This window comes from Leopardus geoffroyi, chromosome B1, assembly GCF_018350155.1.
Source record: "Leopardus geoffroyi isolate Oge1 chromosome B1, O.geoffroyi_Oge1_pat1.0, whole genome shotgun sequence".
NCBI classification, from domain to species: Eukaryota; Metazoa; Chordata; class Mammalia; order Carnivora; family Felidae; genus Leopardus; species Leopardus geoffroyi.
This window is the reverse complement of record NC_059327.1, coordinates 133101300-133173388: the sequence shown is the minus strand read 5'-3', so window position 1 is coordinate 133173388 and position 72089 is coordinate 133101300. Positions and strand designations below refer to the sequence as shown.

The window sequence follows — 72089 nt, the reverse complement described above, 5'->3', positions numbered from 1 at the left end:
ATTATTTGCATTGTGAAAGTTCTTCATATTTTGGATATTAACCCCTTACCCACTATATAATTTGCAAATATCTTCTCCCATTCAGTAGGTTGCCTTTTCATTTTGTTGATGGTTTCCTTTGATGTGCAAAAGCATTTTATTTTGTTGAAGTCCTAGTAGTTTAATTTCACTTTTTTCCCCTTGCTAGAAGAGACGTATCTAAGAAAACGTTTCTATAGCTGAAAACTATAGTTGTTTATTAAAAAATAATATTGTACCAATTTCCAACTGCACTGGCATTAATTCAATATTGGGCAGTTGAACTGGACATTTTGCCTTTTAAGTTTCCACTAATCAAAAATGCCTGGTAGTGATGTTGTATACCTGCCCATATGGACAGAACCCCTATTCAAGTCCCTTATGATACTGTTTATCCAAATTTAGGCAGATAGTTCAGAGTTGTAGAGTAGCAACTAGGTTAAGGGTTTCATTTCAAACTCTTAGGAACAGAATAACAATTCTAATTAAGGTATTTAGATAGCTTGCTTGGTTACTAAACTGATGTAGATTTCTGAGTTTAGATCTTAACTTTTAGTTAATTGTTTGGTTTTCACAATAAATTCGGGTTTATGTTTCCCTTTGGGATGCCCTTATTAACACCACAGTTTTAGCTCCTCAATTTACAAGATTTGAAATATGTTAATTACTTTTTCCCCAATAGCTTTACTGAGGTATAACTGACACATAATAAACTGCATATATTTAAAGTGTATATTTTCATAAATTCTGATATATGTATATAACTGCGAAACCATTACCACAATTAAGATAGTAAAAAGTATCTATTAAAATTTCCGGGGTGCCTGGGTGGCTCAGTCGGTTGAGCGTCCGACTTCGGCTCAGGTCATGATCTCACGACTCGTGAGTTTGAGCCCTGCGTTGGGCTCTGTGCTGGCAGCTCAGAGCCTGGAGCCTGCTTCAAATTCTATGTCTCCCTCTCTCTCTGCTCCTCCCCTGCTCATGCTCTGTCTCTCTCTCCTTCAAAAATAAATAAAAACATTAAAAAAAAATTTCCTCGTGATCCTTTACCATCCCTTCTTTTTACCTTTCCCCCAGCCCATGAAGACACTGATCTATTTCCTTTGCTATAGATTAAAATGTATGGTAGACAGAGTTTTAAGATGACCCCTAATGACTCTTCTGCTTATATAATCCCCACTCCTTTGAGTGTGAGGAGAATGTATAAATATGATGATGCATCATTTCCATGAATACGTCTCATTATGTGGCAAAAGGGATTTGACAAATATAATTGAGTTTAGTAATCAGTTGACCTTAAGGCAAAGAGATTATTTGGATAAAGCTAACCCAGCCAAATGAGATCTCTAAGAGCAGAGGTATTTTTGGCAACTTGTTAGGCAGCAATAGAAAACTAGTACAGATTTCTGAACATGGAAGTGGGGTGCTGCTACAATTCCTAAAACGTGGGAGTGGCTTTAGAATTTGCCAGTGGGTGGAGGCTGGAAGACTGTTAGTAGAAATATAGATGTTAAAGTCATAGCTGGTGTGGTCTCAGAAGGAAGTAAGCAAAGCATTACTGGAATCTGGAGGAATGAGAATTTTTGTTATCTTCATGGAAGATATCTTAGCAGAATTGTGTTCTGCAGTTATGTGGCAGACTTGTAAGCAATGAACTTGGATATACAGTTAAGGAGATTTGTAAGCAAAGTGTTGAAGATGGGGCCTGGCTCCTTCTTGCTGCTTATAGTAATATGCAAGAGGAGATAAATACATTGAGAACTGTTAAAGAAAAATGAACTAGCACCTGACAGTAACTGAAAAATCTCTGCCACCCCAATAGCAAAAGATGCTAAAATTAAGAGATTCACTGCCGGTAAGGCATGATCTAGAAAAAAGACTGAGGGTATGACTCTACAACCCTTTGCTGAAATCCAGGAAAGTTATCCAAAGATCAGAATATTTGCAAGAGTTTAAGAGTGTTCTTTGTGGATCTTTTAACTCAAACCAGAGGTCCTCTAAGAAGTTTCAGGGCATTGTCCTTTAGTCATCTTAGCAAATGCCAAAGGTACAGAAGGGATTATGTGGAAAGGTCTGTGGATATGACATTTGTATGACTGAGTGAAATTCATGGAAGGCTTCCTGAAAAATTTGTATCAGTGGAGACACTGACAGCTTAGATTAAAAGGGACAGAGAGAGTATGAAATGAAAAGAGGCTGCTTTGGGAAGGTGTTTAGCTATGAATTTAACTTCTTTAATAGATGTAGGGTTATTTATTTCTTCTTGGGTGAGCTCTGGTGGTTTCAAGGAATCTATCCATTTCTATAAATTGTTGGATTTATTGGCATAAAGTTGTTCTTAGTATTCCCTTTTTGTCTTTTGATGTCTATAGAATCTGTAGTATTTTCATCTCTCTCATTCCTTATATTGATAATTATGTCTTCTCTCATATTTCTCTGATTAGTCTGATTAGAGTCTGATAAATCTTATTAAGCTTCTTAAAAATCCAGCTCTTGGTTTCACTGATTTTCCTCTATTATTATTATTATTATTATTATTATATTTTTATTTTGCTGATTGTAGTTCTTATTTTTTATTTCCTTTTACTTAATTTGAATTTAATTTTTTTTAGTTACTTAAGGCAGAAGCCATAGTCATTGTTTTGAGACCTTTTTCTTTTCTTCTTTTTTTAAATGTTAATTTATTTGAGAGAGAGAGAGAGAGAGAGAGAGAGAGAGCTAGAGAGAGCACATGAGAGCAGGGGAGGGACAAAAAGAGAGAGGGAGAAACCCAAGCAGGCTGTACATTCAGCACAGAGCTGGACAGGGGGCTCAATCCTACAACCGTGAGATCATGACCTATGCTGAAATCAAGAGTCAGATGTTTAACCAACTGAGCTACCCAGGCACCCTGAGGCCTTTTTCTATCCTAACACAGGAATTTAGTGCTATAAATTTCCCCCTAAGAAGTGCTTCAGTGACATCCTGAAAATTTTGATCAATTGTTCTGTTTTCATTTTTATTTAATTCAATATATTTTGAATTTCTCTTTGGTTTCCTCTTTTACTGATTGGTTATTTAGAAGTATGTAATTTGGTTTCCAAATATTCAGATTTTCCAGAGATCTGTTACTGACTTCTTTTTCTTTCTTTTGTTACTGACTTCTAATTTAATTCTTTTTGGGTCAGTAACCATACTTTGCATGGCTCAAATCCTTTTAAATTTATTGAGACTTTTTGGGGGGCCTAGAATATGGTCTATCTTGGTAAATCTTCCACCTGCATTTGAAAAGAATGTTTATTCTGCTATAGTTGGATGAAGTGTTCAATGGATGTCAATTAGATCAAGCTGGTTGATATTTCTCTTTAAATCTTATCAGCAATGATTTTTCTGTACTAGTTCTATCAGTTATTGAGATCATGTTAATTCAAGTCAAAGGACAAGGAAGAGAGGTTTAGTTCACTAATCTCCACTGGTGTCTCTGTGTGAGAGAAGGTATTGAGTTGCTCCCAGAAGTGACTCAGGACTCCTTAAAATTTGGATAAGCCCTTTAAGCTATCCATATAAACATGCTGTCTAAATAAAAACAAAGTGCTTGTTATGAAGACACAACTTGATGGCAAATCCTTTTTCCATTCCCTTCATTCTCTTTCAACATTATTGTTTTCCCTGTAATAGTTCTGTATATAAATCCTGAACTCACCACTGTTAGGTAGTGGTATATTAGTGCTTTTATGTGGTTCACATCCTTTGGTATTATAACATAAAGAAAAGATTGGAATATTCCTGAAAGTTCTGAAGAAATATATCAAGAGACATAGATTGTCAAGTTTTTGAACACACAGACTAGATAAATGGTTTAGGGATACTTGCATTATGGTATACATATGGGGTTCAATAGAATGGTGAGTTCAGGGTAGCAAAACTTTCTGCTAAAAATAGTATCTGGTTTTCTATTTTGTCCTTCACAGCTAACACAAATAACTGAGAGATAACTGAGAGCTGAATATATTGTCTGTATGCACTTTTGCATATCAAGGTATCTTACAATAATTTTGGTATTTTGAATATCTATTTTTAAAATTTAGTTTGAATACTAAACTGATCCATTCTTAAACCTCACATAAGTATTTCTTTAGGTCAGAGAGATTGCATGACAGTTACTATTTATATATGCTAAAGACCCCTCAGGCAATGTCAGGCTGTTGCATGTGGACAGTTTCTTGAATTATAGCACAGAAACTTTAATACCTACCTCAGGAATGATAGGAGTCTTAAATAGGTAGTCATATTTACTAAAGAAACCTAGAGTTTTCTTAGATTGCCAACCTTAGTAAGACAAGAAATGCCAGGGTGACAGAGTTTAAGTGGCTCTTTTCAGATATGTTACACTGATTCTCTATATTTAAGATGCAAAACAGCCTTCCAGGAGCTATTTAATTAAGTGAAAGTAAGTCTGGTCCCTTTGGAACCGAATGGTTCAGTAAGCAAATACATATCAGTATGTGAAGGAAGTGGGGGAAGTTATTATGTGCTTCATAGACATGGTGACACTTTATAACCCCATATCAGGGATCCTAAACAGTGATTGGCTGAGAAAATTATCAAACTGAGTTTAAATTTCAGCAGGTACAAAATTGTCACGCAAAAGTCCAAGACAGTGAGCCACTTTCAGTCTTCAAAGAGAAAGATAAGAAATCCTGGATTTTCAAAGTCCCTTTGAAGGCTTTTAAGGTAAGATGAAACATCCTCTTTACTCAGAACCAACAGATTCCTGTAGAAATTTGAATTTCAGAGAAGAAGCAGACTTGACTTTAAGAAGTGATAATCCTTATGATTAGATTTTTCCCCTTCTCTTTTGATTTGACAAATCAAGACTATGTATTAAAAGATAGCAGAAAATTATGTGGTAGGGATGCTAATTCCATCTAGAAAAGTATTGCATCACTGAAAAACAGGATTTTTTTTTTTTACAGCCACTGTGTTAAAAGTATCAGTTGCTGATAGTCAGAAAAGGTATACAGAAAATGAAGCAAATATTTTAAATCTAAAATATTAACAACAGAATGAGTGATTAGAATACTTTATGCACACTTCACGAAAGCTCCATTACTGTTATTTTTATCTAGACAAGCCATCTTTAAGAATCTTGAATCTAAACACATTTTTTTTTAGTTTCACCAATGCAATATAAGATGTGATGAGATTTAATAAAAAAGAAAAGAAACAATCTCTTCCTCTCAAATAGTAACAATAGTGACATTTAAACACTGATTCTGTTGGGAAATAAACGTCGATTTAGGAATTTTATTCAACACTTTATGGTACATTTACTTCAAAGTCTGGCTAATCCACTCAGTGATAAGCCCCATGAGGGTAGGGCTCATATCTATTTCCAGGGCTGAGTATCTGGCCCACATTAGGTCTTCAAATGTTGAATGAATGAATGAATGAATGAATGAATCCCAGTTTACATTTAATTTTTTGGTCCCTAAAAAAATCAACTTTCTGCCTAAAAGATTAGTTTTTTTTTTTTTCTTGCCAATTGACATTAGGGTTTTCAAAGCTAGATTAGAATACTTCTACTTAGGATATCTGGAGATTCCGACCTCTATCACATACTTTTTATGTTTCACGGTATCATAATAGGTTTGGAAAATGAAAGAGGTTTCAAGCTGACAAAACTAGGGCCATTTCTATAGCAGTCTTTTGAGCTAGTCACTCACCTGTGGATACAGTGGCAAGCATCATGGTGCACTGTGCAACTGTTCTGGCATGGACCTGAAAGAGACCCAAAGTAGTCAGGTTGCTGGACTGCAGTTTAGAAATGGGATGCGCATAACCCTGATCTTCACTGCAGGTACCTTTCTAGGACACCATGGTTCCTCCAAATCACAGTGTATACCAGCCTTCTGCAGTCTATGTAATAATTAGGTTTGGTACTGCAAAGTACAGTGTAACCCCTGCTTACTAAACAGCTGCCCTTTAACATCTATGCCCTAGAACTCTGTATTATACTTGTCCTGAGGTCACCTCAGCTTCATTTTTAATCCGAAGTATTTTTAAAGGAGGTCTAGGTATTCTTGGCTTTCTACTGAATGGCTATAAGAGTAAGCCTTTTTTTTTTCTCCCCGAAACCATGTCCTCTCTCCTGTGAGGAATTGCCAATAATTCTATGACGGTTGACATTCACTGAGGTTTTATTATGTTTCCACTATCAACATTAAATTCAATCAAAGCTATCTTATGACATGTATTACCATAGTCTATAAACCCAGTGGGAGTTCATGAAATAGGAGTAAAACTTTTTCCCTTTCTATATAGCATCATTACATCAAAAAATATAATTTTCAGTAATAGCAATTTAAATTTTTGATTCACATGTACTACACAATGTCTATTCCAATCTATCTATCTATTAATTATACCATTTCTGAATGTTAATTCTAACATGAATAAAGGATCACGTTGTTAGAAGTTCCACATAATAACTGCTATCATTTATTAAGGGATTGCTAACTACCCAGAACGGTACTAGGCTGTGCTTATACCAGTAAGTATTTATTCACCAACAATTTTTAAAAACCATCTTTTTCTGTACTGAGTGTTGGAATACAGTGATCACCAAAACATTCTCCTAGACCTCAGGAGCTCTCAGTAGATCAGGGGAACATATATATAACCAGACTATGTTCAAATAGTACAATATGCTACCAGTGAAGTTTGCAGAAGCTACTAGGCATAAAGAGGATAGAGATATCAAATGCCCTTTGACTTTGAGTCAGAGAATGCTTCTCAGAGAAGATTCTTCTGCTAAGGTAATTGGGATAATCCTAAAGCACAGGTATTATTATCCCAGATGGAGGAAATAAAGGTTTAATAAAACTATTTAAATTTCTCAAGCTCACACATCAAGTAGCAAAGGGAGAACTTGAACCCAGGTCCCTAAATCCAAACTCCATGTTCCTTCTACTAGCCAAGGCTCCTTGATGCTATGAAGTTCTTTCCTTTACAGTCTACTATTGCCACTTGTATGGATTTGGTGTGGGGATGATAAATAATTCATCCTTTAAGCATAATCTTAGATTTAGTTAATACATAAATAAAACTATTCAGAAGAAATGTTATTACTATCAAGAACAGCAAGACAAAGTTATGGTTATGCCCTTTGCAACTACACAGCTCTGTCCCTTCATTGGCACAGGCAGAAAAAAATCTAGTTAGCGACCTCAGTGCTAAGCCTGATGATGCTCCCTGTATGACTGTGAACATTCCAGATATGTTCTGGAACACTGAGTTGTCATAGCCTTCTTCTTGCCCAGGAAAAAGTCAAATGCTTCTTGACCAAAATAATACCTTATTATTAGTGGTTATCATCTTTTGCTTTATAAGTAATTTCATGTTGTTATTTTCTTTCTTTAAAAACAGGTTAATATTCCTAAAGAAAATGAAGATAATTATATATTTTTGCATTTGGTCAGCAGCATGGGCCATTCCAGTAAGTATGTGTTCCTCAGAAAACTCTCCTTTCTTTCCTATCTCTTTTAACCTAACATCAAATAATGTATATTTAAGATTTTGCAGATAAGTTGTGTCTAAATATCTAGATTTGCATGAAAGACTTTAACAAGATATTTTTGGGGGTCTCCACAAATCCAAATATGCACTCCAATTCATGCTCCCATTACTCAAATTGAAACTCATGTCTTGTCAGATGGATTATTACTTTTAATTGTTTTTTTTAACGTTTATTTATTATTGAGAGACATGAGAGAGACAGAGCATAGGCACTGGAGGGGCAGAGAGGGGGAGACAGAATCAGAAGCAGGCTCCAGGGTCTGAGCAAGGTGTCAGCATAGAGCCCGACATGGGGCTCGAACTCACAAACCATGAGATCATGACTTGAGCTGAAGTTGGACACTTAACTGACTGAGCCACCCAGGTACCCCGGATTATTACTTTTAAAAATTCACATTAGGGGCACCTGGGTGGCTCAGTCAGTTGAGCATCCAGTTTCGGCTCAGGTCATGATCTCGCCATTCTGAGTTCCGGCCCTGTGTCAGGCTCTGTGCTGACAGCTGAGAGCCTGGAGCCTGCTTCAGATTCTGTATCTCCCTCTCTCTCTGCCCCTTCCCCACTCAAGCTCTGTTTCTCTGTCTCTCAAAAATGAATAAATGTTAAAAAAATTAGAATAAAATTCATTCAGATTGTAATCCCTTCAGTAGCACGTATAGTAAAATTGGAACAATAAAGAGAAGATTAGCATGGACCCTGTACAACGATAACACACAAATTTGTAAAATTCATTCAGATTAATTTACATTCAATGCCCAAAAGTCATGGAGACTTTAGCCATCTTTGCTCATGCCCTATCAATTTCATTCTAATATCAATGAGGCCTGCATTTTTTAGGAAATTTTCAAGAAATGAAAACAGGAAAAAATCTGATTTTTTTCAACATAGGAGAAAATGTTTCACTCATATACTTTTTTTAATGCTCCTTGGGGAAAATTTGGAATATACAGATAAACACCAAGAAGGAAAAAGTTAGGAAAATTAAACCATTTGTAATTGTATTAGCCAGCTGCTAAGGGTAACATTTTGGTATGTTTTCATAATATCCAGCACATTGGTATTTATGTAGTTGAGAATTTTCTCAACTATTTCAAATGTACTCCTGAAGGACATAGAAGTAGCATATTACTAGCTTTTGTTTCTGCACTGGCTCTTGTCAGACCTGCTATTTTCTTGGAGGTTTTGGCCAGGTTATACTTAAGGTGGGTCTTGTGCTAGTGTGGGAGGCTTGTACAGAAACACCACAGGTCTATCTCCTCATTTTTATAAAAGACAATTCTCCTGAGATAAGTAGTCTGGTTAGTACTTCAATAAAATTGGTAATACCATTGCGAAAATTATCTGTATGCCCAGTTAAAATTCTACATCAACTATGAAACAAACCACTTTTGTTTTCTACCTGATTAGATCACACTTTGGCCTTTGTGTTCTATATTTTTTTCTTTATTTAGGGGAAAATGTGTGTCTGTGTGTGTGCACACATGCATGTGTGCATGCATGCATGGACACAAAATCAGAATGTTTTCAGTTTCCAATATTTTCATTTTGGTAGGTTCCTCAAATCAAGCCACTGGAGAGACATGCTGTTGACAAATCTGTGAATGTAAAACTTCTAGAGAAAGCAAAAGTGCCAATACAGGTATAAGATATAAAATGTGTTTCTAAGCTGTTCTTAAAATTCTAGTAACTTCCAGAAAACTGATGCTAATCTTTTCAGTTCGTTGTACTTCAAAATGATATCTACAACTTACTTTGAATTGTTTCTCTTCTCCAGGATGAGTTAAATGCCAATGACACCAACAAAGAAGGTAGTGTCCCCCATGAAAATGAAAGAGGAAGGCAACAGTATGCTGAAGATGGTTACAAAGGAGAAAAAAATGGCTCTGAGTGGGGAGAAGTAGGAGGGAAAAGTTCCTCGACACATTCCATGTTAGTAAATGAAGAGGGGAATACTGAAGATCAAAATGGGGTCACAGGAAAACCAGAAACATATGGTTATGATGGGATACATGGAAAAGAAGGTAGCACCACAGCAAATGGCATTAGGGGACAAGTAAGCATTCTCGACAATGCTGGAATTGTAAATGGGACCAATTTTACTAGAAAAACTGATAAGAATTCAAACAATGGAGATGTTGGAGATGCAAGTCAGAGTGAGGATGCCACTGTTGTCCAAGAAGATGGACATCAAATAGATGGAAGCAATAACAGTACAGGCCATGAGGATGAAATAAATAGGAATTCCTGTGGAAATGAAGGTAATACAAGTGAAATAACACCTCAGAGAGAAGGTGAGAGAAATGGGAATCAGGAAGGAGTAACACCAGGGGGAAGTGGAGCTGGCAATGGAGAAGATGCTGGTCTGGATAATTCTGAAGGGAGTCCTAGTGGGAATGGAGCAGAGGAGGATGAAGACAAAGGCTCTGGTGATGATGAAGGTGAAGAAACCGGGAATGGAAAAGAGGACACTGGTAACAACAGCAAGGGCCAAGAGGGTCAGCCTCATGGAAAAGAAGATAATGATAATAGCTTAGGGCAAAATTCAATTAGTAGTGAAGATGATGACGCTGAAGACAAAGAAGATCCCCATGACATCGATGGAGACAACACTTCCAAGAGTGAGGAGGATTCTGATGGTATTCCCAAAAATAAAGATAGCCAAATAATAGAAGACATGCAAACACCCAATCACAGAGAAAACAAAGCTGTGGAAAAGAAAATCACTGATGAATCAGAGCCAAGTGCTATTGGGAAGAGCCAAGATAAGGTTAGTTTGTGAAACTGATTTCTTTCAATGGCAGTTTAAATTCTCCCTCTCCATTCACTGATGGTAACATAAAAATAAATCGTAATAGGCGTTCATCTCTTTTTGCACCTAAGCTACGTGAATATTTAATGGGAAAGTTAGAGTTCTTACTAGACTTTGATACAGAACAATTTTTAAAAGCAGATACTTCTGAAAATTTGACTGCAATTTTACAAGTCTAATACTAAATAACTGATTCACCATGTAACTGTTCACACAAGTTCCTACTGAGTAAAAATGCAAACGGGTTGTTTTATAATCTAAATACCAGAGTTCTCTCACATGAATAAAGCACATTTTCACAAATAGAAGTTTATGAAGTATTGGAAGCTGAACTTCTGTTCCTCTGGTTACCTTCCCCAGTCAGTCTTCCTCAGACCAATGCAGTTTGGCAGCATAACACCAACTAACCAATCATTCTTTTCTCCATATTTCCACAGGGAATAGAAATTGAAGGTCCCAATAGTGGCAACAGAAACAATATTACCAAAGAAGCTGGGAAAGTTAGTGAAGATAAAGAGGGTAAAAGACAACATGTAATGGTCATGGGCAAGGGAAACGTCAAGACACCAGGAGAGATTGACAACATACAAGGACCTGGTCAGAAATCAGAACCTGGAAATAAGGTTGCACACAGCAAAACAGGTAGTGAGAGTACTAGTGATGGATATGACAGTTATGAGTTTGATGATGAATCCATGCAAGGAGACGATCCCAACAGCAGTGATGAGTCTAATGATAATGATGATGTCAATTCTGAAGGTGACAATAACAGTGATAGCCGAGGAGATCCTGGTTATGACTCTGATGAATCAAAAGATAATGGCAATGACAGTGACTCAAACAGAGGAGATGATGATGACAGTGACAGCACATCAGATGCTAATGATAGTGACAGTAATGGCAACGGTAACAATGGGAGCAATGACAATGGCAAACCAGACAGTAGCAAAGATAAATCAGACAGTAGTGACAGCAGTGACAGTAGTGACAGCAGCGACAGCAGTGACAGTAGTGACAGCAGCGACAGCAGTGACAGTAGTGACAGCAGCAACAGCAGTGATAGTAGTGACAGTAGTGATAGCAGCAGCAGTGATAGCAGCGACAGCAGTGATAGTGACAGCAGTGACAGTAGCGACAGCAGTGACAGCAAGTCAGACAGTAGTGATAGCAGTGACAGTAGTGACAGCAGTGATAGTAGTGACAGCAGTGACAGCAAGTCAGACAGCAGTGATAGCAGTGACAGTAGTGAAAGCAGCGACAGCAGTGATAGTAGTGACAGCAGTGACAGCAAGTCAGACAGCAGTGATAGCAGTGACAGTAGTGACAGAAAGTCAGACAGCAGTGATAGCAGTGACAGTAGTGACAGCAGTGACAGCAAGTCAGAGAGCAGTGACAGCAGCGACAGCAGCGACAGCAGTGACAGCAAGTCAGACAGCAGTGACAGCAGCGACAGCAGTGACAGTAGTGACAGCAAATCAGATAGCAGCGACAGCAGTGACAGTAGTGACAGCAGTGACAGCAAGTCAGACAGCAGCGACAGTAGTGACAGTAGTAATAGTAGTGACAGCAGTGACAGCGATAGCAGTGACAGCAAATCAGACAGCAGTGACAGCAGTGATAGCAGTGACAGTAGCGACAGCAGTGACAGCAAATCAGACAGCAGTGACAGCAGTGATAGCAGTGATAGCAGTGACAGTAGTGACAGCAGTGACAGCAAATCAGACAGCAGTGACAGCAGTGATAGCAGTGACAGTAGCGACAGCAGTGACAGCAAATCAGACAGCAGTGACAGCAGTGATAGCAGTGACAGTAGTGACAGCAGTGACAGCAAGTCAGACAGCAGTGACAGTAGCGACAGCAAATCAGATAGCAGTGACAGCAGTGACAGTAGTGACAGCAAATCAGACAGCAGTGATAGCAGTGACAGTAGTGACAGCAGTGACAGCAAGTCAGACAGCAGTGACAGCAGTGACAGCAGCGACAGCAAATCAGATGGCAGTGACAGCAGTGACAGTAGCGACAGCAGTGACAGCAAATCAGACAGCAGTGACAGCAGTGACAGCAGTGACAGTAGTGATAGCAGTGACAGTAGTGACAGTAAATCAGATAGTAGTGACAGCAGTGACAGTGATAGTAAATCAGACAGTAGTGACAGTGGCAATAGCAAATCAGATAGTAGTGACAGCAGTGATAGTGACAGCAAATCAGACAGCAGTGACAGCAGCAATAGCAAATCAGATAGTGACAGCAGTGATAGTGACAGTAAATCAGACAGCAGTGACAGCAGCAACAGCAAATCAGATAGTGATAGCAGTGACAGCAACAGCGACAGCAGTGATAGTAGTGACAGTGACAACAGTGATAGCAGCGATAGCAGCGACAGCAGTGACAGTGACAGCAGTGACAGCAGTGATAGTGACAGTGACAACAGTGATAGCAGCGACAGCAGTAGCAGCGACAGCAGTGACAGCGACAGCAGTGACAGTGACAGCAGCGACAGCAGCGACAGCAGCGACAGCAGTGACAGCAACAGCAGTGATAGCAGTGACAGCGACAGCAGTGATAGCAGTGACAGTGACAGCAGTGACAGTGCATCTGATAGTAGTGATGAGAGTCACAGCAAGAGCAAGGTTGGTAATGGCAACAATGGAGGTGACAGTGATAGTGACAGTGAAGGCAGTGACAGTAATCACTCAACCAGCGATGATTAGAACAAAATAAAAACCCACAAGATTTTTTTTGAAAAGTCTAGTGAGTAATTTACAGGAAATGAAGATTTCTAAGGAAGGAAAGAAAGGGGAGACATAAACAAAAGATGTAAACATTCACAGAAACAGAGAAATAGTCAAATTGTCAGATTTGGAACCAAGTTCCCACACCCTCAGGAGAGAATCTGAATGCATGATCTTTGGTACGTGCATGTTAAAACACATTCTGAAAAGATTCTGTTAAAAGTACATATCTAAACATAAAAGAACAATTAAAATATTCTTTAATACTTTACATAGAAACCTCAAGTAATCACGTACTACATGATAACTTTAATTTAAATGCCAAGTGCTTCAGGGAATGTAGCAAGTAAACACATCTTAAAAACAACCTGTGGCATTGCTTTAATCTTTCAGTAATTATACATTCTGGATAGATGGTCTGCTTACTGCTGAGTAAAAGATGCCGTTACCATGATATTCAGCTTGGCTACGCATTCATTTGCTTGTTCTAAGGAAGAAATAAACTTGTAACATGAATAAGAAATGCAGCAACAACTGAACCTATCTGGACCATGGGAATAATCTATCTCATTATTGAATGGAATAATTACAAATTAGAAAAAATTTAAAGAGTGCTAGTCAGAAAATAATTCAGAGGCTGGTTTACATAACAAAATCTGATGTACAGTATTTCATTCCTGCAAAGCACTGGAAATTTAGCATAATGTTCCTTAAACTATTGACAAAATTGATGCAGTACTTAGAACAGTGTCTTGCCTCCAGTAGCACTCTCCAACTATTAATAAATAAATGACACATGAATGAAGGACTCTTAAGAGCGGATTCACTTTTTGAACTCTATGTTCAGAGCTCTGTTAAGTGGAATTAGCATTTTTCTACTTCAGTCTCACCAAGTCAAACTTGGTTCACATTTCCCTTTTAAACCCCTACATGTCCAAACTCTCAGATCAGACCCTGAGACTCCCTTCTCACTGTTAATCTCTTTAATAAAGCCAACAGTTGCTGGTAGGTAATGCTTTGGAAATTACTCTTCTTTGAGAGTCATATATGCAACTATAATCTGAGCATGGATTGTTCTACTTTTGCATGAATGAGGGTAATTCTTAGTTTCGAGGTAAAGCCCAAACCCTGCAACATGAGGATCTCAAAGATGTATGCAACTAAAAGTGTGCTATTTAAGAGGGTGGAGACAGAATTTATCACCCAAGCTAGGAAATGTTTGAAAGTGAAGGGGGTGCTATCAATAGTCACTTGGCAACAGGAGGTGTAAATTGAGATTGTTCAGGAATACTGGGAGATGTAATAAACATAGCCATAGACCTTTAAGGTATTCTTCAAGGTTTAGTACCGATGATTTGTAACTTCCCTCTTTTTCCATTTAGGCAATTATTTTTAGATTTGTCTAATCAAAGGTAAAAATCTAGTAGCGAAGTTCTGAATGAAACTTCTTTGATGCTAATTTTCAACCAGTCATCATTTGACAATTTATTTCCTAATATTACGCATATTTTATAGAGTTTCAGTAGGTTTTGTTTCTACCTTCTTTCTTCTTTAATGTAAGAGTTTCTTAGGTGAGATCAGCATTACAAGGAATACTGCTGAAGGATTTAAAAATACTACTATTCATAAACTATTCATACTCATAGTACTGTAACATTTCAAGTCCCTACTATATTATAATCATGTAAATGACTCCAAACTTCTTTCCTTAAAAAACATGTTATAGATTTTTAATTCCTTTAGGCTTCAGCTTTTTGTCTTTTTTTAATTTGTAAAGTATGGCTTCTAGTACCTGTCTCACCTATTTTTTAAAGGTTGTTATGAGCATTAAGTCAGGCAATGGATGTGAAACTCTTTGTAAATTATACAAGATATGTAAAGAGAATTAATTTTGGTGTTACAATAAACCTCTATTTATGTGACTATTCACAAGGAAAACTCCCTTAATCTTAATGGGTTTACAAGTCCCTACTCCTTACATCACATTTTGAAGATTTAGCTATTTTTAATTGAAAAAATAACAAGTATATACACAAAATAAAAATTTCAAACACTATGAAAAGGTATAAATATATTAATTCTTCCTCATTCCAGATTCCTAGTCCTCTACTTCTCTTCCTTGACGCAATTCCCATTACTAATAACTTGTGAAACTTTCCAGAAATATTCTATGTACATATAAACACCCATGTTCCCTCCTCCCCCCCTTTTTTTTGAGAGAGAGAGAGAGAGAGAGCGAGCATGTGAGTGGGGAAGATGGGCAGAGGGAGATAGAGAATCTTAAGCAGGCTCAACACTCAGTCTGATACTGAGCTCCATCCCATGACCCTGGGATCAGGACCTGAGTTGAAATCAGGAGTTAGCTGCTCACTCGATTGAGCCACCCAGGTGCGCCATGTATGTTTCCCTTTTTAAAACACATGGAAGTCTATTATACACAGTGTGCTTGTATTACTCTTTTTAACCTAAGAGTATGCCTTGAATATTGGCTCACAGCACAGAGATTGACAACTTTTTTCCCCCACAGTTGTGTTGTATTTCATTTTTTGAACTGCCATAGATATTTAATCTGTCTCTTTTTTTGAATCATATCCTAAGCATTTCTGGTACGAGAGTCCCTGCAGGTAAATAGCCTAGGTTAATAGCTCAAGCTGGATAAATTCCCAACCAGTTCTTATAAAGACTTCACCTTGAGAAGTATATGGGGGATAAAGGAGATGCTCAGAATCTAGGGCTGATGTCAAAAATAGTGAAGGAAGACTATGATCCTGATTTTCTTATATAATATCTACATTGACCTCTGGAACTTTGAGGCAAAAATAAAGGTGACCCTCTAAAAGGATGTCTCAAGAGTAGATCTTTCGAATATAAGAAGTCTGATATTAGAAAACAATATCTGTTTTGTGTTATTTTCTGGAATAAGATTAGTAAGCTATCTGCTAATATTGCCCATGGGAGCAGTGTTTTTTAAATTACTTTTCACTTAGTAGGTCATGAAATCAATTTAGTGACTCATGCCTTACATTTTGTAAAATGAAAGAATAAAAAGGAAAAATTTAAGAGCCTTATAGGTAGTGTTTTATGAAACCTAACAATATTTGCTTCTACATGCATACATACACAATATGTCTAAGTATGCATATACTAAGACATGATTTAAAATATCATTCTGACTCGCTGTAGTAAAAAAAAAAAAAGATTTGAAAGCCATTGGTTTAGAGAAGCATTATAAAACATTATTGCTGCTAGAAGTCATTTCATATTCACTTTTCACATTCACTTTTCTCTTTACAAACCTGTAAGTTTCTTCCCCACTTTTTAAAGCAGTGGTCTAATAAGAAAGAAAGAAATAGTGGTATATGTATAGGGGGGTGGGAAGAATGGTGGTAGGGGGATAGGTTTTTGGATTTATTTGTGCTACAGTAAAAGACCCGAGGTAACACTGTCATCTTTTCAACAAGAGGCTATCATGGAAGTGATGGTGACTTTGCTGAGGATTCAAGATTTCTTTTTGGTGGCATGGGTTACTTTGTATCTGACTGAAGATGAACGACCTTAAAATTGGCTCTCAGCAATCATTTTATCCTCTCCACTTAACCTAGGAATTCCTTCCACACCTGCTCACACCAAAAATCAGGGAATGCAATAAGGGTTTTGTTTATTTATAAAATATAACCTTAAAAAAGATTATAAAAAGATAACCTTTAGAGAGTCATACCTACCCATATAAATACATTTTAAATTATTAACTGAAAAGGGATTTCCCAGAAGTCAAAATTGCTTTATGGTTTGTAATGGAAGTTCTGAAAAACTTTGGACCAAAATAGCTAGGAACAATTTTCCTCTCCCTAAAAGGAGCAGGAACAGAATAGAATAGTTCAGTCATAGATGAAAATATCATTGTGTTCTCACAGTGGTCCATTCACTGCTGCTTGCAAGCAAATCCTCTAGAGGACGAAACAAGTCAACAACAAGATGTTCCCAACCTCCTCCCTCTGCACAGGGACCTTGGGTTCATATGCTAAAAAATAGAAGTCAATTCCTACAGGGCTCTCATATAGCTCAGAAAAACAGTCTAAAGTGTAAAGATCACAATATGTTGGACTCTGTGTGTTTTCTAGTAGTTAGCACAGTCCCAGCTGTGCTGAAACACTGTATTTACAGAGAGCTTTCTCAGAAGGTGCTTCTCTTACTCCCAAGTCCATTATTTTGGGCTTTGCCACTGGCTATATGCCTTCTTCTTTTACCCTTTCCTTCTTTTCCTCCCTAGTAGTTTTCTCTTCAAAGAGATGAAGAAATTGTGGCAAGGAAATGCTTTGTCATTTGCAGAATTTAGTTCCTGGGTGTCTCCCTGTGTGAGGCCCCAGGCAAACCCCACAGTCAGGGACTGCCAGGCTTGAGCTTGTATCATGGCTCCCACCTTTCAGTTGCAACTAGCTGGGACCCAGCTCCGATTCCCTGGTACTTTCCTCACTTGAATCCACTGAATCTTTCTTTGCTATCCCAACTTCATCTCCCTATCTTCAGACCAATCTGAACTGAAGGCAGAAAATACTTAGGCTGTAACAGACCAACACTTGGCACCAAAGCACATTTACTTCTTGTCAATATTATCCGAATATCCCAATTCCAGTAAGCAGACTCTTTCGTCGTCCCCAAATGGCAATCCCCTTTAATCCTTCTAACTGGGCTTCTGCATAGCTTTCTCCTCACATTCTAGTATACTGACCAGAACTGTCCTAGCTCAATCAGCCTAAGATCACCAGCAAACCTGTTGTCTGACACAATGAGGCTTACTGACCCCATGTGAGGAAGGACGCTGTGTATAAGAGCAACCTCCAGTATCTTGGCAAACAAAGAAAAAGAACGAACTATTACAGGATCTTGGGAAAGGGTGAAATTTAGGTGATATTTAAATGAAACAGTGTTTAAGAGGCTCAAAGCAAAGCAGGATTGTGGCTAAAGGATTCATCATCAGGTCGGGAGTGTGAAGTAGACCCAGGCTCTGGTGTCCTTGGAAAGTGCAGGTAAGATGGATGTGGACTGCTGTATTCAGAAACCTCTTATCTGAACCTCCGCATCTAGGCTGTAAATTGAGAATGATTCTCTGTGTCCAAGGGCCTCAGACCCTTCAGACAAGAGTGGTTTTTTAAAAATTTTATTGATATAATTTTAAACACCAGAGTCTCTAATAATCTATAATTTTAGGGAACAAAGTTTCTCAGAGATTAATAAAGCAGAAGTAACTCACAGTAGAGGGTTGTTATGTCATTTTACAGTGTCCTTGAGAGTGAGATTTTTTTTTTCTGTTAAGTTTTCAGCTGGCTTTATCTGTGTCTACTCTTTCCAGCCCAAGCTAATTTTTACCTTCGTAGAAGGTATATTTCTGCTAAAACCAAGACTCTGCTTATCTTGCTAGCCTTTTCCCTACTCTCAATGGCTGACTGCTCTTTAAATATTCCCATTCTACATCACCACCTTTGAATAAAAAAAATTTTTTTTAATGTTTTATTTATTTTTGAGAGAGAAAGACAGAGACAGAGTACAAGTGGGGGAGTGGCAGAGAGAGAGGGAGACACAGAACTCAAAGTAGGCTCCAGGCTCTGAGCTGTCAGCATGGAGACCAACGCGGGGCTTGAACTCATGAACCCTGAGATCATGACCTGAGCCAAAGTCAGACACTTAACTGACTTGGAGCCACCCAGGCACCCCTAAATCACCACCTTTGGACTTTACATCACTCCTATGATTTCTGCTTCTTTTTTGCTGATTACTCTTTGTACCCTGAACACACACTGTTATTTCCTCTTAGTCCCAGTGTTTTGCACACAAATTGCCCCGTTTAAACCCTGCAACATGGCACTTCTCCACTGCCATTTCTCACTGCCTCATGGAGACAGGGAGATCTATACTCTGTCTCCTCCATTTAGCTCTTAGAGGCCTTCAATTGTTTGAGTTCTGGTAGTTAACAGTTCTCATCTCTAACTGAACTTGAGGCCTCTTCTGGAGGTCAAATTGTTGTGCATTAACTTTGTAGATGTTTTCTTCTCAGAAATCTAACTCTAGGTTTCTGAGGTTTGAGTCTTAATTTTTTACGTATGTCTCCTTGCCTTTTTTGGTTTGTCTGAAGAACAGTTAAAAGACTGATGTTTATAACTGGTTCTGGCTTTTATCTTTTGGTACTCAAATTGTCATCAGTCATTATCTGCCAGTTGTTAGGATTGAATTTCATTTTCAAGAAAGTAGTTAAAGAAATGCAGCCATTTTGTTCAGCCAGAGAATCTTATCATAGTCCTCTTTTCCATTCTGACTAGACCCAGGATAAACAAGATAGGAAAACTCCTACAAAAACAATCAGAAAAAAAATCCACATTATGCTTCATGGCTCTACGCTTCAGAAAAAGACTGCCACCTTGAAACAAAATGGCTGTTGATAAGTAAATTTACTCTCAACTTATCAGATAGGTAAGGAATAGCTCAGTAATATTACTGTTGTGAATACATAAATTTAGTTAAATGTCTTCTTCCTTACCTCTTTTACTTATCTTCAGAGGAGTGTTTGATGGAGAAATGTCCCAATCCAGGATGTCTATAGCTAGAGCTTTGGCAACACCATTGACAACTTTAACTTTTTAGAACTTTGAAATAATCTTATCCACTTATAGGTGTTTACAGTATCCACATCAATGCTAATCAAAACCTGGCCAGTGGAGTAGTTACAACGTGTAAACTGTTTTGTTAGACTCTAGAAGGACAGGAATTGAGAATAAGCAATTTATAGCAACGTGACATTGCCATGAAATCCAAGTGTGATCATTTTTCTAGTAATTCATTTTCATTGTATTTATATAAGCATAAATCCAGGAAATATTTGGGAATGGATATTAAGGATGTGGGATAATAGCAGAAGGAACATAAAGTTGAATCAGGCTGAAGTTATTGATATAGGCTAAGCAGAGATTCTACATTTAATATTGCAGTTCAATGAGTTAGAAAGTGCTCTAAGAGTCTGACTTGTTGGTTGATTGAAACATGGACCAAAAGGTGGCAAACCGTGAGTGAATTGGAAATGCCTGACCTCTCTTGATTTGATGTAGAGGAAGGGATTTCAGGGAGATTGAAATTTTAGAGTGGATTTGTCATTTAAGATCTACTTGCCTATACTTGGAGAATCTAGAAGACATAACTCTCATCAATACTTTGAGAAATACATTTTTTAGGGAAGCCCCAGCATCACTGAAAAGCTCCACGATTGCTCTTATCTATAAGCCAGACCTTACAGTGGGAATCTCAGCTATTCAATTTGAAGCCTAAATGCAATGAAGATAGCTGGATCCCTAAGGTGGCAGGGGCCAAATGGTGGCACTCAACTGCCAAAGGTAAGGTGGGTATGGTTACTGTATTGGATAGCAAAGTCAAAATAGCAACTGAAATTGTCTGACTTGTATAGATGTATGGTATTGGCTAGTTAATCATGGTGCTCCTAGAAGTGAAACTGATGGTGAGCCTAATAAATTCTTTGTCTGTATAAGCAGAAAAATTCTACGTCAAAAGTCTAATTCAAATAATAAAAACAAAGATTTACAGTCCCTCAATCAATTCCCAGACTTGAAACTGTTTATAGATCTAGAACTCCTTGAGGAAGGACCTTAAATACACTACCAGAAACTTATACTGTTGATCTTTCTTCTAACCTTCCCCAAAGGGGCCTATGGCCTTTTACCAGGCCTGTACATCACTGGGGAAAATAAAGCAATGAGATATTGTGGGGACTACAGGACAATGGCTCTAAACTGACACTAATTCTAGGAGACTCAAAATGCCACTGTGGCCCACCAGTCAGAGAAGGGGCTAATGGAGGTCAGGTGAACAATTAGCTCCGGTCCATCTCCTAGTGGGTCCACTAGGTCCTCAAACTCATTCTCTGATTATATCCCCAGTTGCAAAATGAGTAACTGGAGTAAACATACTAACAGATGGCAGAATCCCCACACTGGTTTCCTGACCTGTAGAGTGAGGGCTTTTATAGTGAGAAAGTCCAGTGGAAGCATTAGAACTGACTCTACTTAGGAAAATAGTAAATCAAAAGTGATACTGAATCCCTGGAAGATTACAGAGGTTAGTGCCACCATCACAGACTTGAAAGATGCAAGGGTGGTGATTCCCACCACATCCCTATGCAACTATGAAGTTGGTGGTGACTCCAACTTCAGCTGCTATACCAGATGTGGTTTTATACCAGATGCGGTTTCATTGCTTGTGCAGATTAACACATCTGCTGGTACTTGGTATGCAGCACCAATCTGGCAAATGCCTTTATCTCCATCTCTATTCACAAAAACCACCAGAAGCAGTTTACTTTCAGCTGGCAAAGCAGTAATACACCTTCACTTTTTATCTTCACTATACCTATCAACTTTCCAGCCCTATGTCATAATTTACTTTGTAGGAATTTTGATTGCTTATGCCTTCTAGAAGACTTCACATTGGTCTATTACGCTGATGCAACTCATGAGATTCTGCTGACTGGACCGAGTAAGTAGAAACTACTCTAGATTTACTGGTAATATATTTGCATGTTAGAAAGTGAGACATAAATCTTACTAAAATTCAGGGGCCTTTTACTTCGGTGGACTTTCTGGGGGTTCAGTGGTATGAGGAATGTTGAGATATCCCTTCTAAGATGAAAGGTAAACTGTTGAATCTGGCCCTTCCTACAACTAAGAAAGAGGCACAAGGTGCAATGGGCCTCTTTGGATTTTGGAGACAATATATTTATTTTTGGGGAGTGTTACTCTTGTCCATTTATTGAGTGACCCAAAAGCTGCTTGTTTGGACTGTGGTCCAAAAGAAGAGAAGGCTCTGCAACAGGTCCAGGTGCTGTGCAAGATGCTCTGCCACTTGGTCCAAATGATCCAGCAGATCCAAAGGTACGTGAAGTTTCAATGGCAGATAGGGATGATGTTTGGAGCCTTTGGGAGGCCCCTACAGGTGAGTTGCATCATAGACCTTTAGGATTTTGAAGCAAAGTCCTGACATCATCTGCAGGTAAGTAGTCTCCTGTTGAGAAACAGCTCCTGGCCTGCTACTGAGCCTTTGTAGAGATTGAACACTTGACCATGCGTTACCATGTTACCACATGACATTAGCTTCCTATCATGAACTGGGTGTTACCTGACTCATGAAGCTATAAAGTTAGGCATGCATAGGGGCGCCTGGGTGGCGCAGTCGGTTAAGCGTCCGACTTCAGCCAGGTCACGATCTCGCGGTCCGTGAGTTCGAGCCCCGCATCGGGCTCTGGGCTGATGGCTCAGAGCCTGGAGCCTGTTTCCGAATCTGTGTCTCCCTCTCTCTCTGCCCTTCCCCCGTTCATGCTCTGTCTCTCTCTGTCCCAAAAATAAATAAACGTTGAAAAAAAAAAATAAAGTTAGGCATGCACAGTGATACTTCATCATCAAATAAAAGTGGTATATATGTGACTGGCTTGATAGAGTGGTAAAATGGTCTTCTGAAGACTTAGTACAATGCCAGCCAAGTGGCAATAATTTGCACTGGGGCAAAGTTCCACAGAAAGCTGCATGTGCTCTGAATTAGTATCCAATATATGGTGCTGTTTCTACTGTAGGATTCATGAGTCTAGGAATCATGGAAGTAGAAATTGGAGTGGCACCATTCACTATTGTCTCTAGTGATCCACTGGCAAAATTTTTGCTTCCTGTAACTGTGACTTTATGCTTTGCTGATCTGGAGGTCTTAGTTCTAGAGGGAGGAATGTTTCCACCAAAGAGACACAACAATTATTCCATTGGACTGGAAGTTAATATTTCTGCCTGGCCTCTTAGAGCTTCTCATGCCTCTGAAACAGCAGGTAACAAGAGAGTTATGGTATTGGCTGGGTGACTGATTATGATACCAAGGTGAAATTGAACTACTACTCCATAATGGAGGTAAGGAAGATTATGTCTGGAATACAGGAGATCTGTTAGGGTGTCTCTTAGTATTACCATGCCCTGTGATTAAGGTCAATGGAGAACTAGAACTACCCAATCGAGACAAACTATAAAAGACAAGTATCAGATCTTTCTTTCTCTGACATATCTCGCTTAGCATAATGTGCTCAAAGTCTACCTATGTTCTCAAAAATGGGAGGACAAGCCAGTCACATTCCTTTTTCATGGCCGAATAATATTTCATTGTGTATATGGAATCTTTTCCACATCTTTTTTATCCATTCATTCACGATGGTCATTTGGGTTGTTTCCATATCTTAGCTATTATGAATAATGCTGTGATAAACATGGAAGTGCATATATCTTTTCAAAATCCTGTTTTGAATTCCTCTGGGTATATACCCAGAAGAGGAATTGCTGGATAGTACAGTAGGTCTGTTTTTAATTTTTTGAGAAATCTCCATATTATTTTCCATAGTGATTGGGCCAACTTACATTCCCATTAACAATGTATAGGGGTTAACTTTTCACCACATTCTTGCCAGCACCTGTTGTCTCTTGTCTTATTAGATGGTGTCAGTGAAGGTTTTCACACATTTCTATCATGACTGCTACTGGGATGTCATTGACAATAAGATGCATCTTAAAAGGCTTACTTTCAGATTCAGCTACTCTTTTCCAGGAAAACCTTTCTCCTTTTGCAAACTAAGAGTTGACTCTTTTGCAGTTTTTTCATTGGTTGGCTCATGGAGAGTTGTAAAAAGGAAGTCCCAAGTAGGACAACTTGGAGAACTGATGCTATGGTCTATTCTAAGCATCATTTAAGATTGGCAAAGAAAAATGAGGGACATGATGTACTCAGTGCTATCCGTTTTTATTCTACTAGCAATTTTCTCCAAGATCAGAACATTCTGAGGTCTCCAGATTGGAAAAGAATCAATTTCTGCAGCAGACTAAAATCAACCTTTTTCAAATAACTAAGTTGTGGTATTGTTAAATTCCCAAAGTCTCCAAATAGCAAGACGCAATTTTCAACTGTTCTCACAAATAGGAAAATTAAATTTTTTTGTATCCACTCCCAAACCTCAACACAAAGAATTAATTTAACTACCATTATGGAGAAGAGAAGTATTTTTAAAAACTCAAAAAATTCTGGTGTAAAAATATTACAAGCACTTGTTTACTTAAGATTAGAATGGTGAAACTGCATCAGGAACTCAGAGGAGCTGACCTTAATGATCACATTCAATATTAATTTTCTAAAAAAAGAATATTTATCTAAAAGACTATATATATATATATACACACACACACATATATATATATACACACACACACATACACTTACATATATATATACATATGCATATGTATATATATACGCACTTACCTAAAGACATAAAACAAATGTACAACTTTAACAAAATTTACAAAGCAAATGTATATGTAGCTACCAAGTTACAAAACAATACTGCTTAGCTCCTCAGGAGCTTCTCCCACACCTCTTCCCCACCTCTATCCCCTCCCTGCTCCCAAAGGCAGCTCTTATCCTAATTATGTAATCACTTCCCTGCTTTTATGCATTCTAAAATACTATCATTATAGTTTTGCCTACTTTCAAACATTATATAAATGATATCATACAATATGGCTTCTTCTGTTTTTGTATTCTTTTTTTTTCTTTTTTTAATTTTAATTTTTATTTTTTTTTAATATATGAAATTTATTGTCAAATTGGTTTCCATACAACACCCAGTGCTCATCCCAAAAGGTGCCCTCCTCAATACCCATCACCCACCCTCTCCTCCCTCCCATCCCCCATCAACCCTCAGTTTGTTCTCAGTTTTTAACAGTCTCTTATGTTTTGGCTCTCTCCCACTCTAACCTCTTTTTTTTTTTTTTCTTCCCTTCCCCCATGGGTTTCTGTTAAGTTTCTTAGGATCCACATAAGAGTGAAACCATATGGTATCTGTCTTTCTCTGTATGGCTTATTTCACTTAGCATCACACTCTCCAGTTCCATCCACGTTGCTACAAAAGGCCATATTTCATTCTTTCTCATTGCCACGTAGTATTCCATTGTGTATATAAACCACAATTTCTTTATCCATTCATCAGTTGATGGACATTTAGGCTCTTTCCATAATTTGGCTATTGTTGAGAGTGCTGCTATGAACATTGGGGTACAAGTGCCCCTATGCATCAGTACTCCTGTATCCCTTGGATAAATTCCTAGCAGTGCTATTGCTGGGTCATAGGGTAGGTCTATTTTTAATTTTCTGAGGAACCTCCACACTGTTTTCCAGAGCGGCTGCACCAATTTGCATTCCCACCAACAGTGCAAGAGGGTTCCCGTTTCTCCATATCCTCTCCAGCATCTACAGTCTCCTGATTTGTTCATTTTGGCCACCTTGACTGGCGTGAGGTGATATCTGAGTGTGGTTTTGATTTGTATTTCCCTGATAAGGAGAGACATTGAACATCTTTTCATGTGCCTGTTGGCCATCCGGATGTCTTCTTTAGAGAAGTGTCTTTTCATGTTTTCTGCCCATTTCTTCACTGGGTTATTTGTTTTTCGGGTGTGGAGTTTGGTGAGCTCTTTATAGATTTTGGATACTAGCCCTTTGTCCGATATGTCATTGGCAAATATCTTTTCCCATTCCGTTGGTTGCCTTTTAGTTTTGTTGGTTGTTTCCTTTGCTGTGCAGAAGCTTTTTATCTTCATAAGGTCCCAGTAATTCACTTTTGCTTTTAATTCCCTTGCCTTTGGGGATGTGTCGAGTAAGAGATTGCTACGGCTGAGGTCAGAGAGGTCTTTTCCTGCTTTCTCCTCTAAGGTTTTGATGGTTTCCTGTCCCACATTCAGGTCCTTCATCCATTTTGAGTTTATTTTTGTGAATGGTGTGAGAAAGTGGTCTAGTTTCAACCTTCTGCATGTTGCTGTCCAGTTCTCCCAGCACCATTTGTTAAAGAGACTGTCTTTTTTCCATTGGATGTTCTTTCCTGCTTTGTCAAAGATGAGTTGGCCATACATTTGTGGGTCTAGTTCTGGGGTTTCTATTCTATTCCATTGGTCTATGTGTCTGTTTCTGTGCCACGTTTTTGTATTCTTTAACTCAACATTGTTTTTCATTATACATATTGGTATATATCTTGTTTTTGTTTTTTTCATCCCCCCCTCACCCCAAACCCCTCCAGCAACCCTCAGTTTGTTCTCTGTATTTAAGAGTTTATGGTTTGTCCCTCTCCGTTTTTATATTATTTTTCTTTCCCTTCCCTTATGTTCATATGTTTTGTATCTTAAATTTCACATATGATTCCCTTCCCTTATGTTCATATGTTTTGTATCTTAAATTCCACGTATGAGTGAAATCATATATTTGTCTTTTTCTGATTAATTTCGCTTAGCATAATACATTTTAGTTCCATCCATGTTGTTGCAAATGCTAAGATTTCATTCTTTTTGATCTCTGAGTAATATTCCACTGTATGTATATACCACATCTTCTTTATCCATTCATCAGTCAATGGACATTTGGGCTCTTTCCATACTTTGGCTATTGTTGATAGCACAGCTATAAATATTGGAGTGCATGTGCCCCTTTGAAACAGCACTCCTGTATCCTTTGGATAAATACCTAGTAGTGCAATTGCTGGGTTGTAGGGTAGTTCTATTTTTAATTTTTTGAGGAACATCCATACTGTTTTCCAGAGTGGCTGCACCAGTTTGCATTCCCATCAGCAGTGCAAAAAGTTCCTCTTTCTCTGCATCCTTGCCAATATCTGTTGTTGCCTGAGGTGTCAATGTTAGCCATTCTGACAGGGGTGAGCTGGTATCTTATTGTGGTTTTGATTTGAAAGAATTGCCAACTCTTCCTCTAAATCTGTGCTGCACCATGTGGTAGTCACTAGCCATGTGTTAACCGAGCATTTAAAGTTAAATTAATTAAAATTAAATAAGAGTAAACACTCAGTTCCACACTTCCTTTGGCCACATTTTAAGACATTTTAAGTAGCCATGTATAGCTACTGGGTACCACACTGAACCATCTAAATATAGAACATTTTCATGATCCCAGAAAGTTCCTCCAGGGCCCAAACTATAACTTATTCATTTTATATCTCATGCCCACCACAGTACTTGACACAACAGGCTTCTGACAAATGTTTCCTGAACTAGAGGAGGTTTACAGTCCAGTGGTGAAAACAGAAAACACAACATGCTATTAAATGAGGTTTCAAAGGCTGAGAACATTACAATAGGGGCTGATATAATGGTTCCCTAATATCCTAAAGATGTGAAGAGGCAGCTCATCTATGTAATGCAGACTTAGGGACTATGAAACAAGATGACCCACTTCCAGCTTATAAGGGAGAGAGAGGAGAGGAAAAGAGAGATTTTTTTCTGGAGAGTTGCAATACACTTGCATTACCCCCACTCCCTAATCACAAGGTAAAGAGATAAGGAGGCAGTTGCTTTCTCCTCAAAATATCCAAGTGAGAAAAGTATTAAGAAGACCATTTAAACAGCTTGCTGGTGGAAACTAAAGACTTCAAAAGTACATAAAATCCCTGCTCTGTCATTTGTTGACTATGGGACACTGGGCAAGCTACCTAACCTCTTGAAATTTCAGTTGCTTCATTTGTAATTTTGAATAATGAGAGTGCTTATTTCATAGGGTTAATGTAAGAATTAAATGAGTAAACCAATGCAAGGACCCATAATAACAGCTTATTTAATTTTATTCGAGTTGGATATTCTGGTTGACAAATTCCTTTTACTGCATATCTTTCAACATATTCTTTTTTTTTCAATGTTTATTTATTTTTGACGGGGGGGGGGCGGGGAGGGAGACAGAGCATGAGTAGGGGAGGGGCAGAGAGAGAGGGAGACACAGAATCTGAAGCAGGCTCCAGGCTCCAAGCTGTCAGCAGAGCCTGACGTGAGGCTTGAACTCACAGACCACGAGATCATGACCTGAGCTGAAGTTGGATGCTCAGCCAACCGAGTCACCCAGGTGCCCCTCTTTGAACATATTCTTAAGCTCAGAAGCTTTTAGCAGACAAGCAGAAAATCTAGCTATCCACTAACCATGTGTGCTCTTTCTTCTACAATGGGGAGAGTTGTCTCTGGGAGGCACTTGTCCAGCTCAAGACCACATCCTCTGCACTTTTGCATTCAGATATGGCCATATCATTCATTATCATGAATGGAGTAAATTCCATTGATGGAATGTGAGTGAAAATGATATGTAATAATTCTAGGCAGTATTTTCCTTTTTTCTTCCTTTACATATTCTACCTTATCCACTGCTGTTTTGCCTTAGGTAGCAGACAACTGAGTTATTAATTATTTTAAGTTAATGGTAGGCTATTATTTTATTATTTTTTTTTCCTTTTAGCTTCAATCCCCACACTCTATCTCTTCTCCATTCCTCATATTCTGCAGGCAGCTGAAATCTCATATTTTGCTGTATGTCTTTTAACGTAAGGATAACTTAGAAAACTCTGTTGTGTTGTTTTGGGTATGTGTTTTTGAATTCATACAAAAAAATATGGTGCTAGAAGTCTTTTTAATACATATGTATAGATTAAGGAACTGTATTATCTATCAGAGCCTATTAATTCTTTAAGATGTGATGTTATATTGTATTAATACTTTGCATGTGTTTTTCTTATTGGTAGAATCTAAGGTAGTTGCCAGTGCCTAGAACAGTTTCTAACACAAAGAAAATACAAAAATCAACAGCTGAGAAAATGTTTGACAAATATACAAATGCAAACTTAAAAAACCTAATTGTTTCAAAGAACAAAACACTAATGTGAAAAGATATATGCACCCCTATGTTTACCGCAGCATTATTTATAACTGTCAAATTATGGAAGAAGCCCAAGTGTCCACTGACAGATGAATGGATAAAGAAGCTGTGGTGTATATGGACACATACATACAGACACATAGATGCATGATGGAATACTACTCAGCCATAAAAAAGAATGATATCTTGTTATTTGCAATAATATGGATGGATCTAGAGAAGAAATGGTAAGTTGAAATAAGTCAGTCAGAGAGAGACAAATACTATTAAATTTCACTCATACGTGGAATTTAAGAAACAAAAGAAATGAACAAAGAAAAAAAGAGACCATCCAAAAAACAGACTCTTAACTATACAGAACAAACTGATGGTACCAGAGGGGAAGTGGGTTGGGGGATGGGTGAAATAGGTGAAGAGGATTAAGAGTACACTTACCATGATGAGCACTGAGTAAGGATAAAATGTTGAATCACTATATTGTACACTTAAAACTAATATAACACTGAATGTTAACTATATTGGAATTTTAAAAAAGTTTTATTTTTTCCCCCAGAAAATAACCTTACTTTACCTAAATTACATGTTTTAAAATGAAAACAAGATACTAATTCATAAGAATATTGCCTGGAGAAAGATGCCACACTATTTGGTGTGTTTTATTTCACCCATTTAAATTCAAAACTATAATATCACATGAGTAAGGAAGAAGCGATAATTGTAATTAATCTTTAATTTATGTATCTTATCAGGACATCTTATTGAATGTTCATTGTGTTGAGTTTGCATTTTAATAAATATAATTCACATACAATAAAATGATCTATTCCATCTGCACTTCATACACTTAAATTGTATAGACTGTCTTTTAAATTCTATTTTTATTTTTATTTTAGAGAAAGAGAGACACAGTGTGAGCAGGGGAGAGGGTAAAGAGAAAGAGAATCTTAAACAGGGTCTACGTTCAGCACAGAGCCCAATGTGGGCTCACTCCCATGAACCTAGGATCATGATCTGAGCCAAAATCAAGGGTCAGATTCTCAACTGACTGAGCTACCCAGGAGCCCTCTACTTTAAATTATTAAGTAATGTTTCTAATAATCATAATTTTGTAATTTTTATAATGTTACCCTTTAATTATAAAAAATCTGAGTTTAGTATTGATAACATAAAATAAGGAAATAGATTTCCTAGACAATAAAACAGTTGATAACCCTATGCATGCTGGAGGCCTGGTTAAGTATCAGGCATAATTTTTTTCCATAACTTTTTAGAATGGAAAATTTCAATGTATATAAAATTAGAGAAATAGTATAATATAATTATTGTCCATACTTAGCTTCAGGGGTGATTAATTCATGGTAAAGTTGGTTTCATCTGTTTCCCTACCTACTTATCATCTTTCACTTATTTTGAAGCAAATTCTAGACATCATAGTATCTCGGTATCTTTAAGTTAAGAATGCTTAAATACTATAGTCCCATTATCATGCTAATAATAATAGTTCTTCAAAATCATAAAATTTCAAGTCAGTGTTCACATCTCCAATTTTTTAATAAATTTCATATTTTCCAGCATGTTTTTTGGAATTAGGATACAAATAAAATTAATACATTATTACATATGGTGGTTGCTATGTCTCTTAGGTCTATTTGAATCTATAGGTTTCTCTCTCTTGCTCTCTTACTTGAATTTAGTTGTTGATGAAATCAGGGTATTTGTCCTATAAATGTTCCCAGTCTGGGTTCTGCTGACTGAGTCTGCAATTTGATTTGGGTTTGCAAAGTGATGGTGTTCTAATTATATCCTTCCTTCTTCATTCATGTCTATAAAGAGAAACTTCCTCATCTGTTACTCAGTGGCATAGTTCATAAAGAAACACAGAATAAATGTTTAATTATCTTCTTTTATATAAAGTTTTAAAATAATGAATTTTGTAGTGATCAGGATGAGAAATTAAGAAAACAATGCCACTCACAATTGCATCAAAATGATTAAAACACCTAGGAATAAATTTAAGCAAAAGGGCGAAAGTCCTGTACTTGAAAACTATAGAATATTTATGAAAGAAATTGAAGATGACACAAATAAATGGAAACACACACTATATTCATGAAATTAAATAACTAATATTGTTAAAATGTCCATGGTGCTCAAAAAAATCTACAGATTCAATGCAAACCCTATCAAAATATCGATGGCATTTTTCACAGAACTAGAACAAATAACTTAAAATTTGTATGGAACCAAAAAATACCCTGAATAGCCAAAGCAATCTTGAGAAAGAAGAACAAAGCTGGGGTTATCATATGTCTCTCTGATGTCAAACTATATTACAAAGTTATAGCAATTAAAACAGTATGGTACTTGCACAAAACCAACACATAGATCAATGGAACAGAGTAGAATTTAGAAATAAACCCCATGCTTATGCAGTCAATTAATCTTCAACGGGACAGCTAAAATACGAAAGAATGAAACTTTCTTATACCATATAAAAAATAAACTCAAAGTGGACTAAATACATGCAAGACTAGAAATCATAAAAATCCAAGAAAACATAGGTAGTATGAGACATCAGTCTTAGCAATATTTTTTGGATCTGTCTCCTTATACAAGGGCAAGAAAAACAAAAGTAAACAAGTGGGACTACATAAAACTAAAAAAAAACAAAAAACACTTTTGCATAGAGAAGGAAAGCAATAAAACATAAGGCTTCCCTCTGAATGGGAGGAGATATTTGCAAATAATGTATCTATTAAGGGGTTAATATCCAAACTATGTAAAGATATATGAACAATTATTTTCACTGCAGCATTATTTATAATAGCCAGGTACGGAAGCAACCTTAGTGTTCATCAATAGATGAATGGATAAAGATGTATATACACAATGGAAGATGTATATACACAATGGAATATTACTCAGCAATAAAAAACAATGAAATCTTGTCATTTCCCCTAACATGGATGCAGCTAGAGGGAATTATGCTAAGTGAAAATAATCAAAGAAAGGCAAATATATTATTTCACTTATATGTGACTCTAAAAAATAAAACAAACAAAACAGAAATAGACTCATAGATACAGAGAACAATCTGGAAGTTACCAGGGGGAATGGGTTACAGGGACAAAATAGAGGAAGGGGACTAAAAGGTACACACTTCCAGTTATAAAAGATAGGACATGGAGAAACAATGTATAACATAGGGAATATAATTAATAATACGTAGTAATTTTGTATGGGGGCCAATGGTAGCTAGATTACAGCGATCACTTCATAATGTATATAAATGTTGAATTACTATACTGTACACCTGAAACTAATATAATATTGTATGTCAACTACACTTCTATTAAAAAAATAATGAATTTGTTAGCATCTTCCAGTGTTGGGCAATTAGGAGTTTTTTGTATTGCTTTGATTTTGGTATTGTTACGAATGCTTCCTTCTGCTTACTCATGCATAGGGCTGGCTTTGGCAGAACATATACTGCTTACTCCAGCATAGATAACGTAGGTCTTGTAGTAGTTGGCAGTTTGTCCTCAGCCACTTTGTTTGGAGTTTGTGGGTATAACCTATCATGTAGTGTTGTAACCGGTCTCCAAAATGGCCTGAACCTTTCCTCTATTCTCTGCACATTCATTCTGATCCTCACACCAAAAGGCACAGACTTTTTCTCCTTCTGAATCTGGGATGGCCCTGTGACTGATCTGACCATAGAATATAGAGAGTGATATTTTGGGCAGCTCTTGGACCCCAGCCACCATGTGAGAAGGCCAAGCCACAAAAAGAGGCCATGTAAAGGAGAACTGAAGTGTTCAGAATAAGAGTTTCAGCTGAACTCCCAGAAGACAACCATATGAGCGAGTTATCTTGAATTCTAAAACAATGTCCTATAACATCCTCCACCAAAATCTTCCCAGGATCCACTCTGACATATGATTAAAAGGTTCTTATATGATAGACCTCAGTCAAGACCCATGAAACCACCTGGGAGTGTAACTGAGAACCAGAACAGAACATTGGGAATTTATAGCTTCCTCATATTAAGTCTGGTCTTCTAATCAACCTTATATCAAAGTAGACTCCTTTCTCCTCATTTTCTGCCCCCTCCCACCTCACTTGAGTTCACAATGAATAAGTTGAGAATTCATATATTTGACATTTGTTTTCTGGATAAAGTTGCATACCCCAATTCTCTAGAACCAGCTTGGTAGGAGTATCAACTAACACTTCCAACAGCCAGGGGTGTCTGAGTGGTTCAGTCAGTTAAAGCGTCTGACTTTGCTCAGGTCATGATCTCACTCAGGTCATGTTCTTGCAGTTCGTGAGTTTGAGCCCTACATCGGGCTCTCTGCTGTCAGCGCAGAACCTGCTTCAGATCCTCTATCCCCCTCTCTCTCTGCCCCTCCCTGCTCATTCTCTCTCTCTCTCTCACTCAAAAATAAACATTAAAGAAAACTTCCAAAAGTCATCAACATGTTCAAAAAACTAGAGTGAGTCACACAAACTAATAGATTGGCCCATTTTAAAGCAATCTATTAAGTTATTCATAAAAGTCTTTATTGAGTATTTATTATGACTCAGGAACCTAGGTATTAGGGTCCTGGATATACACCAGTAAACAAAGCAAATATCTCCACTCTTGAGGAAGTTAAATTTTGGTAACTTATATTCTTTAAATAGTTGTTCAGTGATCATCCCATTGTTACTTAAGCATTCTCTTTGGGAGGTGCCAACTCACTTCCAGCTCCCTCCAACAATCTTCAGTACTCCCCTGAAGAGTCCTGGCAATTACTATTTTATCCATTTCACTACATTTTCAGTGATGGCAGAGTCTCCTGGAACTTGATTTTTCCATATGCCACCCATCTAGGCTTCCCCTTTATCCAATTCTGATTTCAAAGAGTCACCAGAGTTATTTTTTATAACCAATTTTTAATGTTTATTTTTGAGAGAGAGAGAGTGAGTGAGTGAGTGAGTGAGAGCGAGCAGGGGAGGGGCAGAGGGAGAGGGAGACACAGAATCCAAAGAAGGCTCCACGCTCAGAGCTGTCAGCACAGAGCCCAAGGCAGGGCTCGAACTCATGAACTGCGAACTGCGAGATCATGACCTCAAAGTCGGATGCTTAACTGACTGAGCCACGAAGGAGCCCCAGAGTCACCAGAGTTAAATCCAAAATGTGGCAAGAAGTTGGAGGGAATAATGAAGTGTTAGATTTAAATTATTTTTGGTTAAAAACAAAAATTACTTAGGGTGGTAACTTAACATTTCCAATCACCACAGAATTCTGTAAGTAATGCTTCATTAGATTACCAAGAATTTTGGACTTTTGTGTGCATATAGGGGTTAGGGAGATGGGAGGAAAAGGAGGTAAGCAGTAGAGGTTGTTAAAAGATAAGAAGGGAGAGGATAAAAGCTTATATTCTCAACACCATCAATTTAGGCAAATCTAGTATTTTAGAAGCTTCTTCATGTACAACCTGGAAATGTACATTAACAGGAAACTTTCTGCCCACTCCTTGCCTCTCCTTTTCCCATCCATGTGTCTGCTGGGATCTGTCAGTAGGTGGAAAACATTGTCATTGTTTATAATGCTCATAAGCCTTCATGGATGTGAATGACATATATTTAGAAATCAAAATAAAGCTTTAGGAAGATCTTCAATTTAATGGAAACTAGTCTAGTCATTTGGGAACCACAAGAGCTTTTTAGGGAAAATCTGCCTCTGCAAGTTGGAGGAAGTGTGGGTGTATTGGAGTCCCGGTGACACCTTGTGATGTCAGTCACCCCCTGCCTGAGGTTGATTGGCTATGAAAAGCTGAAGCAGAGTTTAAATTCCTGCACCATCAGAGAAGTGAACATCAGAACATCAACACAAGAGTGGCTTCACTGGGCATAGATTTCCTCTGTGAGAACTTCAGACTCATTGTTGAGACTTTTGGGGAAAAGTCTTTGTGAACTGAAGAGGGTAAGAAATTTTCATTTTTGAAAAATTTTAAAATGACTTCTGCTATGTTTGGAAAATATTAAACATGTATACATGTTGAGAGGCATTATGCCATGCAGAAGAAAGATGGGGAGAGCTGAGCCTTGGGTTAAAATGATTCCCAGTTTTGTGCCTGATGTTTATGCCACAGCAAATAATGATATTCAAGTGACATGTTAAGTCAATAGAACCAGATGTTCTCTATATTACTCTAATTAGACCTCTGCATTCAGGAGGCCTATGGAGAGTCATTTTGAAGATTAGCTTTAATTAGCAAAACAAAATTTTACATTTAGGTTTTATGGATATAATGACGTTCATGGCCTACAAAACATTATGAAAGAATCTAAAGTAGACTAGCAGGACTTCCAAAATATAGTCTTTTAAATTAAAATCATTTAATGCTATTCATCTAGATAGTATCCAATAATATTCATTATGAACTGAGTAACTGAAAGAAGATGCTAAGACTACTGAAATAAACCAAGGATGTGATAATTACAATGCTTTTGTATTGTCTACTTAGGTATTTGTGTTAGCATGATGCCTTGCAAACAGAATGCAATAAAATGTTGAGTATAACTATCTTTTAAAAACATTTTCTAGTGTAGAAGACTTAAGAAATATATATTCCAATCCATGTGTATTTTTATTTACTGCATTTATTCCACTTCATCTATATCAGAAGTGTCTGTCTTCCATAATAGAAAATGGGAATTGTGGTCAGGCAATGCATTCTCTGTTACATCTAGAAAATCCCACGTGTAATAGCAGTACTTCAAGCAACCTGTCTTTTCTTTAGGAGCAATAGCTTCTAGTGAACCATACTTTCTGTTTACCTGAGGGCCAACTGCACTATCCTACTTTGATGTGGTTGGTTGGTTAAAATGTGTGAACAGTTTTCTAAGGGCATTAGTCCACTTATCTACCCCAAAATGGTAATGTGGACCAATGTGCCTCAAATGCTTAGACACCTTCCAAATTTGAATTTGAATTTTAGGGCACCTTGGAGTTATTTTATTGTGGTTGAAGGCATATGATGTGGGATTGATTGTAATTGACCTCAAGACAAATATAATTGGAAGGATTTGATATTTTTATTGCCTTATTTGTTTGGTTCTCTGAAATCCTGATATAATCATATCCTGGCCAAATTCCATTTTATTTTAAAAAAGTAATAACGAGGGGCACCTGGGTGGCTCAGTCAGTTAAACGTCCAGCTCTTGACTTTGGCTCAGGTCATGATCTCATGGTCTGTGAGTTCAAGCCCCATGTCAGGCTCCATGCTGACAGTGCAGAATCCCTGGTTGGGATTCTCTCTCTCTCCTTCTCTTTCTCTTCCCCTCCCCTACTTGTGCTTTCTCTCTCAAAATAAATAAATAAACTTAAAAAAATAAAATAAAAAATAAAAACACTAATTGAAAGCCTAAATTAGGGTTAAAGATCTGACTTCTTTTAATGCTTGATGGCAGACTATATATTCTATGAGAGGCAACTTCAGCTCTTACAGGACCCCAGGCTGTCTTTTATTTTTGTTTCGGAAATTATTGCTTTAGGTCAGGGTACTAAATGGTATTTCTAGAAGCACAAGCAAGTTACTGCATCTTTCTTATGTTTCATAATATTCTATCCCTAAGAAACTTGAACACTGGAAACACATACTTTCTTTGCAAAAATACACAACATTCATTAGTTTAGGGCATCCCTTTTTTTCCTATTTAGATAAAAGAGAATCAACAAAACAAAACAAAAACAAGAGGAGAACTCTATTGGCCTTTATCAAGTCTGGAATATTGCTAGCTTTCAGAAGAACATCAGAGATTATCACCCTACTCAAATTTCACTTTGAAAATTAAAATGGTGAACAATCTAATTTTCATTCGACCTGTGACACCAAAACCATTAGCATGTAGTTATTTTGAGAATATCACATTTAAGGGAAATGTTCCTTAAAAAATGAACCTATGAACTTAAAAAAACAAAACAAATCAAAAAACAAAACAACTTTGATTGTGGGAACTAAGGGGAAATAGAGTGGAGGAAAAATTTTCCTCTACTCTTGTAGGGTCTCCAGCTGGGTTTAAGAATTAAACTGACATAAATCAGATTAGCTGGAGAAAAGCAAACATGATTGATTAACATTTTTACATCTCCATGAGAGCCTTCATAAGAGAATGAAGACCTGAAGGAGTGATCACAGAAGGCTTTTCTACCTTTTAGATAAAGGAACAATACACCTGTAAAGAACTGACAAGACAAGGGGCTTTGGGCTGGGATGTAAATTACAGGGAAGTGATTAGGAAGACAGGATTAGTTTAACAAGGTTTGTACAGATTTCTCTCAGCCTTAACCTTTCTTCTCTCAGGATGAGAATGTCTTCCTTCCTCTTGGTATAGTGAAGCCAACTTTCACATAGGAGTTTCTTGCTTTCAGAAAGATAAAGGAGGATCAGAGCATCTTTCTTGCATTTGCTGTTTCCCAAAGGCCTTTATCTCAAAATAATTTTTATGTCAAGGAAGCATATTTTGGGATGCAAGATATTCCGGTTTCCTTCAGAAGTAATATCTTTTTGAATTAGGTTTGTTTTAGATGGAGTTGAGCATTTTCATATGTTTTTCTGTTAATTTTAGGTAGAGGATTTGAAAAAGAACTAAAAATATCAAAACACAAAGACTAATATGAACTATGCTGAATTAGAATAAAGAAAATAACACAAATGAAGAACAACTATGCTGAAGTGAGATAATGCTCATGATATAAAATGGGAGAATCTATTGGACCATTTGAGCTGAAAGTAGAAATGAGCAACATTCTCAGTTTCCTTCGGATTTCTACTGTTTTCTTGAATAAATTAAAAAATACGATTAGATGACTTCTAGAGCTCAATGTTACAGACATTATTCAGCATATCCAGACATTAGTGAGCAATGTATTCTTATTTCTTAGATCGAAGATTAAAATCATTCAGAGTATCTTAAAAACAAAAGTGAAGTCTGAAATAAACTTGCAGGATTTTGCACAAAATGTATGGAAATCCATCTGACTAATTTATTAGGGCAACTACAAGGCTAACAAGTGCCGGGCAAATTATTTTTCCTTTAGATCATTTCAATAACCTTTTGCATTAGCATGTAGTACATCTATTTTTAGATACAGAACAAGTTGTTTTCCAAACCACCAGTTCTTGAGGTGTGAAATGAAGCCACCCTTCAGGAAAATACAGTTTGATTTGGCATGTTTCTCTCAGCGTAATTCACAAGTACATCCCAAAGCTCTAATCTTCCTGAGATCCTTCAGTAATGCAAACGACTGAATTTAGTCATTTAAATGAAAGAATTTAGTATAATCTATGTATAATATATGACCAATTGTAGCACAGTAGATATTAAGAGCTTTCTGGAGCTGTACTATGTAAGCTGCCATAGTAAACCTCTGCAGATCAGGAAGACAAAAGGCAAAAACAATCTATGTTGTTTCAATATTATTTCGAAGTTATAAATGTGACTGAGAAGCAATGTGTGTATGTATATATGTGTGTATATAGACAAATGCTGATGACCTATCGATGGTATCAGTACATTTTGGTTTAGGTGTATATTTGCCAGGTTGCTGTGCCACAATAATGTGCATAATTATCATAAAAGTGAATTGATCAGAAATTTCTCGATTCCTCTTTCTTTACTTGTTCCTCTATTTGTCCTATTTTGTGTTAGGGAAGAAGCATTTATTGACCTTCTCACTGAAGTATTTCCAATTTGTCTCTTAGAAGTGAGGTTTCTTTTTAACCGGTTTACTGAGATATAATTCAATATATACTTTACACACTTGAAGTGTACAGTTCATTAACTTTTAGCCATTGCATAGAGCTGTACAACCTTCAGCAAAATCAATTTTAGAACATTTTCATCACCTCCAAAATTCATTCCTTAACCTATCACTCTCAAACTCTCCTCCAGTCCTGGGCAAACACATCCTTTCTATCTCTATAGATTTGCCTATTTGGGACAGTTCATACAAAAGGAATCATACAATATTGTGCCTGGCTTCTTTCACTCAGTATAATGTTTTCAAGGTTCCTCTGCTTTGTAGCATGTATCAGTACTTCATTCCTTTTTATGGGTGAATAATATTCCATTGTATAGATACAGTACTTTTTATTTATCTATTCATCAGTTGATGGACATTTGGATGAGTTGTGCTTTTCAATAGGAAGAAAATGTCAAAAAGTTAAAGCTATATTTCTTTAGCATTAAGGAAAACATCTTCTGTCCTTTATCACAGGCAGAGTTGCCACTGCCGGCTATGAAGACCAGCATCCTGCTTTTGTTCCTTTGGGGGTTGTCCTGTGCTCTCCCAGTAAGTATCATGGCAGAGATATATGAAAAAAGGCCATTTATACCTAAGATTCCACAATTTTCATTGGCTATAAGCCAGATGGCTGGCTCTAGATGAAAACAGTAGTTTCTTAGGAAGCTGTTTTCTTTAAAATATCATCTGAATTATTCCTTATGCTGTTTATTCACATAGCTAGGATTCTCATTTTTCTTCATCATCAATGGTTCTCAAAGTGTCATCCCCTGAGCAGCAGCAGCATCAAGTAGGATTTTGTTAGAAATATAAATTCTCAGGTCCTGCCTCAGACCTACTGAGCTGTACTCTCTAAGGATGTGGCAATTTTTGGTTTAACATGGCATCTAGGTGATTCTGATTCATGCTAAAATTTGACTATCACTGCTCCTAAGTGTCCATAGCTACTGCCTTGGAAATTTCTCTGTGGGCTAACCATGTATACTAAATTTTCCAGGTAGCCAGGTATCATAATACTGAATCTGAGAGCTCTGAAGAATGGACGGTGAGTAGAAATAAGATTAAAAAATATTTTTAATTGGGGCGCCTGGGTGGCGCAGTCGGTTAAGCGTCCGACTTCAGCCAGGTCACGATCTCGCGGTCCGTGAGTTCGAGCCCCGCGTCGGGCTCTGGGCTGATGGCTCAGAGCCTGGAGCATGTTTCCGATTCTGTGTCTCCCTCTCTCTCTGCCCCTCCCCCGTTCATGCTCTGTCTCTCTCTGTCCCAAAAAAAATAAAATAAAATAAACGTTGAAAAAAAAATAAAAAAAAAAAATAATAAATATTTTTAATTTAATATAATAGTATAACCAAATTGGCTCCACTGCAAATGTTGAAACTGCTAATGATTTAATGAATACCTTAATCTAAGATATAGGGCTATAATTTCTAGTTCATATGAAAAAAATTAGTTCATATAATGCTTCGACTTCAACTTAATAGTATAATTTGGTAAGGAGGCATTTTTTCCATTTAGCTTTATTTTCATAAGGGATGTGTGCAGTAGCAGAAGGGGATGGATGACAGTGAACCAAGGCTGCTCTTTGGAGTGCCAGCTGGCTCAGCTGGTTAAGCGTCTGACACTTGATTTCAGCTCAGGTCATGATCTCACCGTTGAGAGATTGAGCCCCATGTCATGCTCTGCACTGGGCATGCAGCCTGCTCAAGATTCTCTCTCTCCCCCTCCCTCCCCTGCTCATGCTCTCTCCAAAAAAAAAAAAAAAAAAAAAAAAAAAAAGACTGCTCTTAAAGGATTAGGATGAGAGATCTGTTTTACCAGGAGATGTCTGGAAGGCAAGAGGTCAAGTCTTAGAAAGTGAGAAGAGAAAGAAGGATGAGAGGATACCAGAGTCTCTGGAATAACACCTAAAGGTTGATTGCGTGTTGACTCTGAATGGCTCAAGAACCACTGCCAGGCTGTTCTGTGCTTTACATGAAAACACTGAGACACAGGGAGTAACCTAGTCTGTCTAGGTTACACTGTTAGTAAGTGTTAGAGCCAGACTTTAAACCCAGGTCACCCTGGCTCCAGAATCCACATTCTCTATCAGGGTGTTATATCCCTCTCAGGAAGGGGCCAAGTCTAGAAGGCCAGTAGGTTCTCAAGATTGAAACTACTAATAATGCTTAAAATTTTATGCTAAGTCAGAGTGTTTTGCTCATGACCTTGTTTCCTGCTGGCTTTTGCACATGATGCAGCTTGGGCACAACACTATTAGTGGTGGCCAGATAATGTCAGAGGCTTGAGATGGGGTCCTGCCCCTGCCTGAGATTAGAATAGACATTGCAGGATTTCTTATATGAACTTTCATCAGAGATGTCTTTCTGCTGGTTAATTGAAAAGTAGCCACTGCAGATCCTCCCTCTTATTCAACCAAACACTCTAGAGTACCGCAAACATTTGGCATGAGAAAAACACCAATGTCTTGCTCCCTTTCATCCCTTAATTCCAAATGATAACTGACAGAGTTATCTCTGAGAGCCTGCCATTGTGCCTGCCTGCAGAGTCACAGGGCAAAGACTTAGAGTGATTATATCTCCTTCCTCTGGGGAGATACCCCTGCCTAGCATAGCTGAGAGGCTTGTTAAAGACATGTTGATAACAGCTCCAGTGCTGTACTCTGCAGCTCATAACCATCACTTAGCAGCTTGGAACCAGGAGGGATTTGAGGATTTTGCTGTGCTTGAGGGAAAGGGGGAGTGTAGATGAGGAGAAGGCACCAGGATTAAAAAAGGTGAAATAAATCAGAACTATGCCCTGATTAAGTTTCAGACTTAGGTTTTTGGTTGTTTTTTTTTCTTTTTTTTTCCTCATGGAGGTGATCTTATGTGATTCAAGAAGTGATTAGTGGCTTTCTCAATTCAGTTTTATCTACTACTGAATTTTATGAAGTGATGTTCTCAAAATGCATTGTTTCTTTATATCATACTGAAAAATTCTCAAGATGTTTCCAATTTCATCCTCACAGCAAGTCTGTGGAGTATGCACAGTTATTGCTAATATTCTTAATTTATAAATAAGAAATTGACATTGGACAGGTGAAGGGAATTGCTCAAATTCACAGAGTGACCAAACATTGCAGTTTACCCAAGACTTAGGGGTTTCCTGGAATATGTGAATTTCAGCACTAACATCACAGTTGGTTTTCAGGGATAAAACCAAAACCAAGGAGCTAATTGAGACTTAAATCTAGGTTCTAAGCTTCAATGCTGTTTTTCTTTCCTATGTTACATTTCATCCAGGTTGTATGAACAACCAGCTTCAAAGAAAGTATATTTTTTCTCTAAGTGAAGTATCAGAAACACAAAAACCTTCCCACAAGATCTTTTCCAGGCCATTGGGTCACCTCACATTCACTTTTTTTTTTTTTTTTTTTTTTTGCCATTTCACCATAAAATGTCATACCTCATGTAAATGTAAAATATATGACAAGAAACTGAAAAAAAAAATCCCTTAAAATGACTTTAAATATTTGCAAGACATGGTCCATCTGTGAAGGAGTAACTTGTTTTTCTTCCTTTTTTTTACAGGGTCATTTGGCTCAGACACCAACACCACCCTTGGTAACTATCTTGTTCATATTTTTGGTCATAAACATCTCATAAAGTAAATTTACTTTAACACTCTTCTCATCACCTTAGGCCATTTGGACAGCAGTAAATTCAAACCGCAAGCAACTGATGTATATCATATATTTTTCTTTCCTTGGGAATTACTAACAGGAAAAATAAACAACTTCTTTTTCCTTTTAGGAGAGCAGTGAGTCATCTGAAGAAAGTAAAGTTAGCTCAGAGGAACAGGTAATTAAACAGACCTTTCTTAACTTTTCAGACTACTTAGGAGTTGAAGGAAATGATGTTAGATTAAATTACTTGGCAACAATTCTAAATGTAATATTTTCTAACCTTTGGTTATGCTAGCTAAATAGTCCCAGAAAATAAGAAAAGAAAAATGAGTAGGAGAATTCAGATGTTCATTCCATATATATCACTGGGGCCAGAATGTAGACATTGTGGCTCATAGTTAAAAAGAATACACATACAAACACACACACACACACACACACACAAATGGTCATAAACCATGATAGATAAGTAATTGTTCATTTATCACTCTAAAATGTTGCTGTTATAATAGGAGTAGTTCAGATCAGGCAGAGAAAGCCTTCTGGCTCACCTGAATCACTTGCTAGGTCTAGAGACCTCCTCCATGTTAAGTATCTTGTTGGAGGAGAGAATAGGAAATCCCTGAAGAAAGTTTAATAAACAGCTTCTTTAGTAATGACTTGTCTAAACAGTCTCAATGGTGATTCTGGGAATGAGAAAAGCTGACTTAGTTTATAATTATATCCCTTTAATAAAAAGCTGGCTTTCTTTCTCTTGCGTGCACACTTTTTTTTTTTTTTTTCATTTTTCTAAGACTAAATGTGATTACTTTTTTGGCTCTTCTATTATTTTGACTAAACTCAAACCTGTGGGGCTCCAGAGATTCCAGGAACCAGGTTTCTCCCTGAAGCTTTGACCCATGTTGCACTCTACCTTCAACCAGTTAGAGGATGAATTATTTGGGTTTTTTTTTTTTTTTACCATTATTTACTAAAGGTTTGTCAAAGCAACAGTCTAGAAATTTACAGGCATAGAATTGGGGCCATTTTCTGGAGATGTGATTTATTGCCTCCATATTCTCTGAGCTCTCAAATGAAAGTAATAGTCCCAGTTTGAGAAGTGTGCAATATGTGCCATTGAATTATGTGAACTAAAAAGATGCTTAGTTCCAGCACACCAGTGTAAATCTAGCAATGGGAAGACATATCATCATTTTGTACTCCCAAATGGAAAGTCAGACATTGATCAGTAGGGGCAGGTGGAAAAATAAAAAAACAAAATTGGCAAGGATGCTCTGCTATGGGGTATGGTAGAGAGAACAGATTTTTCTAGAGCATAATGAATGAAGACTCACTATCTTTCCTTGTCTGTGTAGAGCATACAATTGTTTGACTTATGGGGATAATCTCTCTGAGCTCACACTTAGAATGAACTTCCCTGGTGGTCTCACTAGTTGCAGTCTTTTAGCTAAGCCTTCTACGGGCAACTCTGCCTGTGTGGGTGAAGTATAAATACGGTTTGGGTGAGATGTATATCTTACTATAATATTTTACTATCATTTTAGCTAAAGGTTTCATTATATTGCCCTAGTACATTTTTCCCCCCAGAGTTGAGAAAAAAATATTTGGGTCTTTTAAAAATCACCCAATATTTTTTTAAAACTCTGTTTTAAACCAAACAATTTGATGACTATTACAAACCATCTCTTTAATGTACAAAAGAAAATTCTCTGAGAGTTTCTTCCTGGGATCAGACTTACAATATGATTTGAGTTTCATAAATGTGATTTCTATAAAGGTTTTTGAGAAAATTTCTACAGCATTGAGTGAACTGTGTCTATATAAAATGGAATGACTTGAGTTTCAACTCCTCTTCCTTCCTCTTTAACCTCTGGTAGAGATGTTATTGAGCAGTAAAACTGATCATGGGCTAGAAGGAGGGACATAAGAAGAAGAAAGTAGGAAGAGCCTAGATAATACCCTCTGTATCAGCTCCTGGAGTACTGACATGTTTGTTAACCCCGAACTCCAGGCCAATGAAGACCCTAGTGACAGTGTTGAATCAGAGGAGGGCCTTGATGATCATCAACATGTGCATAGACCAGCTGGTGGCCTCTCTAGGAATGGAGGAAAAGAAGGAGATGATAAAGATGATGATGAAGATGACAGTGGAGATGACACTTTTGGTGATGATGACAATGGGCCAGGACCTGAAGAGACACAAGAAGGAAACTCCAGACTCAAAAGTAATGAAGACTCGGCTGACATCACACAATCCAGGGAAGACAGTGCACCGCGAGGGGAAGACAGTGCCCAAGATACTACCAGTGACAGCAGGGACCTTGACAATGAGAATGAGGTGAAGAGCAGGTCTGAGGGAGGTGGCTTTGCTCAAGATAGTGAGAGTGGGGAACACTGGGTGGGAGGTGGCAGTGAAGGGGATAGTAGCCATGGGGATGGCTCTGAGTTTGATGATGAGGAAATGCAGAATGATGCTCCAGACACTATCAGGAGTGAGAAAGGCAACCTCAGAATGAGCAGTGCTAGTGTTGAATCAAAAGGAAAGAGCGATGAGCAAGCAAGCACTCAGGATTCAGTTGACAGCCAATCAATGGAGTATCCAAGGAGGAAAATTTTTAGAAAGTCCCGCATTTCTGAGGAGGATGACATAGGTGACCTTGATGATAGCAACATAATGGAAGATGTCAAGAGTGACTCCACAGAAAACACCAATTCCAAAGATGCTGGCCTCAGCCAATCCAGGGAAAACAGCAAAAGTGAATCTCTAGAAGACAGTGAGGAGAATCAGTCTCAAGAAGACAGTCAAAATGTACAAGACTCCAGCAGTGAATCTAGTCAAGAGGTTGATCTGCCATCTCAAGAAAATAGTAGTGAATCTCAGGAAGATGTAGTGAGTGAGTCCAGGGGTGACAACCCAGATAATACCACTAGTTACTCAGAAGATCAGGAAGATAGTGACTCCAGTGAAGAGAACAGCTTGAACAATCCCTCTAGTTCAGAAAGTGAATCAAGAGAGGAGCAAGCTGACAGTGAATCCAATGAAAGCCTCAATGACAGTGAATCCAAGGAAAGCCCAGAGTCCACTGAGGACGAGAATAGTTCTAGCCAGGAAGGCCTCCAGTCTCACAGTGCCTCAGCAGAGAGCGAGAGTAAAGAAAGCCAGTCCGAGCAGGACAGCCAGTCTGAAGAAGATGATGTCAGTGATTCTCAGGACAGCAGCAAATCAAAAGAAGACAGCAACTCTACTGAGAGCAAATCAAGCAGTGAGGAAGATGGTCAGTCAAAAAACACTGAGATAGAAAGCAGAAAATTAACAGTTGATGCTTATCACAACAAACCCATTGGGGATCAAGATGACAATGACTGCCAAGATGGCTATTAGCATCAGCATCAGCATCACTAGCTTTCCTAAGAAGTGGCTCTCACATACAGGAGTCTTGGGGGTTGGGGAATAGGGAAATCATTATAACTATAATTTATTGATGTTTTTATCAGAAGGACAACCAGAGGCCATTTCTTTCTGAAAGGAAATGCTGGATATTATATTTGTTTCTAGAGTGTCACCAATTTATAGGGGTTTAAATACTGTCAAATGATACCAGAACACACTCAATGAGACTGGAAGCAAGGAAAGATGTACAGCTTCACAACTGAAATAGTTACTAACTCATTAACATAACAGTTATTGAGGTTCTATTACGTACCAGGTACTGTGCTAGGTGCTGGGATATAATGAAGCTTAAGGCTTGTTTCTTGCTCCTGAGGAGCTTATAGAGGGATAAATAAAGTTCAAAAGCTAAAGAGGGATACATATGAGGGAAACAAGAATTATAACAATGCAATGTGGTGAGTGCTGTAAGAGGTATGATCAAAATACATGGAAGCACAGAACATGGGACTAACTGCCTTGGATAATCAGGGAGGGCTTCAAAATAGGACACTAGAGTTGGAGCACTGCATAAGATTTCTCCATTGAAGACAAGAGAATTCTGTTTATCCTTGGGATAAGCAACAGTGAATCCTATATGATGAAATATTTAGTTTGTGAAAACACTTTCAAATTACAGCACAGGAGGTATTTTGGATAAACAAAACTTTGTTTTGATGCTTTTTGCGGAATTCCCATGAACACTGCCTCACTCACAACTGGTGATATGATATGGAAGGCTGGGTGGGAAATAGTAGAAAGAGATCCCCCTTTGAATAGATAGATAACTTTTAGCTTTATTTTTTTTCCTAAAGTCAGTCTATGTGCAATGCTGGAAAACTATTCTCTGAGTCTTTTACATATGTTGCACATAGCGAAATTATGTACATAGAATTCAATTGATTTTTGCCAAATATCTTTTGAAATGTTACCTCAACATAAAATATGTTTTGTAATAAAGACAATAATATCTAGAAGAAATGTGTGCTTATTTTATAGTGATATTATTAGGAAACATCTGTATTAAACAACTCTTCCTTTAAAACATTAAAGAGTAGTTTCCTTTCTTCCATTAAAATAAATGATTTTCCTAAATTATTTCATGAAAATTTTATTTATAATTCAGGTAGAATTTTGATAAAATTACTTTATGTGTTGCTTATATTTTATTAAATATACCTGTTAGAGATAAGGAAAAAAGAAAATGAAGCAAGCTCTCAACATTGCTTAAGGCCATGCCAAAAGTTCATAATGTTTGGGTTTAACATTAGTTCTTGCTGGTATCCCAGACTGTCATTTGTGTAAACTCTGGAATCTACAGGGAAACATATTTCTTTTATTTTTTAATTATTTGAAAGAAACTACTGTACATCAGCACTTTTACTTTTCAAATGTGTCCATTGGAATACATCAGAATTCCCCTACAAATTTATTAAGAGAATCAGGAAGATTTTCTAACCTTCAGTCTGACCCTCCCCATCCTTCCATAAGCTCGATTCCCTTACAATGTCAAAGCTGAGAATATTAAAATATTCTCTAATCCTATCTCCTGAGATTTTAATTTAGTAGGTCTAAAGTGAAACCCAGAATTCTGTTTTTAAAAGGATCCCAGGAGTTCTGATGCAAGCCCATCCACATACTTGTATTTGAGTTCTCTAGCTCAATGGATTAATTAACTGGTTCTAATTAAATTTCCAAGGGTGTACATGTGAGGAAGTAATTAACCTCTTTAGAGAGTTTAAGAAGTTTTGGGACAACTGAGGTAAACTTTGGGGAGTGACTAAGAAAACAGGGGAGAAGCACATTCCAAGCACAGGGAACAAAAGAGTAGATGTACAAAATTGTTCATGGCATGTTAATGTATGACAAAGATATCTAGTGTTACCAAAGCATTGGGAAGAGAGAAGGAGAAAGGGGAAGTGATAAGATAAGAGATTGCTGGAAAGGTGAGCTGGGATCCAACATGAAGGTCTCTGAATGCCAGATTAAGGAGAACAGCCTCATTAGTGAGTACCTGCCTAGAGGTAGGTTTTCATATATGATATACATATCAAAAACATCTTTGACATCGATATTATAATTTCTCTACTCACTTTAAAAATATATATATAACAAATAGGAGCAGATGAAACACAGAAAAGCTAAGTTAAGTATCCTACTCCAAAATCCAAGAAATAGCAGAGTCTGATTCCATTTCCATTCAATGATGAACCACTGAAAATTTTAAGCAGTGAACATTCATGAATATATGAATATGGTCTTATCTGCTTGAAAAATGAGCAAAGAAATGCTATATTCTCTAGTTTCTCTCAGCATGTAAAGAACCTAAGAAAGTGACTGAGAAAGTCACTTTCTAATGGCTTGTTTCCCTAAACCTGTTATTTTGAGAGTCACATTAGTGGAGAATTCATTCTTACTTTCCCTAAAGATTCCCATTAAAAATTTATATGTATATATATGCATATATACATAAAATATATATGTATTTTCAGACCGAAGATTACTATTGAAGATTTTGTAAAAAGAAATGCCATGGTATGTTGGAGAAACTAGCAATACTGATGTCCAAAAAAGGAAGCTTAGACTGAGCTCTTTAGCAAGCATGGCTTAATGTGAAGAACTCATTCAGCCTGGAAGCCACTGATTGCCACAAGGCACTAGACACTGGCTTGTATTGCTGATATCACTGGCAATGACTCTAGATGCTGCTAATAATACTGGTACTACTGATTCCAGCTGTCACTGCTGCCAGAGACCATTCTCCATGAGCCCTGCTTCACTGTATCACAATGAAGTTCTCAATTCAAAGTCCATGGTAGATGCATAAAATTGTCAGGTCCTACACTAAATGCTTATGTACTAGTAAAGGGACCCTAGAAAGAAAGTATCTTCATTTTCAGTTTCTACAACACAAGATGAATTTTATCTTTTAACCAGACATGTAAGGTGGTAATGTATGTGCCATATGTAAGAGGAGGTTCAGATGCTGGGTGAGCAAAAAGAATGAAAGATGTCCTACTGATGGGGAGAAGATCCATGTCTACACCCAAAGGGAAATAAGTAACATTAATGCCATAGGAATGACCAAGTCAACTTCCATGGCTGTGCGTGAGATCCACATTGGGGAACATAAGAGAAATAACACTAATACCAAAGGGAATGTATGGAACACCAAGGGAATTTCTCATGAAATACAGGGGAACTAACATTTATTGAGCAGACACTATGCTCTAACTCTGCACTAGGTGTCTTACTTTGGATCAGAGCTATAAGAATTCCAATGATGGGCTAGACTGGAGGCTATCCTCCTATATATAGTAAACGAACTCTAAAACTGAACTTCATGGAGGTTATATCCCTAAACCCCCTAAAATTATTTGAAATGCTGATACATGTGGGTAGAAGATCCACAATTTTCATCAGATTCTTAAAAGAGTTTATGACTAACCTGCTAGAATCCAGTCAAACAAATAAAAGAAATAACACTGACATTCATACGATCTGCCTGGATTTTGTTTTGTGAAACTATTGTTTTCTGTAAAAATCTAAGTCAGTGCTGAGGAAGAGCTGGGAGTAGAGCTTGATTCATGTTATATGCATTACTTGCTATGGTTAGCAGCTAAAGCTATGTAAGAAGGAAGATTATGTATCATAAAATATCTTTTTGTTCAAGAAGTATTTTTTTAGAGAGAGTGTGTGCACATGCACATGCATGTGAGCAGTGGGGGAGGGGTACAGGGAGAGGGAGAGAGAGAGAGAGAGAGAGAGAGAGAGAGAGAGAGAGAGAATTTTAAGCAGGCTCCACGCTCAGTGTGGAGCCCAACACAGGGCTCAATCTCACAACCCTGAGATCATTACCTGAGCTGAAATCAAGTTGGACGCTTAACTGACTGAACCACCTAGGCACCCCAACAAATACAATTTTTAATGGAAGTATAACTGACATGTAACATATTAGTTTCAGGTATAGAACATAACGGTTCAACATTTGTATACACTGTAGAATGATCAGTAAGTCTAGTTACCATCTGTCTCCATGCAAAGTTACAATTTGTTTTCTTGTGATGAAACATTTATTTATTTTTTGTTAAATGTTTATTTTTGAGGGAGAGATGGACAGAGCACCAGTGGGGAAGGGGGAGAGAGAGGAGAGACAGAATCCAAAGCAGGCTCCAGGTTCTGAGCTGTCAGCACAGAGCTCCATGCGGGGCCTGAACTCACAAACTGGGAGATCATGACCTGAGCTGAAGTGATGCTTAACTGACTGAGCCACCACATGCCCCATGAGAACTTTTAAGACTTACTCTTTTGGCAACTTTCAAATGCGCACCACAATGCTGTTTATTACATTACAGGACTTATTTTAAAACTAGAAGTCTGTACCTCTTGACCCCCTTCACCCATTTTGCCCATTGTACAAAACAGTGCCCCTCTGGCAACCACCATTCTGTTCTATGTAGGTATGTATGTATGTACGTACGTACGTACGTATTTATTTATTTATTTATTTATTTATTTATTTTTAAGATTCCACATAGAAGTAAAATCATATGGTATTTGTTTTTCTCTGTCTGACTTACTTCATTTAATATAATACCCTCTAGGTCAATCCATGTTGTTGCAAATGGCAAGATTCCATTCTTTTTTTAATGTCTGAGTAGTATTCCATTGTATATATACACCATATCTTCTTAATCCAGTCATCCATTGATGGAGATTTATGTTATTTCAATATCCATGCTATTATAAACAATGCTGTGATGAGCACAGGGATGCATATATCTTTTTTAATTACTATTTTCATTTTCTTCAGATAAATACCCAGAAAAGGAATTAATCATATAGCAGTTCTATTTTTAAGTTTTTGAGGAACCTCTATACTTTTTTCCATAGTGGCTGCACCAATTTACATTCCTACAAGCAGTTTATGAGGGTTGCCTTTTTTCCATATCCTTGTCGACACTTATAATTCCTTGCCTTACTGATCACAGCCATTCTAACTGATACGAGGTGATATCTCACTGTGATTTTGATTTGCATTTCCCTAATGATTAGTGATGTTGAGCATCTTTTCATGTGTCTGTTAGCCATCTGAAAAATGTCTGTTCAGGTCCTTTGCTCATTTAAAAAAATTTTTTTAAATGTTTATTTATTTTTGAGAGAGAGAGAGACAGAGCTTGGGTGGGGGAGGGGCAGAGAGAAGGGGAGACACAGCATCTGAAGCAGGCTCCAGACTCTGAGTTGTCAGCACAGAGCCTGATGCAAGGCTTGAACCCACTAACTGTGAGATCATGACCTGAGCTGAAGTGGGATGCTTAACCAACTGAGCCACCCAGGCACCTCTAGATCTTCTGCCCATTAATCAATTTTTTGTTTGTTTGCTACGGAGTTGTAAGTGTTCTTTATATATTTTGGGTATTAACCCCTTACTAAATATGTCATTTGCAAATAACTTATTACATTCAGTTAAGTTGCTTTTTCATTTTCTTGTTAGTTTCCTTTGCTGTGCAGAAACTTTTTAGTTTGATGTAAACCCACTTGTTTATTTTTGCTTTTGTTGCTTTTGCTTTTAGAGTCAGAATCAAAAACTCGTTGTCAAGACCCATCTCAAGGAGCTTACTCCCTATGTTTTCTTCTAGGAGTTTTATAGTTTCAGGTCCTACCTTCAAATCTTTAATTCATTTTGAGTTAACTTTGTGTATGGTGTAACACAGTAGTCTAGTTTCATCCTTTTGCATGTGGTTGTCCAGTTCCCCAACACCATGTACTGAACAGACTGTCCTTTCCTAATTGTATATTTTTTTCTGGCATTAATTAATTGAACATCTGTGCCTGGATTTATTTCTGGTCTTTCTATTCTGTTTCATTAATCCATGCGTCTATTTTTTATGCTAATACCATACTGTTTTGATTGCTCTAGCTTTGTAATATAGTTTGAAATCAGAGAGACATATGATAATCCCAGCTTTGCTCTTCTTTCTCAAGACTGCTTTGGCTATTCAGGATCTTTCATGGTTCCATACAGATTTTAGGATTTTTTTGTTCTACTCTTCTGAAAAATGCCATTGGTATTTTGATAAAGATTGTACTGAATTGAGGTGGCTGGGTGGCTCAGTTGGTTTAGCGTCCGACTTTCACTTGGGTCATGATACCATGGTTTGTGAGTTTGAGCCTTGCGTCAGGCTCCTTGCTGTCAGCACAGAGCCCACTTCAGATCCTCTGTCCCCTTTTCACTGTCCCCCCCCCCCATTTAAAAAATAAATATTAAAAAATGAAAAAAATAGATTGTACTGAATCTGTAGACTGCTTTGGGTACTATAGACATTTAACACTAATTCTTCGAATCCATGAATACAAACTATCTTTCCATTTATTTGTATCTTTTTCAATTTCCTTTTAATTTTTGTTTTTACATTTATTTATTTTTGATAGAGAGAGACAGAGTTCAAGTGGAGGAGGGGCAGAGACAGAAGGAGACACAGATTCTAAAGCAGCCTCCAGGCTCCAAGCTGTCAGCACAGAGCCCGACAAGGGGCTTGAACCCACAAACCATGAGATCATGACCTGAGCCGAAGTCGGACGTTTAACCGACTGAGCCACCCAGGTGCCCCTTTTTCAATTTCTTTCATCAATGTCTTATAGTTTTCAGAGTATAAGCCTTTCACCTCCCTGATTAAATTTAGTCCTAGGTATTTTATTCTTTTTGATATAATTTTAAACGAAACTGTTGTCTTAATTTCTCTTATAGTTTTAGTATATAGAAACACAACAGACTTTTGTATATTGATTTTGTGCCCTAAATTTTACTGAATTCATTTATTGGTTCTAATAGTTTTTTTGGTGGAGTCTTTAGAACTTTCCATATATAATATCATGTCATCTACAAATAGTAACAGTTTTACTTCTTCCTAATTTGAGTGACTTTTTTTTCCCTTGCCCATTTCTCTGGCTAGGACTTCCACTACTATGTGTAATAAAAGTGGCAAGAGTGGGCATCCTTGTCTTGTTCCTGATCTTAGACGGAAAGCTTTCAGCTTTCACCATTGAGTATGATGTTAGCTGTGGGCTTGTCAATATATGGCCTTTATTATGTTGTGGTGCATTCCCTCTATACCTACTTTGTTGAGGGCTTTTGTCATAAATAGATGTTGAATTCTCTCAAATGCTTTTTCTACTCTATTGGAATGATCATATGATTTTTACCTGTCATTTTGTTAATGTGGTATATCATGTTGATTGATTTGTAGATGTTGAACCATCCTTGCATCTTTGGAATAAATCCCACTTTATTATAACACATGATCCTTTTAATGTATTGTTGAATTTGGTTTGCTAACGTTTCGTTGAGGATTTTTGCCTCTGTGTTCATCAGGGATATCTGGCTGTAATTTTTGCGTGTGATGGCCTTGTCCGGTTTTGGTATTAGGATAATGCTGCCTCATGAAATGAGTTTGGAAGTATTAGCTCCTCTTCAATTATTTGGAAGTTTGAGAAGGACAGGTATTACAGCATCTTTGAATGTTTAGTTGAATTTACCAGTGAAGCCATCTGGTCCCAGGCTTTTGTCTGATGGGAGGTTTTTTATTACTGACTCAATTTCCTTACTAGTAATCAATCTATTCAGATCTTCTGTTTCTTTATGATACAGTCTTAGAAGATTGTATGTTTCTATAGATTTATCTATTTCTTCTAGGTTGTCCAATTTATTGGTATATAATTGTTCACAGTAGTCTCTTGTGATCTTTTGTATTTCTGTGGTATCAGTTGTTAACTTTTATTTGACCCCTCTCTTTTTTTTCTTGGTGAATTTTTCAAGGAACTAGCTCTTAGTTTCATTTATCTTCTCTACTGTCTTTTTGGTCTCTGGTTTATTTTCACTCTGATCTTTATTATTTCCTTCCTTCTACTAACTGTGGGCAACCAGAGCCATGTGATCAAGGACTGTTCTCTGTGTGGACTGTGTCTGCCAACTTAGTGGGGTAGTGGAAGAGCATAGGGCTGGGGTGCTCCCACTGGCTTTAGCAGAGTAGCAGGAAAATTCAGTGACTGTGCATGTCCCAAGTGCCAACAAGGAAGAAGGATTGTGCAAAAATGGCACTGACCAGCCCCTAAAGAGAGTCCTAACAGACCCCTGCCCATCCAGTAGACACTTTAACATTATCAAATGAATCTCCTTCACATATAATATAGGTGCTTTTTAAACTGCTGCTTTTGCACTGGGCGCAGGGCTAGTGAATCTTCAATGCAAGCCCTTTAAGAACAGTATCTCAGTACCTCAGAGCTCTCTGGGTCTCCTGGACATAAGCCTCATTGCTTTTCAAACTCACATGTCTTTCTGGTGAGGTCCCAAGAATGGAGGTGCCTGATGTGGGGCACGAATCCCCCACTTGTCAGCGAAAAGCTATGGGTTTGTTCGATCCCTCCTAATTGTGATCAGAGGTGGGGTTTTTGGTGAGACTGCATCTTTGCCTCTCCTACCCATCTCAATGTGGCTCTTTTATTGTTTATTGTGAAGGAGGTTTCAGCTACTTTTCAGGTCTTTTTCAGAGGGACTTGTTTCATATGTAGCTGTAGATTTCGTGTGTCTGTGGGAGGAGGTGTTTCGGGACCTTCCTATGCCACCATCTTGGACAATATTCCCTCAAAGAGATACAATTTTTTAAACTTAAAAAAAAATTAAGTTAGCTAACATACAGGATAGTATTGGTTTCAGGAGTAAAACCCAGTAATTCATCTAACACTACATATAACTACATATAACACTCAGTGCTCATCCCAACAAGTGCCCTTGTTAATGCCCATCACCCAGTTAGTTCATCCTCCCATCCACCTCCCTTCTAGCAACCCCCAGTTTGTTCTCTGTATTTAAGAGTCTCTTATGGTTTGCCTCCCTCTCCACCTTTATCTTATTTTTCCTTCCCTTCCCCTATGTTCATCTGTTGTGTTTCTTAAATTCCACGTATGAGTGAAATCATATGGTATTTATCTTCCTCTGTCTGACTTATTTCACTAAGCATGACATACTCTAGGTCCATCCACATTGTTGCAAATGGCAAGATTTCACTCTTTTTGATCGCTGAGTAGTATTCCATTGAATATATGTATGTGTGTGTACACACACACACACACACACACACACACACACACACACACCCCACATCTTCTTTATCCGTTCATTCATCAATGGACATCATTGGGCTCTTTCCATAATTTGGCTATTGTTTATAGTGCTGCTATAAATATTGGGGTGCATGTGCCCCTTCAAATCAACATTTTTGTATCCTTTGGATAAATAATACCTAGTAGTACAATTGCTGCATCATAGGGTAGCTCTATTTTTAATTTTTTGAGGAACCTCCATACTGTTTACCAGTGTGACTGCACCAGTTAGCAGGGAATAAAAATTTTACATTTCTTAAATGTTAATAGGAAACATAATAAAAATAAATATTCTCTAAATACAATTTTAAACCATATAGTTCCTATGTATTCCAATTATATTTAGATTCTGTGTAGTATGTAGATACTGTAGAGATTGAGAATTATCCCAGTGCCCATTCTCCTCTTCTTTGTGTTAGTAACAGAAATCTTTGGTTTTCAATTAAGTACATAGGTGTTCCGTTCTCCTTCTCAGCGTCCTTGCAGCTAGGCACGCACATGTGGCTGAGTTGTGGCCAACAGAACATTAACAGAAGTGGTGTGCTTTGCCTCCTTCCTTTCCTCTCTTCCCACTGACTGGAAACTGGCAGCTGTTGAAATAGCCTCTTTGTAACAAAAGGCACCCTCATCTTAGTTGTTTCACGAGAAAGAAATGAAGTTCAATCTTATTTATTTATTTATTTATTTATTTATTTATTTATTTATTTAATATATGAAATTTATTGTCAAATCGGTTTCCATACAACACCCAGTGCTCATCCCAAAAGGTGCCCTCCTCAATACCCATCACCCACCCTCCCCTCCCTCCCACCCCCATCAGTCCTCAGTTTGTTCTCAGTTTTTAACAGTCTCTTATGCTTTGGCTCTCTCCCACTCTAACCTTTTTTTTTTTTTCCTTCCCCTCCCCCATGGGTTTCTGTTAAGTTTCTCAGGATCCACATAAGAGTGAAACCATATGGTATCTGTCTTTCTCTGTATGGCTTATTTCACTTAGCATAACACTCTCCAGTTCCATCCACGTTGCTACAAAAGGCCATATTTCATTTTTTCTCATTGCCACGTAGTATTCCATTGTGTATATAAACCACAATTTCTTTATCCATTTATCAGTTGATGGACATTTAGGCTCTTTCCATAGTTTGGCTATTGTTGAGAGTGCTGCTATAAACGTTGGGGTACAAGTGCCCCTATGCATCAGTACTCCTGTATCCCTTGGATAAATTCCTAGCAGTGCTATTGCTGGGTCATAGGGTAGGTCTATTTTCAATTTTCTGAGGAACCTCCACACTGTTTTCCAGAGCGGCTGCACCAATTTGCATTCCCACCAACAGTGCAAGAGGGTTCCCGTTTCTCCACATCCTCTCCAGCATCTATAGTCTCCTGATTTATTCATTTTGGCCACTCTGACTGGCGTGAGGTGATATCTGAATGTGGTTTTGATTTGTATTTCCCTGATAAGGAGCGACGTTGAAGTTCAATCTTATTTAATCCACTGTATTTGGGGATCTCCTAATTATAGTAGCTTAATCTATATTCTCACTAACATGTACATAGCAGTGTATAATCAGAGACTATGTGAATATAATTTTAAGTGCATAGTATTTTAGATTTCTTACCAGAAACACTGGGTAATCTTTCCTTTACTTAATAACTGAAAAAAATGTGTTCTTTAATTGTGCTCTCATGATATTTTTATGTGTACTCCATAGGCTTTTATATTTAGATAAAATTAACTTTTAGACTATAAATTATTAATTTGATATAGAAAAAATACACAATAGAGTCAGTTAAAATAAATAAAATATTTAGCCTTTGCCAACATGGGTAATGAAGAAAATGCCACAGTGCATAAACTATTCCTTGAGAACAAATGGTAGTTATACCAATGTTTCATGAAACTGCTAGAAACCATTTGGTAAATTTCTACATCAAGGACTAAAATTATTGGTCAAATTTTCAGTTTGAGACATTGATTATTCAAGTACAATTTGCAAATCCGGCTATTGTGAATGAGTGTAATGAAAATGAGGTAAGGATGTAGATCTGCTTCTATTTCATTGTAAGCTGTCTACTGGTTCTCAGCCCTGGTTGCACATCACCTGACTAGTTAAAAAAAAAAAAAAATAAGTCTTTACTTAGACTCCATACCAGAGATTCTGACTTAAGAACTGGTCTAAGTTTGGGCTTTGACACTGGTAGTTTTTGAAGTCCAACATAATTCTAAAGTGCAGCCAGCACTGAAAACTCCTGTGGTAATATAATAGCTAATATAATATAATCGTAACTGGGCCATTCTTGGGTCCCATTTGTAGGTCTAATATTGGAAACAAAGCACTAAACAAACTCCAATCCCATTTTATATAATGAGTTGAATTCTTACATCAGTTACACAGACTTCTCTGCTTCCTCTGTCAACACATAAATAGGCCCAACAGTTGAGTAACTGGAGCATATAGTTATCACCAACTTACAGATGGGAACTGCTCAAGACAATAAGTTATCATAAAATATGTAAGGATATTTTTGCTTTTTGGTCAACTGCCCATTCCAAGGCCAGTCAGAATATAACAGCTCTTGAGTTTCACTCTCATTGGCTTTCTATCAACATTTGTCTTGTCATCAAAATTAATCTTGCTTAAGTTCATGAATGGTTTCCCTCTGTGCTTGCACTGCAATACATATTGCAGATATATAAACAGATATAACAGATGGAAGAAATCAGAGCAGGAGAAATATCTACAGACTATATAGATCTCATGGTGAGACACACAAAGCATAAATCCTGGCTTTCCCTTTTTGGCACAGATTATAACTATTATTTTAAGGAACTGAATATAAATGTAGTGTTTGGTCAAAGACTTTACTTTGTAACTGACATGAAAGAGACCATTACCATTCTGTTCTGTAACACAAGCTATCCTTTATAAATTTTAAGTGTGGCAGATTTCCTGGAAGTCCCCCATGGGAAAGAAGGAAATTAACAGAAGGGAGGGTGCAGGAAGCCTGACTGGGATATTGTTGGGTCCATATCCAAGTCCACCTCAAACAGAACTTCAGAGCTCTCTCATCTCCTTCTTGGGGTGGTTGTTTCTCTACCCCATCTTGCCCCTCCACAAGTCGATATAAAGCTAGGGTAAGGAGTTTACATAGGTAGAGAAAGGATAAACTTTGCTATGCTTTAAAATGGTGACAATATTAGTAAAAGAAAGTTTTGCCCTTAAATGTTTCACTCCAAGGATGGACCTCAAAGTATCATTTGTCCTTTTTCCTGCCCTACACAGGACTTGAAGAATATGAATTACTCTCTCCACTTACCGTGGCTTCAGCTTCACTAAAGGGAAAGCTTGAAGGAATCAAATGACCCCAAGGGATAAGAACGGAGGTGATAAAATAATGGAGGTTATAAAAGGTGAGAAGAGGAGAAAGAACAGGACAGAAAAGAGGCAGCTGAGAGAAAGGACCTTCTTATGTCCATGAGAATTGGATTCCCTATGGGTTGGTAACTGTTGTGAGGGGCAGAGTAAAGAACTGTTTTCACTGTCTCCTAGAAACTGTGTACTTGAAAGGCAATGTCAAAATTTTCTTTCTGAGACTAGACTGTACCTTCCTGACTTTTCAAATATTAAGGAAAGGAGTAAAGGGATTGAAGCAATTCTGAGGGATTATGGCAAATTGAAGTCTGACCCACATAAGGTCAGAGGCCAAGGAAAGGCTGTATTCAAGAAAGTGGGACATGGGGCACCTAGGTGGCTCAGTCGGCTGAGCATCTCACTCTTGATTTCGGTTCAGGTCATGATCTCATGGTTCATGAGTTCAAGCACTGCATCAGGCTCTGTACTGACAGTGCCCTTCCCCCACTTGCATGCTTTCTTTCTCTCTCTCTCTCTCAAAATATATAAACTTAAAAAAAAAAAGAAAGTGGGACAGAATGCCTCACAGGTTGGCCAAAACTACATTCATGTTGTTCATAATCAGATACAGAACAGGAGTACCACAGAGAAAATGCAAGCATTTACTAGCCCCAGAATTTCACCCTACCATGACTTGACATGAAGAGTTCCATCAGTGGATACATAGCTTGATATCCTGGCCACCACTCTGTAAGTATGCATATTTTCCATAGTTACAATTATAGTGATTTACAACTTTCTCATTTAATGTATGTCTTTTTAATGTTTTATAGTTTTCAAGTTATCATAAATTACTAATATATCTTCCTTTCTTATATATCTTACATATATATAAATTACTTATATATCTTCCTTTCTTCTTTTTGCCTTTTATTAAGGGAAATGAAGCACTGAAGAAGTTCGTGCAAATACCATTTTGCTACTTATCAACCTTAGATTATCCACTCTCAATTTATTAAAGACCAATCTTTACCAAAAGCAGAAGTGAAAAATCTTTCTGGCTAGATACCTTTTAATTTAACTACATATACTTCTCCTCCCAGTCTGAATGGAGAACCACATGTATCTTTTTAGCCTCCTTCTACTGCAATAAACATATACCAAGGCTGTAAGTTGCTTAATTTAATGGCACCAACTAGAATAAAAATGTAAATTACTCAACAAGAACAGCAATTCCTAATCTGCATCATTCCAGAGTTCAGATCTGAGAGTCATAACTGAACCATAGCACTGTGACCTAGAAGATAAGAATTATTATTAAATACAACTGGAATTTATGTTTAAATTTCTTAAAACAAACAAACAAACAAACAAACAAACAAACAAACAAAAAAGGATTCTTTAAGGTAGTTTCAAACCCTGGAGTTCAAGAATATTTCGATAGATAACCCAGCTCTGCAAATTCTCTAACTCCCAGCAGGTGGCAATGTTGCTCGTTGTTGTGGTCCCTGAGAAGCTGAAGAGTGGAATTCAGAGCATAGGTGAATGCATCAAGCTCAGACAGAAATGTGGGCAGTTCTTGCATTACAGAGATGCAATCCCTTGTTTGCCACTAATAACGTTTCAAACTATTTCTTATACTGTAGTTAGCTTTACCTTTGAAAAATGTAACTATCCGCGCCCCCCCCCCCCCCAACCTCTCCAGTGGAACTGCACATTAAGAACAGGGAGAGACAGGAAGCAGGAAGAATAATTAGGGGACTCCCACAATGTTTAGTTAGGGCTATTTAAATTACTAAAGAAATTTAAAAAGGAATTCACTAGAAGAAAGTCAAAGGACCAGAATGCAGCAGGCCTAAGCAACTATGTTAAGCAGGAAGGTGGCCACAGCCAGACTTCTGTCTCTGACTTTTGTCTCTCCTGTGAATTTGATTCTGTCTCTCCCTCTTGAAGACAGGGGCTCTCTCTGTGGGGGCATAGCCCAAACTTATATTTTCTGCCACCACAGAAACTTACTTTTTGTCAGCCACAGGGAAAAGATTTATTGGCCTAGTCTAGACCAAGCACCTGAGCCCAGTAGAAAAGGATCAAATTGTTTAAAACGGATGTGCCCTAATGCAGACAAAAGAAGCAGGTCAGTTTCTGGGAGATAGGGGTTGAGCTGCACAGACCTAATAATGCATCTAGTACATAGTGAGGCCTAGGCTTAAGGTAATGGTAGAGAGTAACCATGGTAATGTTGAAGGAATAATGAAAAGGGACATGGATAAGGAATAATCTGTAGAACATGGAGAATGATTAGAGAAGGTGAAAGGATACATCAAAAACAAACAAAAAACAAAACCCAAAACACCTCAAATGCAACAGTTCCACACAAGTAAATAGAGAAGTAGGATACTGGGGAAGATACTGATGATGACAGTGACTTGACACAGACCATCTGAACTGGCTGGAAAGTCCACTGGGATCACTGTAGCAGATTAGAATATAGGTTAAGAAAGGATTTAAATTTAGTTTTTTAAAATATATAATGGTTACATTATTTTTGAGAGAAAGAGAGACAGAGCACAAGCAGGGGAGGGACAGAGAGAGAGAGAGAGAGGGAGACACAGGATATGAAGCAGGCTCCAGGCTCCAAGCTGTCAGAATAGAGCCTGACATGGGTCTTGAACTCACGAACCGTGAGATCATGACCTGAGCCAAAGTCTGATGCTCAACTGAGCCACCCAGGTGCTCTAAATTTAGTTTTTATATACTCAGATTAATAACTTGCGAACCTGCTTTAAATTTCAAAACTTAATTTTCTTTTTTTTTTATTTTATGCTTATTTTTTGAAATATGAAATTTACTGTCTAATTGGTTTCCATACAACACCCAGTGCTCATCCCAAAAGGTGCCCTCCTCAATGCACATCACACACTCTCCCCTCTCTTCCACCCCACAACAACCCTCAGTTTATTCTCACTTTTTAACAGTCTCTTATGCTTTGGCTCTCTCCCTCTCTAAACTCTTTTTTTTTCCCTTCCCCTTCCTCATGGACTTCTGTTAAGTTACTTAGGATCCACCTAAGAATGAAAACATATGGTATCTGTCTTTCTCTGTATGACTTATCTCACTTGGCATAACACTCTCCAGTTCCATCCACGTTGCTACAAAAGGCCATATTTCATTCTTTCTCATTGCCACATAGTATTCCATTGTGTATATAAACCACAATTTCTTTACTCATTCATCAGTTGATGGACATTTAGGCTCTTTCCATAATTTGGCTATTGTTGAGAGTGCTGCTATAAACATTGGGGTACAATGGCCCTATGCATCAGCACTCCTGTATCCCTCGGGTAAATTCCTAGCAGTGCTACTGCTGGGTCATAGGGTAGGTCTATTTTGAACTTTTTGAGGAACCTCCACACTGTTTTCCAGAGTGGCTGCACCAGTTTGCATTCCCACCAACAGTGCAAGAGGCTTCCCGTTTCTCCACATATTCGCCAGCATCTATAGTTTCCTGATTTGTCCATTTTAGCTACTCTGACCGGCGTGAGGTGATATCTGAGTGTGGTTTTGATTTGTATTTCCCTGATGAGGAGTGACGGTGAGCATCTTTTCATATGCCTGTCGGCCTACTGAATGTCTTCTTTAGAGAAGTGTCTATTCATGTCTTCTGCCCATTTCTTCACTGGATTATTTGTTTTCCAAGTGTGGAGTTTGGTGAGTTCTTTACAGATTTTGGATACTAGTCCTTTGTCTGACATGTCATTTGCAAATATCTTTTCCCATTCTGTCGGTTGCCTTTTAGTTTTGTTGATGGTTTCCTTTGCTGTGCAGAAGCTTTTTATCTTCATGAGGTCCCAATAGTTCATTTTTGCTTTTAATTCCCTTGCCTTTGGGGATGTGTCAAGTAAGAAATTGCTGCGGCTGAGGTCAGAGAGGTTTTTGCCTGCTTTCTCCTCTAGGGTTTTGATGGTTTCCTGTCTCACATTCAGGTCCTTCATCCATTTTGAGTTTATTTTTGTGTATGGTGTAAGAAAGGGGTCTAGTTTCATCCTTCCGCATGTTGCTGTCCAGTTTCCCAGCACCATTTGTTAAAGAGACTGTCTCTTTTCCATTGGATATTCTTTCCTGCTTTGTCAAAGATTAGTTGGCCATACTTCTGTGGGTCTAATTGTGGGGTTTCTATTCTACTCCATTGGTCTATGTGTCTGTTTTTGTGCCAATACCATGCTGTCTTGATGATTACAGCTTTGTAGTAGAGGCTAAAGTCTGGGATTGTGATGCCTCCCACTTTGGTCGTCGTCTTCAATATTACTTGGGCCATTTGGGGTCTTTTGTGGTTCCATACACATTTTAGGACTGCTTGTTCTAGCTTCAAGAATACTGGTGCAATTTTGATTGGGATGGCATTGAATGTGTAGATAGCTTTGGGTAGTATTGACACTTTAACAATATTTATTCTTCCAATCCATGAGCACAGAATGTTTGTCCATTTCTTTGTATCTTCTTCAACTTCCTTCATAGGATTTCTATAGTTTTCAGCATACAGGTCTTTTATATCTTTGGTTAGGTTTATTCCTAGGTATTTTATGATTCTTGGTGCAATTGTGAATGGAATAAGTTTCTTTATTTGTCTTTCTGTTGCTTCATTATTAGTGTATAAGAATACAGCTGATTTCTGGACATTAATTTTAATTAATTAATTATATCCTGCAACATTGCTGAATTCTTGTATCAGTTCTAGCAGACTTTTGATGGAGTGTATCGGGTTTTCCATGTATAGTATCATGTCATCTGCAAAACTTGAAAGCTTGACTTCATCTTTGCCAATTTTGATGCCTTTGATTTGCTTTTGTTGTCTGATTGCTGATGCTAGGACTTCCAACACTGTGTTAAACAACAGTGGTGAGAGTGGACATCCCTGTCATGTTCCTGATCTTAAGGGGAAAGCTCCCAGTTTTTCCCCATTGAGGAGGATATTCGCTGTGGGCTTTTCATGAATGGCTTTTATGATGTTTACATATGTTCTTTCTATCCCGACTTTCTCGAGGGTTTTTATTAAGTAAGGATGCTGAATTTTGTCAAATGCTTTTTCTGCATCGATTGACACGATCATATGGTTCTTATCTTTTCTTTTATTAATGTGATGTATCACATTGATTGATTTGCGAATGTTGAACCAGCCCTGCAGCCCAGGAATGAATCCCACTTGATCATGGTGAGTAATTCTTTTTATGTGCTGTTGAATTCGATTTGCTAGTATCTTGTTGAGAATTTTTGCATCCATATTCATCAGGGATATTGGTCTGTAGTTCTCTTTTTTTGCTGGGTCTCTGTCTGGTTTGGGAATCAAAGTAATGCTGGCTTCATAGAATGAGTCTGGAAGTTTTCCTTCCCTTTCTATTTTTTGAAACAGCTTGAGAAGGGTAGGTATTAACTCTGCTTTAAACGTCTGGTAGAATTCCCCAGGGAAGCCATTTGGTCCAGGACTCTTATTTGTTGGGAGATTTTTGATAACTGGTTCAATTTCTTCACTGGTTATGCGTCTGTTCAAATTTTCTACTTCTTCCCACTTGAGTTTTGGTAGTGTGTGTGGGTGCTTAGGAATTTGTCCATTTCTTCCAGGTTGTCCAGTTTGTTGGCATATAATTTTTCATAGTATTCCCTGATAATTGCTTGTATCTCTAAGGGATTGGTTGTCATAATTCCATTTTCATTCATGATTTTGTCTATTTGGGTCATCTCCCTTTTCTTTTTGAGAAGCCTGGCTAGAGGTTTATCAATTTTGTTTATTTTTTCAAAAAACCAACTCTTGGTTTCATTGATCTGCTCTACAGTTTTTTTTAGATTCTATATTGTTTATTTCTGCTCTGATCTTTATTATTTCTCTTCTTCTGCTGGGTTTGGGGTGTCTTTGCTGTTCTGCTTCTGTTTTCTTTAGGTGTGCTGTTAGAGTTTGTATTTGGGATTTTTCTTGTTTCTTGAGATAGGCCTGGATTGCAATGTATTTTCCTCTCAGGACTGCCTTTGCTGTATCCCAAAGCATTTGGATTGTTGTATTTTCATTTTCATTTGTTTCCATATATTTTTAAATTTCTTCTCTAATTGCTTGGTTGACCCACTCATTCTTTAGTAGGGTGTTCTTTAACCTCCATGCTTTTGGAGGTTTTCCAGACATTTTCCTGTGGTTGATTTCAAGCTTCATAGCTTTGTGGTCTGAAAGTATGCATGGTATGATCTCAATTCTTCTACACTTATGAAGGGCTGTTTTGTGACCCAGTATGTGATCTATCTCGGAGAAGGTTCCATGTGCACTCGAGAAGAAAGTATATTCTGTTGCTTTGGGATACAGAGTTCTAAATATAACTGTCAAGTCCATCTGATCCAATGTATTATTCAGGGCCCTTGTTTCTTTATTTATTTTCTGTCTAGATGTTCTATCCATTGTTGTAAGTGGAGTATTAAAGTCTCCTGCAATTACCACATTCTTATCAATAAGGTTGCTTATGTTTGTGATTGTTTTATATATTTGGGGGCTCCCATATTCGGCACAAAGACATTTATAATTGTTAGGTCTTCCTGATGGATAGACCCTGTAATTATTATATAGTGCCCTTCTTCACCTCTTGTTACAGCCTTTAATTGAAAGTCTAGTTTGTCTGATATAACTATGGCTACTCCAGCTTTCTTTTGACTTCCAGTAGCATGATAAATAGTTCTCCTTCCCCTCACATTCAATATGAAGGTGTCCTCAGGTCTAAAATGAGTCTCTTGTAGACAGCAAATAGATGGGTCTTGTTTTTTTTTAATCCATTCTGATACCCTATGTCTTTTGGTTGGAGCATTTAGTCCATTTACATTCAGTGTTATTACTGAAAGATATGGGTTTAGAGTCATTGTGATACCTGTAGGTTTCATGCTTGTAGTGGTGTCTCTGGTCCTTTGTGGTCCTTGCAACATTTCACTCACAGAATCCCCCTTAGGATCTCTTGTAGGGCTGGTTTAGTGGTGATGAATTCCTTCAGTTTTTGTTTGTTTGGGAAGATGTTTATTTCTCCTTCTATTCTGAATGACAGACTTGCTGGATAAAGGATTCTTGGCTGCATATTTTTTCTGTTCGTCACATTGAAGATTTCCTTTTATTCCTTTCTGGCCTGCCAAGTTTCAGTAGATAGGTCTGCTACTACCCTTATGTGTCTACCTTTGTATGTTAGGGCCCATTTATCCCTAGCTGCTTTCAGAAGTTTCTCTTTATCCTTGTATTTTGCCAGTTTCACTATGATATGTCATACAGAAGTCGATTCAAGGTATATCTGAAGGGAGTTCTCTGTGCCTGCTGGATTTCAATGTCTGTTTCCTTCCCCAGGTCAGGGAAGTTCTCAGCTATGATTTGTTCAAGTACACCTTCAGCACCTTTCTCTATCTCCTCCTCCTCTGGAATCCCAAATATGCGTATTTAATTGTGTTTCATAGTATCACTTAGTTCTCTAATTCTCCCCTCATACTTCTGGATTTTTTTATCTCTCTTTTTCTCAGCTTCCTCTTTTTCCATAATTTTATCTTCTAATTCACCTATTCTCTCCTCTGACTCTTCAATCTGTGCTATGGCCGCCTCCATTTTATTTTGCAGCTCATTTATAGCATTTTTTAATTCCTCATGACTATTTTTTAGTCCCTTGATCTCTGTAGCAATAGATTCTCTGCTGTCCTCTATGCTTTTTTCAAGCCCAGCGATTCATTTTATGACTATTATTCTAAATTCTTATTCTGTTATATTGCTTAAATTGGCTTTGATCAATTTGTTAGCTGTCGCTACTTCCTGGAGTTTCTTTTGAGGAGAATTCTTCCATTTCGTCATTTTGACTAGTCCCTGCGGTGGCTCCACACTGCAGGGCACTTCCCATGTGCTGTCTGGAGAAACTTGTGCTGGTGGGCAGGGCCTCAGTCAGACCAGATGTCTGCCCCGAGCCCATTGCTGGGGCCACAGTCAGACTGCTGTGTACCTTATCTTCCTGTCTCCCAGGGGCAGGACTCACTGTGGAGTGGTGTGGCCCCTGTCTGTGCTACTTGCACACTGCCAGGCTTGTGGTGCTGCTTTGATGGGATTTGACCAAAGGCATATGAGAGGGATGGATCTGCAAGGTGCCCAGGGGCGGGAGGGGCAAGCTTAGCTAGCTTTGCTGTGGGTGGTCCCCTGTGGGAGGGGCCCTGCAGCACAGGGAGGGAGGCAGGCCTGTCGGAGGGATGGATCCACAGAAGCACAGCATTGGGCGTTTGAGCAGTACAAGCAAGACTGGTGATGGGAGCTGGTTCCCTTTGGAATTTCCACTGGGGGATGGGAGAGGAAATGGCTCTTGCCAGCGCCTTTGTTCCCCCATTGAGCTCTGTCTTTCGGGGACTCAACAACTCTCCCTCCTGGTATCCTCTCGCCCTCCCTGCTCTCCAAGAGCAGAGCTGTTGACTTTTAAAATTACAGATGTTGAGTCCTGCCGGCTCACACAGTCCAGTCCCTCCACTTTTGCAAGCCAGACTTTGGGGGCTCTGCCTTGCCGGGTGGGCTGCCCCTCCACCACCCCTGCTCCCTCCCGCCAGTCTGTGTAGCATGCACCACCTCTCTGCCCGTTCTATCCTCTTCCGTGGGCCTCTTGTCTATGCTTGGCTCCAGAGAGTCCATTCTGCTAGTCTTCTGGCGGGTTTCTGGGTTATTTAGGCAGGTGTGGGTGGAATCTAAGCAATCAGCAGGACGAGGTGAGCCCAGGGTCCTCCTACGCCGCCATCTTCCCTCCTAAAACTTAATTTTCTGAAAGCCAGATATGAACTGGCTTCCTTTTTCTGGCAGAAGCACAACAGTGAATCATATAACCTTAAAAAAGAACCAAAGAGTGGCTATTTTCTTTCCAGGAGCATTAGCTCTATTGCTAGTAGGCAATTTTTCCCACACCCAGTGTCACAAACTATAACATGAATCATAAAGATATGTAATACTCAAAAAGGGAGACTAAAAGGGTCCCTTTAAGTAGTGAAAATATAATGAAGCCAGGATTTAAGTCCAATATTCTGCCCTTTTCCTTGTAAAAGTACAGACAGCATGGAGGACTAAATCAAGGAGTTCTTGATTCAAGTCTAATTTGGCTCCCTTGAACTCTTCACCTCTGTATTTAACTTTTTTAAGAACATTACCTCGATAAATGGATGAAGAAGCTGTGGCATATATATACAATGGAATGCTATTCAGCCATAAAAAACAAGGAAACTCTACCATCTGCAATTATACAGATGCACCTTGAAGACATTACACTAAGTGAAAGAAGTCAGAGAAAAACAAATGCTACATGATCTTGCTTATATGTGGAATCTCAAAAACAGAACAAAATAGCAAACACAGAAAAAGAGATTAGATGTGTGGTTACCAGAGCCAAGAAGCAAGAGGTAGGAGGAGGGCGAACTGGAGGAAGGTGGTCAAAAGGTCAAAAGTTTTTCCTTCCAGTTATGAGATAAATAAATACTAGGGATGTGATATACAACATGATGGCTACAGCTAACACTACTGTATGACATACAGGAAAGTTGTTAAGAGAGTAGATTCCAAGAGTTCTCATCATATGGATAAGTTTTTTTCTTTTTGTTGCATCTATATGATATGATAGTTGTTAACTAAACCTACTGTGGTAAACATCTCACAATAACAGTAAATCAAACCATCATGCTGTACACCTTAAACATATACAGTGATATATGTGAATTATTTCTCAATAAAACTGGAATAAAAGGAAATAAAAACAAGAAATATTACCAATATTATTCAGACTAAGAAATAAGAGATAGAAAGGAATCATCACTGTATGCAATGTGAAGATATACTAAATGCCCTATATATTCTATTAAAATTGAAAGAATTGGTGTATCGTTATTGTTGCACTAAAAGATCTTGCGGTTTAGTAGAACGAAGGCACTATAGAACTTGATCCAATGCTCTATTCCAACAGAAAGGCACTATGCTATCTTGAGCATTGACTTGCTTCTACATCACAATTTACTATTGCTGCATGCATTATGAAGTCTCACCTGGTATGTGGTAAGCATTACTCATTCAGCCCTTCCTTCAAAAAGCATTAAGTACCTAGCTTAATGCTAGGGAGGGTTTGGTCCCATCATGCCTACATTTCTTTTGTTCAAACCATCCTATTTTTCTCCTTTACTCTTTTGCTCCTATGCGTTATTTTATATCCTAAATTGGTTCCCACAAAGGTGAGTTTACCGATTTGTACCACCCACTTTTCCTTTAACTCTTTTAATGTCTATTTATTTTTTGAGAGAAAGAGACAGAGCATGAGCTGGGGAGGGGCAGAGAGAGAGGGAGACACAGAATCAAAGCAGGCTCCAGGCTCTGAGCTATCAGCACAGAGCCTGACATGGGGCTCGAACTCACAGACCACGAGATTGTGACCTGAGCCAAAGTCGGACGCTTAACTGACTGAGCCACCCAGGCACCCCTACTTTAAATTTCTCTTCCATTTCCTACTCTGTCCTTGACCATCCTAAACATGTATTTATTTTGTTGTCACTACAGAAAATATTTCAGAACATGGGATAATGTTTTATTATTTGAAGGTGCCTTTAGACTTTAGAAGCAGAAATTTAAAACCTCTAATATTATCTATTGCTGAGTAACAAATCACCCCAAATGTACAGGCTCACAACAAAAATATTATCTTATAGTTTCTGTTGGTCAGGAACCTGGGCTTGCCTGAGCTGAGTCCTCTGCTTTAGGTTAGGGGTCTCACACATCATGACAAATGTATGAAGCAGTCACCTCAAGTCTGAACTGGGGAAGGATCCACTTCCAATCGCACTCGTGTGCTTGTGTGGTAGCATTCAGTCCCTCATAGGTTGTTGCTCTGAAGGTCTTAGTTCCTTGCTGGCTGTTGGCTGGAGGCAACGCTCAGTCCTTAGTCTTTCCTTACCTGTCTTTATATATCTTCTTTGCTGAATTACCTGCTATTGCCCAAATTTACCATGCATTTTTTTTTAATTAAAAAAAAATTTAATGTTTATTTTTGACAGACAGAGCATGAGCAGGCAAGAGGCAGAGAGAGAGACACAGAATCTGAACCAGGCTCTAGGCTCTGAGCTGTGAGCACAGAGCCCAGTGTGTGGCTTGAACTAACGAACTGCGAGATCATGACCGGAGCTGAAGTCAGACGCTTAACTGACTGAGTCACCCAGGAGCTCTGGCCATGCATTCCTCAATTTTGTGCCTTTCCACAGGGTATGTTCTGTATTTGAAGAACTGTGTTCTCACTTTGTGCTTTTCCATGGGTTATTTTCTGTACTCTGTACTCCCTCTACCTCTTCACTCAGCAAACCCTCACCTACCTTTCAAAATTCATCTTAGTCATCTTTTCTATGAAGTTTCCTCTGAATTTCTTTTGCAAGAAAAGTGTTCTTTTGTTGGCTGGTGTAGTATCATAGACTATAACGGAATAGCTATTTACATGTCTGTCTGTCTAACCAGGTTTTTTTGGGCACTAATTATGTCTTCCTCATCATTGTATTCCTATTACTCAACACAGTGTTTGGCTTATAATGCGTGATTAATTAATGTCAGAATAAAGAAGAAAGGAAACATGCATACTCTGGAAGCCTATTGTGTCAGTTCAGCCTCTACTCAAAAAGCTTCTTAAAAGGTGTAAGTTAGAAATAAAGGGAAAGAGCAATAGGATATTTGTAGAAATTCAAATGGAAATTGAATGGAAATTCAAATAGAAAGATTTGTTGTGTTGAATTTGTCTCTTTCTTATAAATCCTCAGTTGATCTCTTATGAAGGCAGGATGGCAGTTAGTCAACCACATGCCTTGGTTTGGGCTTAACATTCACAGATGCTGGAAAATCTATTTGCCACCATTTAATTGATAATCAAAGCATATGGCTTAGTTCAGCAACATCAAATCTCTACCCCTCTAGGTTATTAAATTAGATCATAAGAATACTAACTTGAGGGGCACCTGGGTAGGGCACTTGGGCACCTTGGTTGAGTGTCTGAGTTGACTGCTGCTCAGGTTGTGATCTCACAGTTTGTGAGGTTGAGCCCAGCGTTGGGCTCTGTGCTGACCACGCGGAGCCTGCTTGGGATTCTCTCTCCCCTTCTCTGTCTGCCTCTCTCTCTCTCTCTCACAAAATAAATAAATTTTTTTTTAAAAAGAATACTAACTTGAATTCTTTGCTAATTCTTAAGGGTGGATATGTATTACATTACTTTTTTCTAGGTGTTCTAATTTTGTTCTACTACCAAACAAGACCACACATACCCTATGAACATTGACTATATCATTTGACCTTCATAGAATAACTTACTGAATGTATACAGGAAAGTTACATGCAATAATTACATGAGATGAAACTCACTCTCATAATTATTGTAAGGAATTCTGTGAAAGATAAAATTTCCTGTAGTCCACCTTATGTTGATTCATAGACAAATTGCTCTCAGTTTTCATTAACGGGAAACGCTATGCCTCCTGCACAACTGATTTATTTTAAACCTATCCACTTTGTGAATCCTGTAACCAGTAATGTTTCTCTCTCTTTTCAGCTATCAGAAAGTTTAGAGAAATACTCAGGGCCCAATGTTAATAAGTGCAGAGTAATTTATGACTTAGATTTTTAAATACACTAACTTTTCCTTTGGCTTTATTTTATTTTCCCCTTTTGTAGTGTCAGGGAAGAGCTAAACTAAATTAAATAAAAATGTAATTATCTTATTGGGCCTTTGTGGTTCTTTAGGGGGTAAATAATCCTCTACATACTTCAAAGTGAGTATAGATTTTATCAGCAGCCAGCCAATTGCAAAGCACACGAGGTAGAAACTTGTTTATCTGGAGTGTCAAGGACCCACCTCTTCCCAATTAGTTATTGCCACAATTTTCATATTTTAACTACAAGAAGAATGATCAAAAAATGACTTGGTAAAACATGTAAAAGAACAAACATGTTCTTTATAAACTCTCTCATATGTCATGCTTTATAGCCAGATAACCAAGATATCACTGTGATTTCCACCATACTGTGAGGATAGCGTGGATTGTAATACTAGATGGCCCTTTGCAGTCTGGTAGAAATTCACCATTACCATGAGAGATGTGCCACAGCAACTTCTTCAGTTATTAGACTGCTGTGATTTTTTTTTTTTAAATGAGTGATCATAAAGCAAATGCTTTGACAAAGATTCCATAGTTTGAATGTTTCCAGTGTTTAGATCCCTGGATAAATGATCCTCTACTGTTCTTCTACAGGTAATGAAATAAAATTTATTACATACACAGTATTCTAGGTGCCTTATATATTATTACACACTGTTTAATTTAATCAGCTCAATGACTTAATGAGATACTATTATTTTCTTCATTACAGATTAATAAGTTGAGGTATAAACAGGAAAGGAATTTACCCAAAGTAAAATAATGACTCTGGGTGTTAGATTTTAGAATATGTAATTCCAGAGATCATCTCCTTCCCACAAGAGCACATTATTTCTCTCAACTCATCCAGCTCCTTTCCTTCCTGTGGCATAAATAATCTTGGATAAGGGGAATACTGTGTGTGTGTGTGTGTGTGTGTGTGTGTGTGTGAGAGAGACTGTGCATGAGAACTCACATGCTCATGCTTACATATGTATTTTGTGCAGTGACTCGATCAGAGTCCCAGCAAGTAGCAGATATACTCACTCAAAAGAATTTAACTGAAGAGAATGTAGTAAAGAAATTACCTACAAAGGTACAAGCAGGGCTAAGGATCCCAAAAGGATGGTGAGGTATACAGGG

General features: G+C 37.9%; 2 protein-coding genes and 1 non-coding gene across 4 annotated transcripts; all 3 read left to right on the top strand.

Moving 5' to 3' along the window:
* Positions 1 to 7444: 7444 nt before the first annotated feature.
* LOC123595568 (dentin sialophosphoprotein) lies at positions 7445 to 13245 on the top strand. Its single transcript, XM_045473326.1, has 4 exons — positions 7445 to 7495; positions 9125 to 9211; positions 9347 to 10339; positions 10819 to 13245. The coding sequence occupies exons 1-4, from the start codon at positions 7445 to 7447 to the stop codon at positions 13090 to 13092; spliced, it is 3405 nt and encodes a 1134-aa protein (XP_045329282.1). The 3' UTR covers positions 13093 to 13245.
* Positions 8207 to 8313, top strand: LOC123596572. Its single transcript, XR_006711745.1, has one exon. It is a non-coding gene; the product is annotated as a U6 spliceosomal RNA (small nuclear RNA).
* Positions 13246 to 21557: 8312 nt separating the features above from the next.
* DMP1 (dentin matrix acidic phosphoprotein 1) lies at positions 21558 to 46807 on the top strand. 2 transcript variants are annotated; one of them, XM_045473328.1, is made up of 6 exons: positions 21558 to 21648; positions 39152 to 39226; positions 39675 to 39722; positions 42247 to 42279; positions 42469 to 42516; positions 44353 to 46807. In XM_045473328.1, exons 2-6 carry the CDS (start codon positions 39173 to 39175, stop codon positions 45721 to 45723), a joined length of 1554 nt encoding a protein of 517 aa, XP_045329284.1. In that variant the 5' UTR covers positions 21558 to 21648; positions 39152 to 39172; the 3' UTR covers positions 45724 to 46807. The 2 variants fall into 2 exon arrangements, with proteins under 2 accessions (XP_045329284.1, XP_045329283.1); XM_045473327.1 differs by lacking the exon at positions 21558 to 21648 and adding an exon at positions 34649 to 34852.
* Positions 46808 to 72089: the final 25282 nt, after the last annotated feature.

What these genes read in the sequence shown, in the direction of transcription:
- LOC123595568 (XM_045473326.1), top strand. Translation starts at nt 7,445, where the DNA reads ATGAAGATAATTATATATTTTTGCATTTGGTCAGCAGCATGGGCCATT. An exon ending in CAGCAGCATGGGCCATTCCA is followed by an intron (nt 7,496 to 9,124) that starts GTAAGTATGTGT and finishes TCATTTTGGTAG; the next exon opens with GTTCCTCAAATCAAGCCACT. An exon ending in AAGCAAAAGTGCCAATACAG is followed by an intron (nt 9,212 to 9,346) that starts GTATAAGATATA and finishes TCTCTTCTCCAG; the next exon opens with GATGAGTTAAATGCCAATGA.
- DMP1 (XM_045473328.1), top strand. Translation starts at nt 39,173, where the DNA reads ATGAAGACCAGCATCCTGCTTTTGTTCCTTTGGGGGTTGTCCTGTGCT. An exon ending in GGTTGTCCTGTGCTCTCCCA is followed by an intron (nt 39,227 to 39,674) that starts GTAAGTATCATG and finishes TAAATTTTCCAG; the next exon opens with GTAGCCAGGTATCATAATAC. An exon ending in AGACACCAACACCACCCTTG is followed by an intron (nt 42,280 to 42,468) that starts GTAACTATCTTG and finishes TTTTCCTTTTAG; the next exon opens with GAGAGCAGTGAGTCATCTGA.